General features: G+C 42.8%; 2 pseudogenes; both read left to right on the top strand.

Annotated features, from left to right (window-relative positions):
• The first annotated feature begins 6,169 nt into the window (after nucleotides 1–6,169).
• On the top strand, nucleotides 6,170–7,107 carry LOC119924234 (annotated as a pseudogene).
• A 17,986-nt stretch (nucleotides 7,108–25,093) lies between these two features.
• Nucleotides 25,094–31,913, top strand: LOC119924258 (annotated as a pseudogene).
• The last annotated feature ends 40,176 nt before the right edge of the window (nucleotides 31,914–72,089 follow it).

A 72,089-nucleotide genomic window follows, 5' to 3' on the forward strand; every position in this document is an offset into this window, starting at 1 on the left:
CTGAGTACGTTTTCCTCTCCACATCAAGCAAAACCTCCTGACCTCTTGTGTAAGGCACTACTCCAGCTCAGGCCTTCTTATAATAATGATAATTGTGGTGTTTATTAAGCACTTACTATGTGCCCAGCACTGTACTAAGCTCTGGAATGGATTCCAGCACATCAGGTTAGACACAATCCCTTATCCCACGTGGGGCTCACGGATTCAATCCCAGGTGACATAACTGAGGCACAGAGAAGTTAAGAGATTTTCCCAAGGTCACACAACAGACAAGTGGCAGAGCTTTGATTAGGATCCATGATCTTCTGACTCCTATGTCCGTGCTCTACCTACTAGGTCATATTGCTTATTTATCAGGACTCTTGCTCAGCTACTCCCCCGCCTGAACTTTACATTCCTTCCAAGAGAATCTGCATCTGGGAAGATGCTGATTGTGAGGGCACCTGAGAGTGTTTCTGTTCCCTCAGAAGATAACTAATCATTTTCACCCCTATGAAATTTAAGTAAAACTCATTTACCTCCCTCTTTCTTGGCTACCTGTTGAATATTGTATATGCCTCAGGATATTTTTGGTGCCTTTAAATATTATCAGTACTTATTCTACTTTATATTCATTTTGATGACTTCAACCACAGCCTTGTTTTAAGACTAGTCCTCCCAGGAGTCAAGGGCCAATTTGGGGAAAGTAGGTCTGAAAGTATCCTCCATGATCATGTTAATTGTGGTCGAAACCCATTTGAAGCATTCCAATGGACATTAACTTTATCCAAAATATTTTATCTGAGGGGTTTAAGTGATAAAACAGGATTCGGCTTAAATTCATTCATTCCTTTCTCTATTGGCATCAGGAGGGCATGGAATGGACCACTTCTTCTTTGGGTGAGAAGGAACTTGGAAAATACTCAAAAAAATGAATCAAAAATCAAGAAAATAACAGCACAGCACTTATGAAACCTTTTAAATTATATATTATAAACTATGTATTTATATTAATTTCTGTCGCCCCATATAGACTGTAAGCTCTTTGTGGGCAGGGGACAACTTTGCCAACTCTGTTGCATTTTTCTCTTCCAAGTGCTTAGGACAGGTCTCTGCACATATTTACTGCTCAATAAATAGCATCGTTAATGATGATGATAATGATGATGATGATGATTAATGGAGAAGGCCAGCATATCTTTTGGGAAATTTGCTTAGATGAAGGCAATATGACATTAGACTTCAGACCAAAGTGATAATTTGCAACCACCACAAAGACATGTCTGTTTCCTTGATCTCTTCCATCAGCATCACTTCATGGAGCAAAATGGATAGCAACCAAGATATCCTGATTAACTTGTATTTACCTCAGCACTAACAACAGTGCTTGGCATATAGTAAGTCAGTGACTTCCTAGCTATACTTGCTAGTAAGTTAGGTAAATTAAGCTCTAGCTAGCAAGTGATTGACAAAAATGCAATTAATGAATTATATCCAGGTCACTACTGTATGGTAGGTTCTTTGAAGGAACAATGACCCTGCTACTTGGCCAAATCCTCCAAGGAAGCTTGTGGATCAATCATTTGTAGATTAGCTCCTTTATCATGCATTCCCTGGAAGTACATAGGGGAGACATTGTTATATTGTACTTTTCCAAGTGCTTACCTCAGTGCTCTGCACACAGTAAGTGCTCAATAAATATAAATGAAGGAATGAATGACTTTCTCCTCCACTCCCCTTATGCATGGACACAAGAACATTCTTGGCCATTTCTGTCCTTTGTGTTTACTTGGTTATCACTGTCAATTGACTATTGATCCCAGCCACATCCCATAAGAGGCTAAGTCATCAGCTGTAAAGCTGCCTGGATTCTGCCATCCCAATTGTAATTCTGTTTTTTATTTCTCTGGACAGTGGAGTTACACACCTGAAAAATGGCTGGAGCAATTCCTCTCTCACTTCCAGGAACTGTGTGAACTGACTGCTAGTAATCATCGTAATCATAATGGCCTTTGAGTATGAATGACAACTGTATTAGTTAGATTTTCTCAAATGTGAAAGAGAACAGAAAGAAGGATTATTTACCAGAAAGAGGTAACTTGAACATTTGTTTCATGGGACTAGTGTCAGAATCTTGCTCAAGTTACTTGTAAAAGGGAGATAGTGGTGAACCATCTCTGCCTCTCAAAAAAGTACCAAGAATAAGTGTCCTGAGCTAATTAAAGCAAGATGTTAAAAGCATTCAAATATCCACTTTCATAAAACTGCCTTTTTAAACAGAACTTTCCAAATGACTAAGTTTGCGATTTTGGTACAATCAATGATATTTACTGAGTGCTTACTCTTTGCAGAGCAATGTACTAAGCTCTTGGGAGAGTACAATACAATAGAGGTGGAAGACATGAACTTCCAGTCTAGAAGATCTGCCATTCTGCAGGTACTTCTGGACATGAATTATACCTATAAGAGTCCATCATCCCCATCTCTCTCCACCTGAACCCCAGGCCCTTCCTCCTCTCAGGATGCTGCTTTCACAAAGGGAGAGGTTTGGGCATTCAGTGCTTCAGTTCTCCTCCCCGGACAAATTAATGCCTAGCTAGCAAGTCATAAAAGGGACAGTTTCAGGACGGACATAATCTTTTCCTCAAACATTTGGCAAGACAAAGACCAGTGTAGATACAATTTGGCAAATGTTCTTAACAGGGGAGATTAGTCATTCCTCTGAGAGAGTGAAAATTGGTACTTATCTAGGTCTCTTAACTTTGATCAAGATTAAATATCTGTTGTGAGGAGATGGATAGAGAGCCGATGGTATTGGGTAAGGACTGTCTCTATATGTTGCCAACTTGTACTTTCCAAGCACTTAGTACAGTGCTCTGCAAACAGTAAGCGCTCAATAAATACAATTGAATGAATGAATGAATGGCAAAAAGCAGGTTGAGCTTGCCATGTAAGCAGAGTTTTGACTCTAAATGGCAGGGCAAGCTTCCTCCTATTTTCTGAGGACAGGAAAATGTACCAAGTTCTGATCAGACCTTCAGGAAATAACTGGATGTAGATGACACTTAGGTCCACTTAGGACACAACGTTCTTTGAAGTCAGTGCCATTGAGTGCTGATCTTGACTTTCTATCCTGAAGGTGGACTGGTACTTTGCAATCTGAAGTTGTGCAATACCTGAGAGAGTCAGAGCTGAGAAGAAAAACCAACTCAGACACAGGACATAATCTACTTTCAGAATGCAGCAAATGTAAGATTTGAATATTGGCTTATGTTTGGTTTTTATTTCTCAAAAACAACTCACACATTTTTTCATTATCAGTACAAAGCAAATGCCATCAAATTTGTTCTTGTCAACTATTGTTTGTGTGAATATTATTACTAATCATCTGAATGGACAAACCTAGGGCAGGCTCTAACATACAGTTACCTCATCTGTTAAATGGGGATTGAAACCGTGAGCCCCTCTTGAGACAGGTAATGTGTCCGAGCCGATTTGCTTGTGTCTTCCCCAGTGCTTAGAACAGTGCTTTGCACATAGTAAGCACTCAACATAGTCCCTCTCCCACATGGGGTTCACAGTTTCAATCCCCATTTTACAGATGAATTAACTGAGGCCCAGAGAAGTGAAGTGATTTGCCCAAGGTCACCCAGCAGATAAGTGGCAGATCCAGGATTAAAACCCATGACATCTGACTTCCAGGCCCGTGTTCTATCCACGAAGCTATGCTGCTTCTCATCCCACCTTTAGCCCCACGGCACTAATTATTAATTTATTTATCTATTTTAATGTCTGTTTCCCCGAATAGACTGTAAGCTCCTTGTGGGCAGGGAATGTGTTTACCAATTTAGCTGTATTGTGTTCTCCCAAGCACTTTAATACAGTGCTATGCACACAGTGTAAGTGCTCAATTAATATGTGTGATTGATTGTTTGATTATTACTTTCTTACATTCCTAATCTCCCCTTCAATATCACAATGTCCCTCTAGTAAATCATTCTGATCTGTTCATCCACACATTAGTTTGAACCTCCTGAACCTACTAATATTTTCACCAGCTTTTCTTCCTGTTACAGTGAACAGTTACAGAGAAGTAGCTTGCAAGGCCTGTGGGCAGAGCACGGTCCTGGGAGTCCGAGGACCTGGGTTATAATTCTGAATCTGCCACGTGTCTGCTGTGTGACCTTGGACAAATCACTTCACTTCTCTGGGCCTCAGTTGCTTCATCTGTAAAAGGGTGATTAAGACTGAGCCCCATGTGGGACATGGACTGTGTCCAATCTGATGAGATTGTAACTACCCCACTGCTCAGTACAGGGCCTGGAGCAAGGTAAGTGCTTAAAAAATACCATTAAACAAAACAAAGTACAGTGAAGTTGAAATGCTTATTACTGCAGGGTGAAGTGTTTTCTTTTGTTTGGTTGGAACTGTTCTCCTGAAGCCTTGAAGGTGTCACCTTATCTTCATGTGGTGGTATTTGCTCCCCCCTTCTAGAGTGTAAACCTGGTGTCAGCAGGGATTGTCTCTCTTTATTGCTGAATTGTACTTTACAAGCACTTAGGACACTACTGTGCACAAAGTAAGCATTCTATAATTACAACTGAATGAATGAATGAATGAATTAGTTAATGAATTAATTAATTACTACCAATTCCAGATTTGCTCTGTCTGCAGCCTTCATAGGTTTATTGACTTTGATCACGCCACCTCTCAGATTTGAAATTTAATGCTTTGAGTCTCTCTTCACAAGAAAGCTTTGTCACTCCTTGATCATCTCTGTTGCTCTTCTCTTGTTCTTCTCCAGCTCCATTTTGTCTTAAAATGGAGCAACCAGATCACAAATCAACAGTTACTTTGAGATCTATTTCCTGAACCATTCTTGATAACTCTGGAGTCTATCATATAATTTTAACTTGGATTGTTTCTCCCTAGATGGATCACTTTTTCTTTGCTCACCTGAAATTGCTCTGTCCCTTTTAAAATACATCAACCATTCTATAGACTATTATCTGCCACCTTCTTCCTCTCCCCGTTGCAGTAAAAAGAAGGTTAAGAATATTTCTGACAGAAGTACTACTCCGGTATAATTTTACTTAAACAACCTAGTGTCTTTGGGCACCTTGAAAATGTTTCACTGTCTTTTTGAATATGTATATATCCTCTAGATTGTGAGCTTATTGTGGGAAGGAACATGTCTACCAACTCTGTTGTGTTATAATCTCCCAAGTGCTTAGTATTGCGCTCTGCACACAGTAAGCACTCAATAAATATGATCTGATTGATTGAGGTCCATTTTTTTTCTTTCTCTTATTTTTCTGTAATGTTCTTCGTGTCTGACCTCCCACTAGGCTATGAGTTCCATGAGAGTGAAGATTATGTTTTAGAAATCTGTTATACTGTCCCAAGAATTCAGCAGAGTGATCTGCACAAACAAGATTCTCAACAAATATTTTGACTGATTGACTGACTACCTACCAACAGATAGTGATGGGAATGCCTTTTAGGTCTAGCCTTTCTAGATTATTGATTATCTGGATTTTTGACTATTTGGATTGTATTTAGTTCTGAATGATGAGAGCCGCAGCACGAGTAGATAGTAGATAGTAGATAGAGCATGGGTCTGGGAGTCAGAAAGACCTGGGTACTAATACTGGCTCCACCACTTGCTTGCTATGTGACTTAGGGTAAGTCACTTCACTTCCCTGTATCTCAGTTACTCCATCTGTAAAATAAGGATTAAGACTGTGAGCCACTTTTGTGACATGGACTATGTCTAACCTGATTAGTTTGTATCTATCTCAAAATAGTACAGGCTCAGGAATATAGTAAGTACTTAACAAGTTCCGTAAAAAAGGATCTGGTCTATTTAAAGTGGTATTGTAATGCACATTTTTATATATACATATTTGTGGTACCTCCTTGTTAGATGGAAAACTCTTCAAGGACAGGAATTGAGTTTTCTCCTCCCTTGTCTTCTGAACAGAGCTGATGCCTAGATACTCAATCATTGCTGCTATGTGACTGTGCAATTATAAGAATTGCAACCTAGAGGTCCCTTTTAGCCTAATTATCTTAGAAATCTGTCAAAACGTCAACAATAGAGAACCTGCAAATGTCTTCTTATTTGGTCATTATGATTCCAATTTTGATCAGATTTTTATTCTCTTTCCAAATAAACCAACTCCTACCCATGTCCTTCATGGAAAACATGGAGAAGAAAAAATAATGTGACCCGAATTCATCTTCCTGGATTTTACCCAAAGTCCGCAGATTCAGAGGGCATTCTTTGTAATTTTTCTCTTACCCTATCTTGTCACCGTGATGGGGAATCTGATCATCATCATAGCCATAAAGGCCAATCAAAGTCTGGGAACCCCCATGCACTTTTTTCTGGTCATTTTGTCCTTCACAAATACTTGCTATACATCCTGTGTGGCTCCCAAGATGATTATAGATTTGCTGCAGGAGAGGAAAATGATCTCCTTCAATGGCTGCATGTCACAGATTTTTGTAGGTCATTTGTTCGCTGCTGCCGAGATGGTCCTTCTCATGGTGATGGCCTATGATCACTACTGGCCCTTCTCTAAGCCCCTGCACTAAATGGCCATCATTAGTAAGCGTGTGTGCGGCCTGCTGGTGGGGGTGGCCTGGACAGGAGGCTTCGTTCGCACAACCATCCAGATCATCTTCACGGTCCAGTTGCCATTCTGTGGCTCCAACATTATCAATCACTTTGTCTATGACTTGTTCCCTTTGTTGAAACTTGCTTGCACTGACACCCAGGCCTGCGGCCTATTGGTCATGGCCAACAGCAAGGTAATGTGTAAGTTAAATTTTCTTCTACTCGTATTTTCTTACGTCATCATTTGGCATTCCCTGAGAACTCAAAGTTCTGCGGTGAGATGGAAAGACATCTCTACCAGTGTCTTCCACATTGTCATAGTCGTTTAGTTCTTCTTTCCATGTATTTTCATGTACATGAGGACCGTGTGCACTCTCCCTGTGGACAAGTCAGTGGCTATATTTTACACTATCGTCACTCCCATGTTGAACCCCGTCATCTACACTGTGAGAAATGCAGAGGTGAAAAATGCCATGAAGAAGCTATGGAGCAAGAAAGTGAAATGAATTCTTTCATTTATGCAAGTGCTTGGGTAACGAGAGAGTTGACCTGGGAGATTGAGAAGGGACAGGAATTGTTTGTTGGGTTCAGATCATCTGGGGCATGAACATAAAACTCTGGGCTCATTCTGGGCACAGATACAGGGGGAAAAATAAATAAACCCAAATCTCTGAATGGTGGCTGGGTTGTCTTGCCGCAAGCCACTTATCTCTTCTCCTTTTGGTGTAGTTAGGCACACTACCATGTCAACTGTCTCTTCTTGGGGCCCAGTTCATGTCTTCCCCTCTCCTCCTCCTCCAAGATGCCCCCAGACATCTAGCTAGAGCCAACAGATTGGAAGCTGGAACAGTAATGTTCTTAGTCTTTATAAGAAGGGTTGGTCATGCACTCCCTTTCATAATGGGACCACACTGAAGGCTCCTTTAATATGCCCAACTATTCAAATGAAGGACAAACACTTCAGAAGGGTGAATTTGGTGAGTTGTGTAGAGGAATCTCCAGCCTGAAGGTGAAGCTACTGAACTGTCAGCTGGGCACTCAATAGAACTATTTCCAAAGAGATGATGGGGTTTTTGAGAACAAACTCTTGAGCCACTGCCATAGGGAGAGATTGGTAATAAAGGGAAAATGTACTAAAATCTGCTGGAGGTTTCTGAAAATCTGCGCTTCTGGCTTTGAAGATATTTAATCTTTTTCTCCCCAAGGACAGCTTCTAGACAAATCAGGAAAGCGTACTTTGTTTTCAAAATCTCAGTTAGATTCCCACCCAGAAACTGGAAAGGAGGGACTGGGGAGTGCCCCTGGGCTGGTATCAGGAAGGGGCAGCTGGAATTACTTTCTTTCTCGATTATACCTTGTGTTTTTCCAGGCCTTGTTGAAGGATCTCATCAATTTAGCCAGGCCAACAACATGGACTAGGAGAAAGACCACAGGTCTGGGAGTCAAAAAACCTGAGTTCTACTCATCGCTCTGTCACTTGCCTGCTGTGTGACCTTGACTAAGTCACTTAACTTCTCTGCGCCCTAGTTTCCTCAACTCTAAAATGGGGATTAAATGCCTGTCCTTGTTTCTTTTTAGACTCTTGAAGAGAGAACAGTAGCTCTCCTGAGACTGTAGAAGGACATGAAGCCACAGCTGGGCCTCTTGGACACAAAAGACCTGTGCCTCACTCTTCAAGTACAGTCCTAGGACAGCTGGGCTTCCTCTGCACCAGCAGTAATAGGTGAGCTGAGGTTCCCTCCCCTCCTACAGTCCCAGGAAGCTGCGTTTATCTCTGCTCCTAAAGCCCAGATATGCTTCTGCTCTCCCTACAGTCCCAAAAGAGCTCAGGCTCCCACCCCTTTTACAGTCCTGGGAGAGCTGTGTCTCCCTCTCCTCTTCTACTCGCAGGAGAACTGCAGCTCCCTCCCCTCTTAAAGACCCAGGACACCTGAAGCTACCTCCCCAACTACTGTTCCAGGAGAGCTGTGCTTACATCCCCTCCTGCAGTCTTAGGAGAGCTGCAGCTCCCTTCTCTTCTACAGTCCCAGGAGAGCTGTGGCTCCCTCCCCAAACTTAAAGTCCCAAGAGAGCCATGGATTTCCCCATTCCCTTCAGTTCCAGGAGAGCTACACCTCCCTCCCTTCCTAACGTCTCAGAAGAGATGTGGCTCCCTCCACTGCTGCCATTCCAGAAGAGCTGTGGTTCCCATCTTTCAAAAGAGCCCCAGAAGTGCTGTGGCTCCTTCTCCACCGGCAGTCCTAGGAGATCTCTGGCTCCATCCTCCACTAGATTCTCAGGATATATGTGGATCCCATCCCTCGTAAAATTCCAGGAGAGCTGGACTCTTCCCTCCTCCCCCCAACACCTCCAGTCCCGGGAGAAGTATGGCTCCCTTCCTTCCTACAGCCCCAGGAGAGCTGTGGCTCCGTACCCCACTAGAATCTTAGAAAATATGTGGGTCGTACCCCTCCTACAGTCACAGAAGGGATGCAACTCCCTCCCCTGGTCGTACCCCTGTTACAGTCCCAGGAGAGCTGTGGCTCCCTTGCACCATCTACAGGAATAAGAAATCTGTGACTCCTTCCCCTCCTACAGCCCAGGAGTGCCGCATATCTTTCTCCTCCTACATTCCCTGGGGAACTGTGGCTTCCCTCAACCTACAGTTCCAGATGTAAAGTTCCAGAAGTGCTGTTTCTCCCTTCTGTCCTCTAGTGCCAAGAGAAATGCTGCTCCCTCCCCTCGTACAGTTCCCAGAGAGCTGCGACCTCTCCTGCAGTCCCAGAAGAGATGTGGTTCCCTGCATTCCTACAGTCTCAGAAGAGCTGATGCTCCCTCTCCCTGCCACAGTACTAGAAGAGCTGCAACTCCCTCTCCACTACAATCCCAGGAGAGCTGTAGCTCCTTACCTGACACTCTGGACATGTCAAAATTCTGGACATGTCACTCCCCTCCTCCAAAATCTCCAGTGGTTGCCTATCAACCTTCGAATGAAGGAAAAACTTCTCACTATTGGCTTCAAAGCTCTCCATCATCTCGCCCCCTCCTACCTCACCTCCCTTCTCTCCTTCTACACCCCAGCCTGAACACTCCACTCCTCTGTTGCTAATCTCCTCATTGTGCCTCGTTCTTACCTGTCCTGCCGTCGACCCTTGGCCCGTGTCCTACCTCTGTCCTGGAATGCCCTCCCTCCACACATCCACCAAACTAGCTCTCTTCCTCCCTTCAGATTCCTCCCTGGGATCTCTCAGCCCTACTGAGAGCTCACCTCCTCCAGGAGACCTTCCCAGACTGAGTCACCCTTTTCCTCTCCTCCTCCTCCCCTCCCCATCGCCCACTCCCTCCCTCTGCCCTACTCCTTCCCCTCCCCACAACACTTGTATATATTTGTACATATTTGTTATTCTTTATTTTATCGTTGATGTGTATATAGCTACAATTATATTTATTCTGATGGTATTGACACCTGTCTACTTGTTTTGTTTTGTTGTCTGCCTCCCCCTTCTAGACTGTGAGCCCGCTGTTGGGTAGGGACCATCTCTATATGTTGCCAACTTGTACTTCCCAAGCACTTAGTACAGTGCTCTGCACACAGTAAGCGCTCAATTAATACGATTGAATGAATGAATGAATGAATGAATGAGGGACCGTCTCTATATTTTGCCGATTTGTACTTCCCAAGAGCTTAGTACATTGCTCTGCACACAGTAAGCACTCAATAAATATAATTGAATTAATGAATGAAAGGAGACCTATGCCTTCTTTTCCTCCTACAATTCCAGGAGTGCTGCAGATCTTTCTCCTCCTACATTCTCTGGACAACTGTGTATCCCCCTGTCCTACAGTTTCTGAAGTGCTGTTTCTCTCTTCCTTCCTCCAGTCCCAAGAGTAATGTGGCTCCCTCCCCTCGTACAGTTCCAGGAGAGTTGCGACCTTCCCTCCTACAGTCCCAGAGAACTATGCCTCCTTTCACTCCTACAATCCAAGGAGAGAACTGCTCCCACCACCCCCTACAGTCGAAGAGGAGCTGCAGCTCCTCCTCCTACTGTTCCAGGACAGCTGTGGCTCCCTCCCCACCCCCGGTATGAGGAGAGCTTTGTCTACCTACCCTCTTACTGTCCCCTGGAAAGCTGTTGCTCCCTCACCACCTACAGTCCTTGGAGTCCTTCAGCTCCCTCTATTTCCTCCTTACATTCCTTGGAGAGCTGCGGCTCCCTGCTCCCCGAACTCTGGGAGAACCGTGCCTCCATCTTCTCTTACAGTCCCCGTAGAGCTGCAGCTCCTTCCACCTGTATGGAACCACTGGGCTCCCGGAGCTCGAGCTCCCTCCTCTCCTACATTCTAAGGAGATAGGCCAGTACTTCCCATTCTACAGTACCAGGAGCACTGCATCTCCATCCATTCCATAATCCCAGACAAGATGCCTCTATCCCTCCTCCTACAACCCAGGAGAGCTGCAGTGCCTTCTCCTCCTTCAGTACCTGGAGAGCTGTGGCTACCTCCCCTTCTACAGTCCCAGGATAGATACCTTTGCCTCCCTGCCCCTTCCCCCACCAACACACACATACATTCTGGGGAGAGCTGTGACTTCCTTTCTTCCTTCAGTTCCAGGAGACCTTTAGACTACAAGCTTATCTCTAGACTGTAAAATCCTCTCTAGGCTGAAAGCTTCTTGTGGGTAGAGACTGTGCCTGTTATATTGTACTTTCCCAAGTGTTTAGTACAGTGCTCTACACACATTAAGCTCTCAATAAATATGATTGACTGGCTGACTGAACAACCTGCGGCTCCCTCTCTAACCACAGTCCCAAGAGAGCTGCTTCGATTTCCTCTCCTAGAGCCCAGGAGAGCTAAGGATCTCTCCACACCTGAAGTCTCAGAGGTGCTCCATTTCCCTTCCCTCATACAATCCTAAGAGAAATATAGCTCATACAATCCCAGCTTAGATGTAGCTCACTTCACACCCACAGTGCCAGGAAAAGTGCCCCCCTACAGTCCCAGGAGAGCAGGATCCCTTTCCAACTACAGGCTCTGGAGAGCTGCACTGATCTCCCTACTGACATCCCAGGATAGCTGCAGCTACCTCACCTCCTACACAGAACTTCACCTACCTCTTAGGCACTTAGTACAGTCACTTCAATTTAGTAAATGCTCAATTAATACAAGTGAAAGAATGAGTGAATAAATACCTCCCCTCCTACAGTCTCCAAAGTGTTACAATTTTCTCTCCTTCTACAATCCCAGGTGAAATGTGGCTTGCTGCCCTTCTATAGTCGCAGGGGATCTGATGTTCCTTCTACCTGCTAGTCCCAGGGGTACTGCAGCTTACTTCACTCCTAAAGTGCCAGGAGAGTTGGGGCTTCCATCCCTACTACATTCCCAGGAGAGCTACATCACAGGAGATCACAAATATCAAATATCAAAATATCACAGGAGAGTTGCAGCTCCCTCCCTTCCATTTCTACAGTCCGAGGAGATGTCACTCCCTTCCCTTCAACAACCCCAGAGGAGCTGCAGCTCTCTCCCCCCTTTTAAAATCTCGAGAGCTACTTCTCCTTCCATGCCATGCAGTCAAATGACAGCAGCTGTTCCTCCCCTCTTACAGTCACAGGAGTGCTTCAGTGCCCAGCTCTCCTACAGTCCCAAGAGAGAGTGGGCCCCACCTTTCTTACAGTCCCAGAAAAGGATGTGGCTCTTTCACCACCAAGTCCCTGGAGAGCTGCGTCTCCTTCCTTTGCATTATCCTTGACTCTTTTCTATGATTCAGCCCACATATTCAGTCTTTCACTAAATCCTGTCAGTTCAACCTTCACATTACTAAAATCCTCCCACTCCTCTCCATCCAAACTGCTTCCACGTTAAACCAAGCACTTAGCCTATTAATTCTTGATTACTGTATCAACCTCCTTACTGACCCCCCTACCTCATTTCTCTCCCCTCTCCAAGTACATACTTCACTAGGCTGCCAGGATCATTTTTCTACAAAAACGTTCAGGCCACACTTCCCCACTCCTCAAGAACCTCCAGTAGTTGCCCATCCACCTCCGCATCAAATGAAAACTCCTTACCTTTATCTTGAAGGCACTAAATCACCTCCCCCCTGCTAACCTCATCTCACTTTTCTCAGCCTGCACGATTTGCTCATTTAATGCTAACCTCACTGTACCTCAGTCTCGTGTATCCCACCACCGACATCTCTCCTACATCTTAATTCTGCCCTGAAACGCCCTCCCTCTTCATATCTGACAATTACCCTCCCCAACATCAAAGTCTTATTGAGGACACATCTCCAAGAGGCCTTCTCTGACTAAGCACTCCTTTCCTCTTCTCCCACTCCCTTCTTCGTTGTCCTGACTTGCTCCCTTTATTCATCTTCCTTCCCAGCCACAGCAGTTATGCATATATCTGTAATTTTATTAATTTATATCAGTGTCTATCTTCCCCTCTAGAGAGTAAGCTCATTGGGGCAGGGAATGTATCTGTTAAATAGCTATATTGTACTTTCCCAAGCGCTTAGTGCAGTGCTCTGCAGACAGTTAACACTCTTTAAATACAATTGACTGAATGCCCTCCTATGATCCCAGGAGAGATATGGTTCCCTGTTCTCCAAGAGTCCCAGGAAAGCTGTAGGTCTCTCTCCTCCTACAGTTCCAAGAGAGCTGTTCCTACATCCCTTTGTACTGTCTCAGGAGAGATGTCTCCCTTCAATTCTAGACTTCCAAGAGAGTGGGTTTCCTACTTCACCTACAGTCTTAAAAGAACTGTGACTCACTTCCATTCCACAGTCCTGGGAGACCTTTTGGCTCCCTGTCCTGCTACAGTCCAAGATACGTTGCAGTTCCCAGCCCCACAACAGTCTGGGTAAAGCTGTGTCTCCCTTCTCTTCTACAGTTCCTGGGGAGCTGCGGATCCCTCTCCTCCTCCAGTTCCAGGAGAGTTGTGACTCCCTCTTCTTCCCTACAGTTCCAGGAGAGGTGCAGCTCTCTCCTTTCCTGCATTGTCTTGGGAATTGCAACTCCCTACCCTCCTACAGTTCCAGAAGTTCCGTAGCTCCCTTCCTTCACATTGCCCCAGAGGAAATGTGGCTCCCTCTCCTCATACAGCCCCAGGTGACTTACTGCTCCCTCCCCAGCTACAGTTCCAGGATACCTGGTTTCCCTCCCCACCTTCAGTCCCCAGAGAGCTGCGGCTCTCTCCTCAGCTACATTCCCAGGAGAGCTACTTCTATCTCCCTTCTTGCAACTGTGGAGAACTGCAGTTCACTCTCCTCCCACAGTTCCAAGAGAAGGGCAGCTCTCTCCTCCATTACAAACCCGGGAGAGCTGCTGCTCCCACCATCTCCTACAGTCCCAGAAGAGCTGCAGCTCCCTCCCCATAAGGAGGGCTGTAGCTCCCTCTCCTTTTACTGTCTCCGGAAACCTCTTCCCCCCTGCCCTCCTACATTACACTAAATCTCCGGTCTGTGTGAGCATGTCTGGGGAGCTGTGTGGGTGGGGTCTTCCAGCTCGAAAATGCTATTCACTTTGCAAGTCTTCCAAGGCAACAAACTGTTGCTTGCTTCTAACCTTAAACCTAATCCTAACTCTAAACCTAATGCTAACCCTAACCCAAACCCCATCAATAACCTTACCCTAACCCTAGCCCAAGCCCTAGCCCTAACCTCACCTCCAACCCTAGCTCTAACCTTAACCCTAATCCTAATCCTAAACCCTCACACTCAATCTAGCCCTAACCCTAAACCTAAATTTAACCCCAACTCTAACTCTCACCCATACCCTAAATTCCCGAGGCTATGGAAGCGTGTCACAGGGGTTGTGTGAGTGGGCTCTTCCAGCCCCCAAAATGTCCTTCACCCTGAAACTGTCCCAGAAACAAATTGCACTAATCTCAAACCTAATTCTAACCCTAATCCTAACTCTAAAACTAACCCTCACCCTAAACGTCACCCTAATGTTAACCCAAACACTAACCTTAAACCTATCCCTAAACCTCACCCTAACCCTAAACCTAATCCTAACTCTAATCCTAACCCTAGCCATAGACCTAAGTCTTAGGTCTACCCAAAACCTAACCCTAACCCTTAACCTAAATTTAGCTATAGCCATAAACCTAACCCTAGCCCTAAAACTAACCACTATCATAACCTAAACCATAGCCAAAAGCCTAGGCCTAAATCTAAACAAAATCCTAGGCTAAGGCCTAGGCCTACCCCAAATCTAGCCCTAATAGTAACCCTACTCATAACCCTAAACCTAAATTTAACCCTAACCCTCTAAACTTAATCCTAGCACTAGACAAAGCCGAGCCCTATCCCTAACTGTAACACTAACCCTAGTCTTAGACTTTAGTCTACCATTAACCCGAAGCCTAACCCTAACCCTATATTGAAACCTAACTCTAGCCATAGGACAAGGTTTAAATCTACCACTAATGCTAAGCCTAATCTGAACCCTAAATGTAGCCCTAGGTCTAGCCGTAAATTTAAGCTTAACCCTAGTTCTAGGCCTAACCTAAAGCCTACCACTAACCTGAAGGCTACCCTTAACCCTACTTCCAAACCTAGACCAAAGACTTAGTCTAAACATAATCCTAAACCTAACTCCATGCATAATCCTAGCCATAGCTTTAGTGCCAAGCCTAACCAGAACTCCAAACCTCACTTAACCCTAATCCTCACTTTAACACTATCTCTAAACCTAATCCTAACCCTAGTCCTAACTGTACACTAACAGTGCTCTAGTCCTAGGTTTAAGACTACAACTAACATTAACCCTAAACCTTACCCTAATCCTACCCTAACCCTAACCCCAAATATAGCACTAACACTAACCTGAAACATAACTCTACCCAAACCTATCCCTATCCCTAGTGTTAACCCTGAACATAATACTAACCCTAACCATAAACATAGCCCTAGCAGTAACCTTATTCTTAATCCTAACCTTAGCCCTAGGCTTAACTTTAACTCTTACAATAAACCCAACATTAATCTAGCCTTCTCACTGACCATAATTCTAACCCTAACACAGCACATGGACATAACCCTAGCCCTAACCGTAAATCTTACAATAACCCATCATCATAACCCTAATCCCAACCCTAACCCTAATTTTCACCATAACCCAGCCCTAATTGCCATTCTACCCGGAGCCCTAACAGTAAATCTATGCCAGCTCTAAACCCAACCATTACCTGAGCGTTATCCTTAAACTGTACCCTAAAACTAACCCTTTTCCTAACTCTAAATCTACAATACTTCCAGACATATCCCTATCACTATCCCTCGCCCTGGCCCTAACCCTAACCCAACCTTAAACCTAACTCTAACTCTATTCCTATCCCTAACAGTTACTAGAACACTAGACCTAACCTTAACCCTAGCCCTAAACCTAACCCTAAACCTCACTATAACCCTAACCCTAATCCTAAACCTAACCCTAGCCCTAGGTTTAAGTCTACCACTAACTCTAACCCTAAACCTAAGCCTAACTCTAATTCTAATCCTAATCCTCACCCTAAACCTAAATTTAAACCTAACCTTAAACATAGCCCTAGCCATAATCCTAATCCTAAACCTAAACCTAAACCTAACCGTAAACATAGCACTAGCCATAAACCTAACCCTATACCTAAACCTAACTGTAACCCTCCTCCTAGCTCCAGGCCTAGTGCTAAACGTGACACTAATCCAAGGCCTAGGCCAAGGCTCAAAGCCTACCATTAACCCAGTACTAAACCTCTCTGTAACCCTAAACCACCCCAAATGCTAACCCTAACACTAACCCCAACCCTAAACTTAAACCTTCTCCTGTCCCCAGCCCTAATGCTAACCCTAACCTAAACCTTATCCCTAACCTGAAACCTAACCATAACCCTAAACCTAACCATAAACCCTAAAACCTAGCCTCAGTGCTAATCCTAACCTTAGCCCTAAACCTAACTCTAATGCTAACCTGGACCCTAAACCTAAATTTAACCCTATCCCTATGCCACCAGCCAAGATTGTCAAGGTTTATTGTTGTAATGTACTTTCCCAAGAACATAGTATGGTGCTCTGCACACAATAAGCACTTAATAAATATGATTGAATGAATGAATGAATAATCCCTAGCAGTAACTCTATCCCTAATCCAAACCTAACCTTAACCATAGCCCAACCCTAACCTTAACTTTAGCCTGAGTTCTAAACCTAACCCTAGGCCTAATACTAGCCCTAGACTTAATCCTAACTCTAACAATAAGCCTAATCCTATCCATAACTCTAGCACTAGTGCTAACCCTTGCCCTAACACTGACCTTAACTTTAACCCTAACCACAACCCTATCACCTTAACTTTAAACCTAGCCCTGAGTCTAGTCTTAGACTTACCCCTAAACTTAACCCTATCCCTATCTTAGCGCTACCCCAGCTAGTGTGGGGCCTACCCCAGCCAAAACTCAATTCCTAACATGAAATCTAACCTCAACCTTAGCCCAAGGCCTAGTGATGGATTGAATATGTGGGTTGAATGAGAGACTTTTTAGCATCTACAAAATGATGGGAAAGTCAGGGGAAGGACAATGTTTGAGTGGGAAGATTATGTGTGCTTGATAACGAAGTAGAGATGTCTTGAAGGCAGGACGAAATGTGAGACTGCAGAGAGGGAGAGAGAACTGAACTGGAGATGTAGATTTGGGAATCATCTGCATGAGGTGGTATTTGAAGCCATGGGAACTAATGAGTTCTCCAAGGGAGTGGGTGTAGATGGAAAATAGAAGAGGACCCATAACTGCACCCCAAAGGAGCCCCCAACAATTAGAGGGTGGGAGGCAGAGGAGGAGCCCATGAAAGAGATTGAGAATGCGCAGCCAGAGAGCTAGGAGTAGAACCAGGAGAGGACAGTGTCAGTGAAGCTGAGGTTGGGTAATGTTTACCGAATGGGCAAGGTCACCAGTGTTGAAAGTAGCTGAGAGATCGAGAAGGGTTAGGATGGAATTAAGGTCATTGGATTTGGAAAAAAGGGCGTCACTGGTGACCTTTGAGAGGGCAATTTCTATGGAATGAAGGGTATGGAAGCTAGATTGGAGGGGGGTCAAAGAGAGAGAATTGGAGAAGAGGAATTTGAGATAGTAGATCTAAACCACTCACCCAACGGTTTGGAGAGTAATGGAAGGAAGGAGTTGGGGGCGATAATTGGAGGGAGCTGTGGGGTCAAGATACTTTTTTTAGGGTAGGTGAGACATGGGTACTTTTGAAGGGAGTAACAATGAAGCCACTGGAAAATGAACAATTGAAGTTGGCAGTTAGGGAGGGAACAAGGGAAGGGGCAAATGTTTTGAAAAGGTGTGAAGGGATGTGGTTGTATGCACAGGTGGAGGGATTTGATTTTTAAAGAAGACAGGAGACCTCCTTTTGAGATGTTGTCGGGAAAGATGAGAGAGTTGAAGAAGGGTCAGGAGTGGGGAGGGAATGGGGTGGGGCAGGGAAGATATAAGGGAGATCATGCCTGATAGTTTCAGTTATCTCAATAAAGTGGCCAGGTCTCTGGGGGCGAGGGATGGAAGAGACGGGGGCCGAGGGTTTGAGGAGGGAGTTAAACATCTGGAATAACGGGTGAGGGCAATGGACAAGGGTGTCAATAAGGATGAAGAAGTAATTTTGCCAGGTAGAGGATAGGGCAGAGTTAAAGCACATAAGGACAAACTTGAAGTGGATGAGGTTAGTCGAATATCTAGATTTCCACCAGTTGTACTGTGTAGCTTGTGCACAAGAATAAAAGAGGTGAATTAGAGAAGTTATCTAGGACTGTGGGTTAGTGGTACAAGATAGATCGACGAAGGGATAGGGAAGCTATTCAGTTGAGTTGAGTAGAGAAGGTGGTGTTGAGAACATCATAACATCATTTTCATTATCAAGGCAAGGTAAAAGATGAAAGGTAGCCTAAAGATCGTCCACTATTTCTGCGATGTTTACCCTCTCCTAGACCTGGCCTGCAGAGATACTCACTTAATTGGGTTTTTACTTCTTGCCAATTCTGGGATTGTTGTATTAATCCCTTTTAGACTGTGAGCCCACTGTTGGGTAGGGACTGTCTCTATATGTTGCCAATTTGTACTTCCCAAGCGCTTAGTACAGTGCTCTGTACATACTAAGCGCTCAATAAATACGATTGATGATGATGATGATTTATGCTCTTGGTCTTCTCTTACTTCACCATTTTAGCCAGTCTGAGGACCCACTCTTCGAAGGGACGTTGCAAAGCCCTCTCCACCTGCACTTCCCACATCACTGTGGTGGCATTATTTTTTTTGCCCTGAATCTTCACTTACCTCTGGCTGGCCCAGACCTTCCCCGAGGATAAGGTGTTTACTCTTTTTTACGCCATTATTGCCCCCATGTTCAACCCCATCATCTATGCACTGAGAAACAGAGAGATGAAAATGGCCATGAGAAAGGTGTGGTGTTTGGAGGGAAAATCAGGCAGATGAAATAAATATCCACATTACCTTCACCTCTTATTGCCTTGCCCTGTCTACTCAGCTTTTCTATGTACAATAACCCTGTTTCTTCTTTCATAAGCTCAGTGGAAAGCTGAATTCTAACTGCATACCAGACTATAAGCTTCCCTTCTTCTATCTTAATGTCTATACAGCCATCCATTACCCTATGTCATTTAGAATAAAATATTTTAAGGAATAGGAATAAGTCCTGATCAATGAGATGGAAAGTTAATTATGGTCTTCAGTTGATGTTAAAATTAATTGTAAGCTTCTAGGGAGTGGGAGTTACATTTCTGATGTGTGCTCTGCTGCGATGGCAGATGTGGGTTTTAGCAGATATAGTTTCTATTAAATGCTTATGTACAAAGCAGGGTTCTCAGTGGTTTTCTACTCATACAACTGCCTCACGTTCTCCTTCCCAGTAGGTGAGGCACAGAGAGGGGTTTGAAAACTCTTTTCAAACATGGGGGAAAGGCATTTAGGATTTTAAATGGGAAATAGTCTTGCTTAGTGGAAAGAGAAGGAGTCTAGGAGTCAGAGGACTTGAGTTCTTATCCTGCTGTGTCCTTTGCCTGCTGTGTTACCTTGGGCAAGTCACTTATCTTCTTTCTGTGTGACTTAGTTACCTAATCATTAAAATGGAAATTGAGACTCTGACTCTGAAATTGAGACTGTATTCAGCATTATTATCGTGTGTCTACACCAACACTTAGTACAGTGCTTGGCACACAATAGGCACTTAAATAGCATTTAAAAAAATCACATTGCTTGGTCTATTGGTGCATATCTTTTGCTAAGGAAATAATTCACCAGGTTGAAATAATTTAAAGGAGTTGGGGAAGCCTGGAATAGCTTAATGGAAGGGATTTATTTCAGATCATTTTTTCGTTTAAGGAAAGAGGGCAGAGTTCTAGGTGGCACCTTCTGCAATTGAAACTGCGATGTGAGGATTTAGGACTTGAAAGAGAAAGAAGGTAAGAATAGGGAGATGACTGCTGATCAGTGGGAAAAAATGGTGAACCATCTAGAATGGAAGAGAAATACTGGGAAAAAGTAGCTTTCAGAACACTAGAGACAATATCCTTGGAATTTGAACAATATGATGCAGATGTCAGAGGAGCATTAAGAAACTATCCCCGTGAGACTGTCCAGATATCTTTGTTACAGTTTTATGTTATAATGTGAAGCTAATTTTACCCTCACTTTGCAGGTAAACAATCAGAAGTGTACGGCCTACAAGTTGAATTTTGGAAGCATGATGAGAGTTGTTAGGCTTAGTATTTTTTAAGTGCTTACTATGTGCTAGGCACTGTACTTAAGGACTGGGGTACGTACAAGCTAATCTGGTTGGACACAGTCTGTGTCCCACATGGGGCTAACAGGCTTAATGCCCCTTTTAGGAATGAGGTAACTGAGTCACAGAGAAGTTGAGTGTCTTCACAAATGTCACAAAGCCACATGTGGTGGAAACAGGATTAGAACCCTGGTCCTTCTGACTCCCAGTTCATTCAAAGCAGCGTGGCTTAGTGGAAAGAGCCCGGGTTTGGTAGTCAGAGGTCATGGGTTCTAATCCTGGCTCTGCCACTTGTCAGCTGTGTGACATTGGGTAAGTCACTTCACTTCTCTGGGTCTCAGTGACCTCATCTGTAAAATGGGGATTAAGACTGTGAGCCCCACGTGGGACAACCTGATTACCTTGTATCTACCCCAGCACTTAGAACAGTGCTTGACACATAGTAAGAGCTTAACAAATACCATCATTATCATCAGCAGTATTCATTCAACTGTATTTATTGAGTATTTAATGTGGGCAGAGCACTGTATTAAGTGCTTGGGAGAGTACAATACATCAATAAACAGACACAGTCCCTACCCAAATTGAATTTATAGTCAAGGGGATGGACACAGACATTAATATAAATAAAATATATGTACCTAAGTGCTGTGGGGTTGGGAACAGAGATGAACAAACGGAGTAAGTCAGGGTGACACAGATGGGAGTGTGAGAAGAGGAAAGGGTGGCTTAGTCAGGGAAGGCCTCTTGGAAGAGACGTGCCTTCAATAAGGCTTTGAAGAGGAGGAGAGTAATTGTCTGTTGGATTTGAGGAGGGAGGGCGTTACAGGCCAGAGGCAGGATTTGGGTGAGGGGTAGGCAGTGAGATAGATGAGATCAAGGTACAGTGAGAAGGTCAGCATTAGAGGAGTGAAGTGTGAGGGCTGGGTTGTAACAGGAGAGTAGCGAGGTGAGGTAGGAGGGAGCAAGGTGATGGAGTATTTTAAAGCAAATGGTGAGAAGTTTTTGTTTGATGTGTAGGTGTATGAGCAACTCTTGGAGTTCTTTGAGGAGTTGGGAAACATGTCCTGAACATTTTCAGGGCATGGGTCGGGCTGGGCCGGGCTGGACAGGGTGGGGCCGAGGGGAACCGGGTTGGTCTGGACCAGTCAGAGCTGAGGAGAGCCCAACAGTGTGGTGCAGACTCTGAGTGGGACTCTGCTTGGAGGCATCTTTGCCCACCCTCATTCATACAGTCAATTGAATGGCAGGGAATGTGTCTGCTTATTGTTATATTCTACTCTCCCAAGCACTTAGTACACTTCTCTGCATACAGTAAGCTCTCAATAAATATGACTGAATGAATGAATGAATTGAGCACTTACCATGTGCAGGGCACTGTATTAACTGCTTGGAATTGTACAGTGCAACCGAGTCAATAGACCTGATGCCTGTTCGCAGAGTATACAATCTAGAAGGATAGAAAGGAATTAAAAACAAACAAAAAACAAGAAAACATGATATAGAGGAACAAGTAAAGTGTAAGGACATTTACATGAATCCTGTAGGGCTGGGTTATTTTAGTGCTTTTCCCAGTATAGACACAAGGGCACTGATGAAAGTGGAGCAAGTTTTGTGGGCTGGGATGTAGTAGATCAGCAAGGTGAGGTAGGAATAGGCAGCCGATGGTGTGTCTTAAAACGAATGGGTATGACTTTCTGTTTGATGGAGAGATGGATGAGCAATGATTGGTGGTTTGGGAGGAGTAGGGAGACACAGGGAAGCAGCATGACCTAATGAATAGAGCATAGGCCTGGGAGTCAGAAGGTCCTGGATTCTAATCCCAGCTCTGCCACTTGTCCTCTGTGTAACCTGGGCAAGTCACTTCACTTATCTGTGCCTCAGTTACCTCATCTGTAAAAAGAAGATTAAGACTGTGAACAGCACGTGGGACGGGGACTGTGTCTAATCCAATTACCTTGTAACTACCCCACTGCTTAGTACAGTGCCTGACACATCTGTTTACATTGAACAAATACCACAATTATTATTATTATGGACTGAAGGGACTGATCCGTAGTCATAGGGATGGTGCTGTCTGGATGTAATTTCTGCCCCTCATTGAGTCTGAACCCAGAGGTGATGGGGGTCATTGGGGTCCCCAGAATGGGGAAAAAGGGGCAGTAGACTTGGGCCTGGAGAGTGCCCACAGGCTCCTCCCCACCACAGTCCCTTCTGGCTCTGGTAGCAGAGGGGGCCGGAGGAGTAGGGCAGAGGATGGGAGACTCTCAAGTTACGGAAATTACTTAGGTGCAGTAGGCACATTAGGTACAGGAATTGTGTAAGATATGTGAATAGTGCAGGTGCATAAATTACATGAAGTGCCTAAAGTGCTTATGAACGTAACTTTTGTAAGGCTTTCCATTACCTAGGCATTCCTACTGATTGTTTAAATATTTTGAAAGAAATTCTAACTCATTTCCCTACTAATTTTTTAAACTGATATATGTGAATTGAGCTAAAGATGAAAATTACATAAATTAGGGTAGCCCATATATAAACTGCTGAAAATAAACAGTAAAAGTGATTTTTTACTAGCTTCTCTTTAAGCAATACTCTTTAGCTACGTGATTTGTGTATTCTTTCATACTTTCACAACTGCATCATTCTGTATCCAACTGGTAGGATGAAATAGTTGGAAGTTAAAGAATGTATGAACACTAACACTTTATGCTGACCATTAAGGTTATACATTTGCTTTCTGTAACTGGCTCATGCATCAATCAATCTATAGTAATTATTGAGTGCTGATTGTATTCAGAGTGCAATACTAAGCCTTTGAGAGGGAACAGAGGGGTAAAAACTTGATCCCTGCCCTTAAGGATCTTACAATCTATTGGAGGTGACTGGCTCAGAATAATTTCCAATTGAATGAAAAGGAAAATGGAAAGATGGACAAATTCATTACATTCTTGAATAAGAATGCACATTAATCTCTGTGTGCAAAAGGGGTATGGATGGTTGTCCTTGCAAATGAACCAAGTAGGTAGTTAAGAGGGTATAATCTAGGGAGAAGAAAATAATCAGCAGAGAGTTCAGTTTTAGTTAAAAATTTGGGCAAAGTTATAGAACTGATAACAGTGCCTATGAAGCTGTACTCAAGCTTGTTTTCAACTAGATGAAGAAAAGTTCCTGCATTTGTTCCACCTCCACCCTTGTTAAGGAAGATCTTAAAACAGCTGGGTTTTCTAGGCAAAGCTTTTCCCAAAGATAGTTCTACACCAAGAAGTTGATGGGTCAAGGGGGAAAACTTTGCAGTTGTGTTTCTTTCCTTTCCCCGCCCCCCTGTGAGCTCAGATAGGTCGGTGAGGTTGCATAGCTCAGATAGCCCCAAGGAAATAAATCTGACTCTAGGGAAACCGGAAATGACTTCAGATTCAGAAACTCCAGTTTCTCTGAAACTGCCTCCATCCATTGTGAAGATTGGACTTCCACACTGAGATCTGAGTTCTGTCCTGATGCAGCTCTGAAAAGCCTTTTGGTTTACATGACTGGAAACAAAGATCCAAACACACAGGAATGGATCATTGTGTGAAGATTAACAATGGGTATTTTTTTTCTTTTTTTATAACATGGGCATTCTCTCTTGATCTCTCAGTTCTCATCCTTTGGTTCATGGACTTTCCTGTGCACGTAGGTCCCTAGTCATTTTAGTATAAAGTGGAAGCCAGATTTCTATGACTTCGGTTCAAATTAGCTGACTGTCTTTGGAAGGGCAAGCATGGATTGTAAATTCTGGTATTCCTTTAAATCACAAGCTTATTTCTGAACTATCATGAGACAGATCAGACTCATTTTTTAACCAACTGTTTTTCTTTAGGAAGAGCTCAAAGATGGTTTCAAAAATGTCTCAATAAACACTTTCATGTGATTTCTTGGTTCTAATCAGGTGGTCCTTAAAGGAATCCCGTGACTGATAGGCTTTATTAGAGACAGGAAATCAGATTGTTGGAATTCTGAAACCTTCTCATGTGACAGATAGGAGCTCTAGAAGAATATATTTATTGTTGGTCACCATGGCCCAATGTGAAGATCACGGGGATGCTAGTAGGAGAACAGGATTTTAGTCCCAGATCTGACCCTGAACTGCTGGACTGCTTGGTGACCTTGAGCCACTCAATCACTCAATCTCTTAATAACGGTATTGATAATAGGCAGTGAATGTGTCTCAGTTTAAATAGAAGGGAGGAATATCCATTTTACAGATAAGGAAACTGAGGCAAGGAGATGTTAAATAATTAGGACAAGGTCACACAACAGAGAGGTGGCAGAGCTGGAATTAGAATCCAAATCTCGTGACTCCCAGGACCTTGTTCTTTCCAGGCTACTTCTATTGTACTACAGTTTTCGTAGCTGTAAAATAGGGATAGGATTCCAACTCTCCCTACTTAGATTGTGAGCCATAAATGGGAGAAGAACTGTTTCCTATCTGATTAACCTGAATTCTGGTACTTAGCATATTGTCTGGCACATGGTAAGTGCTTATTAAATACAATTACTTTTATAATCTCACTAGTAATGAAAGGGATGTATATTGAGCAAAGATATAAAATTTCTCTTGCAGTGTTCTCATGTACATTAACACACTATTGTCAGTCATATTCAATTATATGTATAATGAAATGGCCACTGCAATTTTCTAAATGTTATATAGTGTTTCCTTTTTTAATTATTTCAGATAAATATTACTCATTCCCAGGATGGAAAATAGGAACAATGTCACATAATTTGTTCTTTTAGAACTGTCCAGTGACAGAAATTTGCAGATATTCTGCTTTGGGCTGTTCCTCTCCTGTTACTTTGCAATACTCTTTTGGAATTTCCTCATCCTCATCACTGTCAAATGCAGTTTCCTCATCAAGCAGCCCAAGTACTTCTTCCTCCGCCACTTGTCCCTCATGGGCCTCTGCTACACTTCCACGGTGACTCCCAAACTGGTCAGAGATTTGCTGTCTGAGAAGAAAACCATCTCTTTCGACCACTGCATGATGCAACTCTTCACCATGCACTTATTTGGTGGGGTTGAGATCTTCATTCTCGTGGGGATGGCCTATGATCACTGTGTTGCCATCTGCAAACCATTACACTATATGGTCATCATGAACAAGTAGCGGTGTGCCACAGTGGTTGTAGTGTCCTCGGGAGGAGGATTTCTCCATTCCATGGTCCAGTGGCTCCTTGTCATTTTTTGCCCTTCTGTGGCCCTAATAAGATCGATCACTATTTCTGCGATGTTTACCCTCTCCCGGAACTGACTTGTTCAAATACTGACTTAACTGGATTTTTAGTCCTTGCCAATTCAGGGACAATTGTGTTGGTTTCTTTTGCAGTCTTGGTCTTCTCTTACATCACCATTTTATCCAGTCTGAGGACCCATTCTATGGAAGGACGTCGCAAAGCCCTCTCCACCTGCGCTTTCCATATCACCGTGGTGGCATTGTTTTTCTTGCCCTGCATCTTCATTTACCTCCGGCCAGCCCATACCTTCCCCGAGGATAAAGTGTTTGCTCTGTTTTACACCATCATCGCCCCCGTGTTCAACCCCCTCATCTACACTGTGAGGAACAGAGAGATAAAAACGGCCATGAGAAAAGTGTGGTGTTGGAAGCTTTGTTTGGAGAGAAAATCAGGCAGGTGAAATAGAAGTCCTGTACCTGGGACCAAATACTAGTATTGTGCCTGGCACAGAGTAGAAACTTAAATAACATTTAAAAAAGTCATCTTCACTTTGCTCAGTCTATTGGTGTATAACTTTTTCTAAGGGAATAATTCACCAGGCTAAGGTAATTTAAAGGTGTTGGGGAGGCCTGGAATTGCTTTGTGGAAGGGATTTATTTGATATCATTTTTTTTTCATTTATGGAAAGGGGCAGTGTTCCAGGTGTATCTTCATCTGCACTTGCAACTGTGATGTAAGGATTTAGGACTTGAAAGAGAAAGAAACTCAGACTGGGGAGATGGCTGCTGATAATGGGAAAAAATGGAAAGCCTACTAGAACGGGTAATAAATACTGGGAAATGTAACTGTCAATAGTCTAGAGACAATAATGTGCATATCCATGGAGTTTAAAGAATAAGATGTAGAAGTCAGAGGGGCAAAAAGGAACCACCCCCATGAGAATGTTCAGATATCTTTGTTACTGTTTTCTTTTATAACGTGAAGTTTATTTGTCCCTCATTGGCAGGTAAAATAGCAATTTACTGTAGGAAGCATGATGAGGGGTGTTAAGGTCGGTGTCCTTTTTTTTAAAATAACATTTGTCTACTATGTGCCAGACACTGTACTTTAGTGCTGGGGTAGATACCATGTAATCAGGTTGTACACAGTACATGTCCCACATGGGACTCACAGGCTTCATTCCCATTTTACAGATGAAGTAAATAAGGCACAGAGAATCTGAATGACTTGCCCAACATCACATTGCCAGCAAGTGGCGGAGGCAGGAATAGAACCCAGGTCCTTCTGACTACCAGGCCCATGTTCTACCCACTACGTCACTCTGCAAAAGTTAGGACTATGACTTGAATGTGTCTGTTCATTGATATATTGTATTCTCTGAAGCACTTAAATCAGTATTCTGTACACACTAAGTGATTAATAAATATGACTGAATGAATTGAAGGATGGAATTTAGGCTTGATTTCAAGTTGGATGTAGATCCCAGGAGAGAATTGGGATGCAGTGGCAAACTGGCTTCCCCTAAGATGTATGGGGCGGCACCCTGAAGAGATGGAGATGAGCACGGTGGAGCAGGGCAGAGCTGGCCCGAGAGAGCTGAAAAGACCCAAGCAGGACCGGGCAGGACCTGGAGAAGTCAAGGGGAGCCGGGCTGGACTGGTAGTTCTGACGATTTAGACACCTGTCTACATGTTTTGTTTTGTTGTCTGTCTCCCCCTTCTAGACTGTGAGCCCGTTGTTGGGTAGGGACTGTCTCTATACATTGCCGACTTGTACTTCCCAAGCGTTGAGTACAGTGTGCTGCATACAGTAAGCACTCAATAAATACAATTGAATGAATGAATGAAAAGGAGAGCCGGACGCTGCCGTGCAGGCTCTGAGCGGGACTTAGCTTGGAGGTGTCTCTGCTTACTGTCATTCAACCTATCAATTTTTCTTGGGAAGTAGCAGCAAGGTACAGTGGCTGGAGCGTGGGACTGGGAGTCAGAAGGTCCTGGGTTCTAATCCAAGCTCCACCATGGGTGACCTTGCTGGGTGACCTTGGGCAAGTCACTTCACTTCTCTGGGCCTCAGTTACCTCATCTGGAAAATCGGGATTAAGACTGTGAGCCCCGTGTGGGACAGGAACTGTGTCCAAATCCTTTTGCTTATATCCACTTCAGTGCTTAGTAGTAATAATAATAATAATAATAACAGTAATTATTAAGCACTTACTATGTGCCAAGCACTGTTCTAAGCACTGGCAGGGGGAGAGAATACAAGGTAATCAGGTTGTTCCACGAGGGGCTTACAGTATTAATTCCCATTTTACAGATGAGGGAACTGAGGCACAGAGTAGTGAAGTGACTTGCCCAAAGTCACACAGCTGACAAATGGCAGAGTTGGGATTAGAACCCACCACCTGTGACTCCCAAGCCCGGGATCTTTCCACTGAGCCTTGCTGCTTCTCTAGTACAGAGCCCGGCACATAATAAGTGCTTAACAAAGAGCATTATTATTATTATTATTATTACTTATTGAATGCTTACAGTGTGCAAGGCACTGTATTAAGCACTTGGAGGTGTACAGTATAAACAAGTAGGTAGACACGATCCCTGCCCACAGAGCAAACAAACTAGATGGATAGAAAGAAGATAAAAAACAAACAAAAAACCAAAAACAACAAAACATTATTTAGAGGAACAGGTAACGTGTAAGGGCACTAACATAAATCCTGATCTCCTACTAGACCCTGGCCTTCAAACCTTACTCCACTTACACCAATGCACTTGGGTTTATACCCGTTAAGGACTATAATGGCCCAGCACTGCAGGATTTATGTTACTTATTACTTTACCAGTTCCTCTCTGTGGTGCTTTCTAGTTTTTGTTTTATGAGTTCTTTCAGTGTTTTCATAATTGTGTAATACATTAGCCAACTGGTGCAACGAACTAGTTCGAAGTTAAGAATGAATACACCTTTATTCCTTAGGCTGATGGTTAGGGTTAAACATTTGCTTTCTGTAACTGGCTCATAAAACAATCTATAGTATTTATTGAGTGCTGACTGCATGCAGAACAGAATTCTAAACCACTGAGGGAGTACAGTAGAGGTAAAAGATGTGATACCTGTGCTTAAAGATCTTACAATCTATTGGGGGTGACAGGCAAAGAGTAATTTCCAATTGGATGAAAAAGAACATGGAAAGATGGACAAATGAATCATTAAGTAGTTAGTAGCATGCATTAATCTCTGTGTGCCTAATTGCTAAGGATGGCCACAAAGGAACCGAGTGGGTAGTTAAGAGGGTATAATTTGGAAAGAAGAAAATGATCAGTAAAGAGTTCAGTTATGGCTGAAAATATGGGCAAAGTTGAAGAATCTATAGCAGTGCTCATGAAGCTTGTTTTCACATGATGAGGAAAAGATCCTAGGTTTGTTCCACCACCACCTCTGATAATAATAATAGTAATTATGATATTTGTTAAGCACTTACTATGTTCCAAGCACTGTACAAAGCACTGGGGTGGATATAAGTAAATTGAGTAGGACATAGCCCTGGTCCCACGTGGGGCTCACAGCCTCAAATGAAGAACTTCAGGGACTTTTGTATCTGGTAGGGTCCCTGGACTTTAACAGCTAGCTTCATCTTCTAGGCGAAACTTTTTCCAAAGATAGCTCTGCACCAAACATTTGTTGGGTCGAGGTGGGAAACTTTGTAGTTGTCTTTTTTTTTCCTCTGAGCTCAGACATAGTTGGGGGCGTGGCTCAGACAGCCCCAAGGAATTAAATTTGACTCCGGGGAAACCAGAGATGACTCGAGATTCAGAAACTCCAGTTTCTTGGAATCTGCCCCCATCCATTGTGAAGGTTGGACTTCCACTGAGACTTGAGTTCTGTCCTGATGCAGCTGTGAAAAGTCTTTTGGTACACATGACTGGAAATAAAGATCCAAGCACACAGAAATGCATCACTTTGGGAAGACTAACAAAGGAGTAAGTTTTTTTTTCTTTTTTATAACATGAGTATTCTCTCGATCTCTCAGTTATCATGCTTTAGTTCATGGACTTTTCCTGTGCAGGTCCCTAGTCATTTTAGTATAAAAAGAAAGCCATATTGCAAAGACCTAGGTTCAAATTGGCTGACTCTCGTTGGAAAATTGAGCAAGGATTGTAAATTTTGGTCTTCATTTAAATCACAATCTTAATTCTAAAATAACGTGAGGCAGACCAGACTCATTTTTAACCCTCCATGTCTCTTTTGGCAGATCTCAAAGTCTGTTTAAAAAATATCTGAATAAACACTTTCATGTGATTTCTTGGTCCTAATCAGGTGGTTCTAAAAAGAATCCCATGAATGATGGGCTTCATTAGAGACAGGAAATCTGATTGTTGGAATTCTGAAAATTCCACATGTGACAGATATTATCTCTGGCGGCATATATTTATTGTTGGCCATGATGGATCAGTGGAAGATCGTAGTACTGCAAGTGGAAGACTTGAATTTTAGTCTTAGCTCTGCTCCTGAACTGCTGGACTGCCGGGTGACCTTGGGCAAGCCACTCAATCTCTTACTAACAATATTGATAATAAGGCAGCGAATGTTTCTACCAATTCAGTGATATTGTACTCTCCCAAGCGCTTAGTACAGTGATCTGCATACAGTAAGTCCTCAATAAATATGACTGAATGAATGAATATGATTGGTTGATTTATAATGTTTTGGGTATTAGGCACTTACTTTGTGTTATGCACAGTAATAGATGAAGGATAATTATTATTTTTATTATTTTTATCATGGTATTTGTTAAAGCCATACTATTGCCAAACACTGCACTAAGCGCTGAAGTAGATACAAGGTAATCAGTCCAGGCGCAGTCCCTAAACCATCTGGGTCTCTCAGTTTAGGTAGGAGGGACGTAGGATTTAATCCCCATTTTACAGATGAAGAAACAAGGCACAGAGATGTTAAATGATTTGGTCAAGGTCACACAGCAGGCAGGTGGCAAAGCTGGAATTAGAACCCAAATCTCATGACTTCCAGGCCCATGCTCTTTCCATGAGGCCAAGCTTCTTGTGTGCCTCAGTTTTCTCAGCTGTAAAATGGGGATAATATTTTCCCTCTCTCTACTTCTTAGATTGTGAGCCCGATATGGGAGGACTGTTTCCTATCTGGTTAGCCTGTATTGTGGTTCTTAACACAGAGCCTGGCACATGGCCTGGCATAACGCAGAAACTCCTCACCCTGGGCTTCAAGGCTCTCCATCACCTCACCCCCTCCTACCTCACCTCCCTTCTCTCCTTCTACAGCCCAGCCCGCCCCCCCGAGCTCCTCTGCCGCTAATCTCCTCACCATACCTCGTTCTCGCCTGTCCTGCCATCGACCCCCGGCCCACGTCATCCCCCGGGCCTGGAATGCCCTCCCTCTGCCCATCCGCCAAGCTAGCTCTCTTCCTCCCTTCAAGGCCCTGCTGAGAGCTCACCTCCTCCAGGAGGCCTTCCCAGACTGAGCCCCTTCCTTCCTCTCCCCCTCGTCTCCCTCTCCATCCCCCTCATCTTACCTCCTTCCCTTCCCCACAGCACATGTATATGTGTATATATATATATATATTTGTACATGTTTATTACTCTATTTATTTATTTATTTACTTATTTTACTTGTACATATCTATCCTATTTATTTTATTTTGTTAGTATGTTTGGTTTTGTTCTCTGTCTCCCCCTTTTAGACTGTGAGCCCACTGTTGGGTAGGGACTGTCTCTATATGTTGCCAATTTGTACTTCCCAAGCGCTTAGTACAGTGCTCTGCACATAGTAAGTGCTCAATTAATACGATTGATTGATTGATTGATTGATTGGTGAGTGCTTAATAAAAAAATATTTTTTATCATATCACTAGAAATGAAAGGGATGTATATTCTGCAAAGATATTAAATTTCTCTTGCAGTGTTCTCATACACATTGAAACAATATTGCAAGTTGTATGCAATTATATGTGCAATAAGATGCAATTTTCTAAATGTTATCTACAGTGTTTCATTTTGTAATCATTTCAGATAAATATTCCTTATTCCCTGGATGGAAAATAGGAACAATGTCACAGAATTTGTGCTCTTAAGACTGTCCATTGACAAAAATTTGCAGATATTCTGCTTTGGGCTGTTCCTCTTCTGTTATGTTGCAATCCTGTTAGGAAATCTCCTCATCCTCATCACCGTCAGAGGCAGTTACTTTACCAAGCAGCCCTTGTATTTCTTTCTCTGCCATTTATCCCTCATGGATGTCTGCTACACTTCCATTGTTATTCCCAAACTGGTCCGAGATTTGTTGTCTGAGAAGAAAACCATCTCTTTCAGTGACTGAATGATGTAACTCTTCACCATGCACTTATTTTTTGGAGTTGAGGTCTTCATCCTTGTGGGTATGGCCTATATTGCCATCTGCAAACCCTTGCAGTATATGATCATCATGAACAAGCAGCGGTGTGCTACAGTGGTTGCAGTGTGCTGAGGAGGAGCATTTCTCCTTTCCATTGTTCATTGGCTCCTTGTCATTTTGTTGCCCTTCTGTGGCCCCAATAAGATCAATCACTATTTCTGTGATCTTTACCCTCTCCTGGAACTGGCCTGTACAGATACTGTCGTGATGAGATTTTTAGTCCTTGCCAATTCAGGGACAATTGCACTGATCTCATTTATAGTCTTGGTCTTCTCTTGCATCATCATTTTAGCCAGTCTGAGGACCTGCTCTTCGGAAGGACATTGCAAAGCCCACTCCACCTGCACTTCCCATATCACCATGGTGGCACTGCCTTTCTTGCCCTGCATCTTCATTTACCTCCGGCCAATCCAAACCTTCCCTGAAGATAAGGTGTTTGCTCTGTTGTACACCATCATTGCCCCCATGTTCAACCCCCTCATCTACATGCTGAGGAACAGAGCTATGAAAATGGCCATGAGGACGGTGTGGTGCTGTAAAGTGCATTTAGAGAGGAAATCATGCAGGTGAAATGTATTCCTATGTCTCCCTCCACTCCTAGCTATCCTTGGTGTCATTCGCCTACTCATTTGTGTACATTCAAAATTCACTACAAACAATTGCACTGAAAATACAGGTTTCTTTGTCCATAAGCTTGGACGGAACATGACACCTACCTGTGTTTCAGATTATAATCCCTTCTTTTTATGGCATATGTTAAGTGCTTATTATGGATTAAACACTGTTCTAAGCGCTGGGATAGGTGCAAGTTAATGAGGTTGGCCAACCTCAATCCCTGTCCTGCATGGGGCTCATAGTCTAAGTAGGAAGAAGAATAGGAAAACTGAGGCACAGAGAAGTTAAGTGATTTGCCCAAGGTCAAACAAACAGCAGGCAATTGGCAAAATTGGGATTAGAGCCCAGGGCCTCTGACTCCCTGGAAAATGCTCTTTCCATTAGGCCATGATGCTTCTTCCTCCAACTCAGTGACTGTATTTTACCCAGTTGTATATTTCCTTATTTAATTTGAAATGACATTGTCACTAAAATAAAAGTTTCTGCTTAATGAGATGAAAAATGAATTATGATGCTAAAATTAATTGTAAACTAGGGAACATAAATTATGTTTTGGTATGTGTTGTGCTGTGTCAGCAAATGTTAGTTTTAAGTGAATTCTTCTGTGGCATATGCGTAAGTCACTCCCTGGTGGTCGGTGAGGCACAGAAGGAGCTTCACTGACTCTTTTAAAACCTTAGGAGACTATTTAGGGTTTTGCATCTCGAAATATTCTGGTGTCAACTTATACTGTTAGATTAACTCCATAGGCTAATGAAACAGGGTGGGAGGAGCGGGCTGGAGTTGGTTCATGCAAAATATTTCACCAGCATTTTCACAAGCATTTTAAGAAATGGGGGAAGAATTTTCGGTGGTAACCTCTTCATTTGACATAGTTTTGGGAGAATATGGAACTCTGAAAGAGGAGGAAGAGCAATTTGTTACATATGAACTAGCCTTCAAAGTATAAAGTGAGTGGAATCAGGATCTGATTTAGCTAGTATTGTTAGTTCGACTAGGGTTTACATTATTTTTGGGATTAGATTTCAGGTTAGTGGTAATGTTAGGGTTGGGTCTGGGGCAAGGCTAACATCCATATTCTCCTGCTATTCATTCATTCATTTGTATGTATGGAGCACTTACGGTATGCAGGGCACTGTATTAAGCGTTTGGGAGAGTACCATACAGCAATAAACAGACAAATTCCCTGCCCACAACAAGCTTTTGGTCTAGATGAGGGAGACAGACATTAATAGAAATACATAAATTACAGATATTTACATAAGTGCTGTGAGGCTGGGACAGGGGAAGGACAAAGGAAGCAAGTCAGGGTGATGTAAACAAAGTGGGAGAATAGGGAAGCTATTATCCGGAATCCCCTGTGGGACAGCTACTGTGTCCCACCTGATTATCTTATTTCTGCCACAGCTCTTCATACAGAACTTGGCACGTAGTAAGCAATTAACTAGTACCATAATGATTATACCAGATTTTGGCCTGATTTTCTGCTTTTGAGGTTTGGTAATTCTAATTTTTGAAATTTCAAGTTAGGGACCTGATTTTTAACCTTCAGGGTGTAAATTGGGTCAATTTGATCTGAACAGCATTTCAGAGAAAATAAGGTTTCAGGGAAAAGAGAGCAAAACCCAGCCACAAGCTGTGTAGGAATGTACAAGAGACCCAGAGGCACCCTGAGGTTGACTGCCAAGAGCTTGAGCTTGCTGGGTGTCTGTCAGAGACTGTCAGGAGACAGTCAGAGGTGGGGGCTGGGAGGTTTGCAGTCAAGTGAAGTTATCAGAATTAGATAGCAGAGTGAGAAGTAAAGCCTTCTGGGTAATTGTGAATACCTAAATGGTAGAAGGTAACACAGTAAAAGACCTGTCAGAGAGGACAAATTAGGAGACTAAGGCCAGAAGGAAAAGAGAGAAGAAAATGATCATTAAGTGGATGGAGGAAGGTAAAGAGTGGGTAGAGAAAGCAAAGAAGGGCAGGTGAGGAATTCTATTTTTTACTATTACTATTTATTCTGGTTGTACATGAAATGTTGTGTCACAATGAAGGGAATTTCATATTTGCAAAGTAGGGATTAACAAAATCATGTTGAAAAAATTGATTTTAAAATAATTTTTAAGAACTTTGTATATGCTCTCAAAAATGTCATCAATATAATCACTTGGGTGGGTCTCTGAACTTTATTTTCCTATGCTTCTGTCTTGTTCTGATAGAATGATAATAGCTTAGGGAGGAACAATATTTCTCTGACACCTGTAGGGTTGTAGCTAATCTATTAGCATACCAGGGGAGATTTGAACCATGCCTACTCACTGCACCTTGATCACATCTATCTCTCTGCCTATACCTTGAACACATCTTCCCTCTGGTCTGGAACTCCCTCCCTTTCACACATGTCAGACTACCACTCTCCCAACCTCCAAAGCCCTCCGAAAATCATATCGCCTCCCAAAGGCTTTCCCAAACTAAACCCTCATTTTCCCTACTCCCTCTCCCTTCTGCATCACCTTTGCACTTGAATCTACCCTTTAAGCACTTGATAGTCATGCCACCCTTAGTCCCCAAGCAGTCCCCAAGCTTTAGGTACAGATCCATAATTTATTTTAATGTCTGTCTCCCCTTCTGGACTGTAAGCTTCTTATGGGCAGGGAAAGTGTCTACCAATTCCATTGTATTGTACTTTCTCAAGTGCTTAGTTCAGTGCCTTACAAAAAGTAAGCACTCAATATATATGACCGACTGATTGATGAATTGATGCCCTGCAAGCCTCCTTACATCAATAGTTTTAAAAATTGGAATTATCGATCCTTGGGTCAGCTCCACCTCCTTGTGTTGTGTCCATTCAGTAAGCATACGTATTATTTATGTTTATGCATCCTTGCACTTTTTCACGGCATTTATTAATCACTTACTATGTGCTAGGCACTGTACTAATTACTGGGGTATATATAAGATTATCAGGCTGGACACAATCTATGTCTCACATCGGCCTCAGAGTCTTAATTCCCATTTTATAGATGAGTTAATTAAAGCACAGAGAGGTGAAGTGACTTGCCCAAGGTCACGCAGAAGACAAGTGTCAGAATCAAGATTAGAGCCCAGGTCCTTCTGACACCCAGGCCTATGCTTTATCCACTAGGCCATGCAGCTTCCTCATATTATCAACTCAGATTCATTTAATCTTATTCATCGTTCTGCCTTTATGAACTTCTCCTATAACAGTAGTAGCATATATGAATAGCTTGAGTCTGTCAACTGTCCTTGCTAGGCTGTGAATTCCTTAAAACTACAGATTATATACCTTAATCAATTGGACTGTTCCTGTAGCTTAATACAAAACAACATATGATGTGTTCAGAAGAGAACGATTGAGTGAAACACACATTCCCTGACTATCCAGCATTTAGAACAGTGCTCGGCACATAGTAAGTGCTTAACAAATACCATTATTATTATAGAGGTTGCAATCTAATGGTCCTTAAACATGACCTGAACTTCAATCCTAGTATCAATCATAATTCTAATGTCAGGAGGACTAATTCTCTGGAGAAGTCACTAATGCTGGGAAAAGTCCAGGGAAAACATGGAAGAGGCAGACCAGCAGCTAGATGGATAGAGACCATAACAACGATAATGTAAGAACCACTAAAAAGGTTGAGGTTTATGGCAGAAGACAGGACGTTCTGGAAAGGTTTATCCATGGAGTCTCTATGAATTGGAAATGACTTGATGGGATTAATAATAATAATCTCATTTTTGTAAAGAACTAATCCTAGCTCTGCCACCTAGCTTGCTCTGAGAGCTTGGTCAAGTCAATTAACTTCTCTGTGCCTCCATTACTTCACCTGTAAATTGGAAATTAAGACTTTTAGCCTCATGTAGGATATGGACTGTGTCCAACCTGATTATGTTGTATGTACCCTAGCGCTTAGTACAGTGGCTGGCACATAGTAAGTGCTTATCAAATACTATTAAAAATAAAAAACCTATCTATGGCTGTACTAGGTTCTTTGAGGTACCATGGAATGATTTCACTTCTTGATATCCACACTAATGCTTAGGCTAGGCCATTTAACATCTTTAACTTTTCCCTTCACATTGGCAACTTTCCCTCTTGTTCTTGAATTTATTCTACCCCGGCATAGACCTATTGGAGTTTTCTGGCCCAGCTTCTTGTGGGAATGAATTCCACATGCTTGCATCTGCTGTTGTGAATAAGGTTTCTCTAGTTAGGGCAGGTAAGTGTTTTTCCCATCTTTACCACATCCTGGCCAGCCTCTTGAAAATGAACAAGAATTAGTGATGTCTAGAGGATAGAGCATGTTCCTGGGAGTCAGAGGGCCTGAAGTCTGCAGGGATTCACAGTGTCTGCTATATGACTTTTGGCAAGTCACTTCACTTCTCTGTGCCTCAGTTACTGCATCTAAAATGGAGATTACAACTGTGAGCCCCTTGTAGGCCATGGATGGTGTCCAAAATGATAATCTTGTATCTACTCCAGCACTTAGTATAGTGCCTGGAACATAGTAAATGCTTAACAAATATCTTAAAAAAACAAAGAAAACCCACAAACAAACACCAAATTGTCTCTTTTCCTTTTTGAGCCCCAGGACCCAGAATTCTTCAAGACTGCCAAAGTGCTTTGAGCTGTGAGAGAAAGGCATTCTTGTAATTTACTATTACAATGAACCATGAGCCAATTATATTTGAACCTTGCAGATATTAGGTTGGGGGGGGATCTCTGCTTTCATTCATTCATTCAATCATTATAAATGTATTTGTTGTTTTATTGTACTCCCCCAAGCACTTTGTACAATGCTTTGCACATAGTAAGTGCTCGGTAAATATGATTGAATGCATTTATTGAGTACTGAGCTAATTACTAAGCTCTTGGGAGAGTACAACATAAAAATAAATGGTCATATAACCTTCCCACAAAGAGTATACATTCTAGAGGAACCGGCCTTCTGCACCAGCAATACCCTCACCTCATGGTCTCAGTCAACTCGTTCCTAGACTGTAAACTCACTATGGGCAGGGAACAAGTCAACCACCAACTCTGTTATATTGTACTCTCCCAAGTCCTTAGTACAGTGCTCTGCACACGGTAAGTGCTCAATAAATATAATTGATTAATTGTTTGATTGTTCCCTCCAGAGGATTGAGAACCTTTGAGATGAAAATGATGGTCACACTAGAGTCAGTTGCCTTCACGCAAGAGCTCTAACCACCACCCTTCAATGCTGTCCCACAGCCTAGCATCTGTTGAAATATGGACCAATGGTTCAATGCAGACAATCCAGGAGGGCCTTTGTTTTCTTCTTAGAGCTTACTATTTGTCAAACACTGTTCTAAGCACTGATGTAGTTAGTGAAACACAGTCCCTGTCTCACATTATAAGTAGGAGGGAGAACAAACACTGAATCCCTATTTTACAGTTGAGGAAATTGAGGCACAGAGAGATTGAGTCGCTTGCCCAAGGTTACCCAACAAACAATCAACAAAGCAGCAATTAGAATTCAGGGTCTCTGGCTCCCAGTACTGTGATCTTTCCACTAGGCCTCACTACTTACACAACACTCCACTGTCACAGGCCTCCACTGAAAACAAAATCAGAGATCAAGACCACTAATAGGATAATACGAATGTATTTTTATATATATATTTCAATTGTCAAATTCATCACCATCATTACTTATGGAGGCATCTTCTGTGTGCAGACCACTGAACCGCAATAATATTGCTTAGAAGTTTTCTAGGACATGGAATAACTATTGTGTTTTTATTAATAACAAGTGTTTACTCAGGATAAATCCAGGGAGTCATGGTGTCCCATCAATCAATCAATCAATCAATCAATCGTATTTATTGAGCTTTTACTGTGTGCAGAGCACATTAAGGGCTTTTCACAGGAAAAGTAGAGATTAACCCTTCCCTCGGAACTCCAGGGCCCGTTGCTAAATAATAATAATAATAATGGCACTTGTTAAGCACTTACTATGAGTGAAGCACTGTTCTAAGTGCTGGAGAGATCTGAGCTAGGATTCATTCATTCATTCATTCATTCATTTGTATTTATTGAGCGCTTACTGTGTGCAGAGCACTGTACTAAGCGCTAGGGAAGTACAAGCTGGCAACATATAGAGACGGTCCCTACCCTACAGCGGGCTCACAGTCTAGAAGGGGGAGACAGACAACAAAACAAAACATATTAACAAAATAAAATGAATAGAATAGTAAATATGTATAAGTAAAATAGAGTAATAAATATGTACAAACATATCTACAGGTGCTGTGGGGAGGAGAAGGAGGTGAGGTGGGGGCATGGGGATGGGGAGAAGGGGAGAAGAAGGAGGAGGCTCAGTCTGGGAAGGCCTCCTGGAGGAGGTGAGCTCTCAGTAGGGCTTTGAAGGGAGGAAGAGAGCTAGCTTGGCGGATGTGCAGAGGGAGGGCATTCCAGGCCAGGGGGAGGACATGGGCCGGGGGTCGATGGCGGGACAGGCGAGAACGAGGTATGGTGAGGAGGTTAACGGCAGAGGAGCAGAGGGTGCGGGCTGGGCTGTAGAAGGAAAGAAGGGAGGTGAGTTAGGAAGGGGCGAGTTGATGGAGAGCCTTGAAGCCGAGAGTGAGGAGATTTTGCCTGATGCGTAGGTTGACTGGTAGCCACTGGAGATTTTTGAGGAGGGGAGTGAAATGCCCGGAGCATTTCTGCACAAAGATGATCCGGGCGGCAGCGTGAAGTATAGTTTGAAGTGGGGAGAGACAGGAGGATGGGAGATCAGAGAGGAGGCTGATGCAGTAATCCAGTCGGGATAGGATGAGAGATTGAACCAGCAGGGTAGTGGTTTGGATCGAGAGGAAAGGGCGGATATTGGTGATGTTACGGAGGTGAGAACGGCAGGTTTGGGTAACGGATTGGATGTGAGGGGTGAACAAGAGAGCAGAGTCGAGGATGACACCAAGGTTGCGGACTTGTGAGAGGGGAAGGATGGTAGTGTCATCAACAGTGATGGGAAAGTCAGGGAGAGGGTAGGGTTTGGGAGGGAAGATAAGGAGTTCAGTCTTGGGCATATTGAGTTTAAGATGGCGGGCAGACATCCAGATGGAGATGTCCTGAAGGCAGGAGGAGACAAGAGCCTGGAGGGAGGGAGAGGGAGCAGTGGCAGAGATGTAGATTTGGGTGTCATCATCGTAGAGATGATAGTTGAAGCTCTGGGAGCGAATGAGTTCACCAAGGGAGTGAGTGTAGATAGAGAACAGAAGAGGACCAATACCTGACCCTTGAGGAACCCCTGCATTAAGGGGATGGAAGGGGGAGGAAGAGCCCGCAAAAGAGACTGAGAATGAATGGCCAGAGAGATAAGAGGAGAACCAGGAAAGGACAGAGTCTGTGAAGCCAAGGTTGGATGCAAGAGGGGCCTTACTGCTCTATTTGAAGGTACGGCCAGTGGTAGGGCAGGAGACTGCTGGGGTCACATTATGATAATTATAATAACTATTATAATTGTGTAACTCTTACTATGTGCCAAGCACTGTTCTGAGCACTGGGGTCCAACATTCTTAATCCCCATTTCACAGATGAGGTACCTGAGGCCCAGAGAAGTGAAGTGACTTGACCAGATCATACAGAAGATATTTGGTGGAGTCTGGATTAGAACCCATATCCCTCTGACTCCCAGGTCTGTGCTGTTTCCTGTAGAACAAACTGCTTCTCGCTCCCTTTACAGGGTTGAATTCATGTAAAATTAAAGGCTTTTTTTAAAACCACAAGATAAATGAATGGTTGAAGCTTGTGAACATGTTTTAGGGGTTACGTTCTGGCTTCTTCACCATCATCCTGTATGCACAACTCTATTTATCCTGAAAGCATTTCCAAGTAGTTAATGGAGTATTGGAGCTGGAGTTCAGAAAACGGCCTTCTTTAACTGTTTGACCAATGTAATGACTTTAGGCAAATTACCCAACAGCTTTGTGCTTCAACTTCTCCATCTGTAAAATTGAAATTAAAGCTGACCTCTTTGTCTCTCTTTACCCTCCTGATCACACTGTTTCTATCTTCTCTGCTTTTGGGCTTCCCCTCCTTCCCCCCACTCACACCTCCACACACCCTAGTGACCCCACCCCCTGTTCTGTAGACTGTTCTCAGTTCCTTTGGAAGACAGAGTATGTATCAGCCTACTAAGTTACAACATACCCTCTCAAGTGTTTAATGCAGTAAGCACCCAGGATATTCAATAAGCATGATTTTATTGATGCTACATCATTGTCCTCTAGAAAATATGGTCACCGAAAATGACACACAGATGGTACGTCATGTATGTGAGAAGTCTGTGTTATCCAATCAGTCAATCAATCAACCATATTTATTGAGCATTTACTATGTGCAGAGCACTGTCCTAAATGCTTGGGAGATTATAATACATCAGAATTAGCAGACATGTTCCCTGTCCATAACGAGCTTTCAGTTTAGAGCTTGCAGTACGGCTGGGCCTATTGAACTTGTGAATCATTAGTATGCTTGTGAGGAACTCACCTTAATTTCTGGAAGTCAGGTGGTGTGCAGATGGGCTTGGCCAATGGAACATCAGGTGTGGAGTTAGATTCAGGGCACATTTATTAGGGTCAGGTGAGAACCTGGAATTTGGCTTGTGCAGGACTCTACCTTGAGCACCACAGAACCAATTCTTACATTTAGTCATGTTGGAAGGTCCTTGCTAGACCGTGAATGCCTTGTGGATTGGGATTACATCTTCTAACTCGATTGCACTCTCCCACGTGTTTAATACGGTGCTGTGCACTGAGCAAATGCTCAATAAATGTTATCACTTGATTTGTGATCCACTACACAAGTTACTCCTAAAGTACTCCTCGGCCTGGATTGGGTAGAATGTGCCAGCCCATCAGATCACTGATTTGAGTGACCCAAACCATGCCTAGAACAGTGGTTTTAGGGGCAGCCCTGGACATCCCTTTAAGGGCTGGAGTGAGTGATTTTGTTGCCCAGGTGTAACTCCTGGGAACACACATTGCCTCAGAGAGAGGGTATCCTATGGGAAGGAGGAGGAAGGGTGTGGTCTACAAAAGAAGGGTTTGACTGGTTTACAGCTGTAACTGGGCCCCCTATCTGATCTACCCACCCTTAGTAGATATCATGCAATCTGATCCGAGCCTCGCACCCATCCTTCATTCTCCTGTTCTAGGGGCTGGGGAGGTTACAGGGTGATCAGGTTGTCCCACGGGGGGCTCACAGTCTTCATCCCCACGTTACAGATGGGGTGTTTGAGGCCCAGATAAGTGAAGTGACTTGCCCAAAGTCACACAGCTGACAGTTGGTGGAGTTGGGATTTGAACCCATGACCTCTGACTCCAAAGACCGTGCTCTTTACACTAATATTAATACATATTTACTATTCTGTTTCTTTGCTAATGATGTGCATATGGCCATAATTCTATTTATTCTCACAATTCTGACACCTGTCCACATGTTTTGTTTTGTTGTCTGTCTCCCCCTTCTAGAGTGTGAGCCCATTGTTGGGTAGGGACCGTCTCTATATGTTGCCAATTTGTACTTCCCAAGCGCTTAGTACAGTGCTCTGCACACAGTAAGCGCTCAATAAATATGATTGATTGAATGAATGAATGAATATGTAATTTTAAACAGTCGTATTGGTTGCAAGCCCCCTCCTTCCTCTTCCTCTTCCCCTCCCCATACCCCCCGCCCTACCTCATTCCCCTCCCCACATCACCTGTATATATGCTTGCACAGATTTATTACTCTATTTTACTCGTACAGATTTACTATTCTATTCATTTTATTTTGTTAATATGTTTTGTTTTGTCGTCTGTCTCCCCTTCTAGACTGTGAGCCCGTTGTTGGGTAGGGACTGTCTCTATATGTTGCCAACTTGTACTTCCCAAGCGCTTAGTACAGTGCTCTGCACACAGAAAGTGCTCAATAAATACGATTGAATGAATGAATGAATGCAAAATCGTGATGCTATGTACCAGATTTTAGCCGGTACATATTTGTGATGTCTGCCGACTAGATGTTTTTTTCAGACCTTAGACCATGTACATGCCCACGTGTATGCAATTTCCATATATTGGTATTTTATGTGTGAAGAAAAGCTTACCTCAAAATGTGTAATGTTGATGCATCTATATTCATTCAGCCGTATTGAGTGCTTACTGTGTGCAGAGCACTGTACTAAGCGCTTTTCCTGGTCTTTTGGAAGAAATGGGAGCAATAGTCACTGTGAGTCAATGTTGGTTTCCTCTGAAGCTGGGGATCTGTTGGTTAAGATGGGAGATCCCAAAATGGGCCTTGTCCAGGACAAAAGGGGACACCTAGTAAGTAGCCTTACTCAGAAGCACTTTGAAGTATGAAGTGAGGTGGATATGTAAAATGCTGTTCAGAAGAATGGTACTTTGGTGGTAATGGAATTCTATTCATTCTGACAACTTGACACCTGTCCACATGTTTGTTTTGTTGTCTGTCTCCCCCTTCTAGACTGTGAGCTCATTGGTTAGGGACCGTCTCTATATGTAGGCAACTTGTACTTCCCAAGCGCTTAGTACAGTGCTCTGCACACAGTAAGTGCTCAATAAATACGATTGAATGAATGAATGAATGAATTCTCCTCCCCGCTCCGTAGACTAATTACAAGGCCTACAACATCTTTTCCCTCCCCTCTCTCCAAGACTGTTGTAGGGCTGCTCCTTGGAAGACATCTGGTAGAATTTCCAAGTTTTCTCAGAAGTGCCATTCATTCATTCATTCAGTAGTATTTCTCGAGAGCTTGCTGTGTAGAAAGCATTTTCCTAAGTGCTTGGGAGGGTACAACAACAAACAGGTACATTCCCTGCCGTGCTCTGGGAGTCAGAAGATCTGGGTTTTCTAGCCCCTGTTCTGCCAGAGGCTGAATAACATGGGCAAAGATGATACTTCATACTGTTCTGTACCCCTGTCCATATCCTTGCTTGTTGCATTCTGTCCCCAAAGAGATCCCGGTAAGGGAGGGAAGAGAGGATGTGGATGGTGCTGTGCAAGCCGGGAGCACTTCAGATATTACTTGATGTGAGTGTTCAGGTCTGCAGCACTCGTCCATTTTTCCTGATCAGTGACTGAGGAATTTAGCATAATTCTCCTGCAATACAGCACATTTACTGAACATTCAGTAGCAAAACTCCCTGAGTCTAGTCCTAGAGAGAAGACTCCCTCGTTCCCCTTTCCCTTCGCTGCTCTCGTACCACTAACCCACAGCCCTGGATCACTGCCACTGTCTGACTCCTTCACTCTTATGCTCGAGCTGCTGAACGCTGCTGGCGAAAGTCTAAACACCATGCCAACCTCGTTCAATTCAAGTTTATCCTTTCTTGCCTTAACTCTGCCCTCTCCTCTGCCAAATAAAACTATTTCTCCTCCCTTATTGACACTCATGCCCATCATCCCTGTCAGCTCTTCCGTACATTTAACTCCCTTCTCAGGCCCCTTGTTCCTCCCCTTCCTCCTTCTCTCACCTCCAACGATCTGGCCTCATACCTCATTAATAAAATTAAATCCATCAGGTCTGAGCTCCCAAAGTCAGTCCCCCCACCCTTCTCCAACCCCCCGGCGCTCAACCCTCTCCGCTAGTCTCCCATCCTTCCCAGCAGTATCCCCAGATTAGATCTCCTCCCTCTTCTCAAGTGCTACTCCTGCCACCTGTGCTTCTGACCTCATTTCCTCTCATCTTATGAAATCTCTGGCTCCATCTTTCCTCCACCCCTTAACTTCCATCTTCAACCACTCACTCTACACTGGTTCCTTCCCCTCTGCCTTCAAACATGCCCATGTCTCTCCCATCCTAAAATAAAACCCTTTTGACCCCACCTTACCTTCTAGTTATCACCCTATCTCCCTCCTACCATTCCCTTCCAAACTCCTTGAACGAGTCGTCTACACACACTGCCTCGAATTCCTCAACACGAACTCTCTCCTTGGCCCCCTCCAGTCTGGCTTCCTGTCCCCTACATTCCACAGAAACTGCCTTCTCAAAGGTCACCAATGACCTCCTGCTTGCCAAATCCAACGGCTCATACTCTATCCTAATCCTCCTCGACCACTCAGCTGCCTTCGACACTGTGGACCACCCCCTTCTCCTTAACACACTATCCAACCTTGGCTTCACAGACTCTGTCCTCTCCTGGTTCTCCTCTTATCTCTCCGGCCATTCATTCTCAGTCTCTTTTGTGGGCTCCTCCTCCCTCTCCCATCCCCTTATTGTAGGGGTTCCTCAAGGGTCAGTTCTTGGTCCCCTTCTATTCTCTATCTACTCTCACTCCCTTGGTGAACTCATTCGCTCCCACGGCTTCAGCTATCATCTCTATGCTTATGACACCCAAATCTACATCTCTGCCCCTGCTCTCTCTCCCTCCCTCCAGGCTTGTATCTCCTCCTGCCTTCAGGACATCTCCATCTGGATGTCTGCCCGCCATCTAAAACTCAATATGTCCAAGACTGACCTCCTTATCTTCCCTCCCAAACCCTACCCTCTCCCTTACTTTCCCATCACTGTGACGGCATTACCATCCTTCCCATATCACAAGCCCGCAACCTTGGTGTCATCCTCGACCCCGCTCTCTCGTTTACCCTTCACATCCAATTCATCACTAAAACCTGACAGTCTCACCTCCGCAACATCACCAATATCCGCCCTTTCCTCTCCATGCAAACCGCTACTCTGCTGATTCAATCTCTCATCCTATCCCGACTGGATTACTGCATCAGCCTCCTCTCTGATCTCCCATCCTCCTGTCTCTCCCCACTTCAATCTATATTTCATGCTGCTCCCTGGATCGTGTTTGTGCAGAAACGCTCTGGGCATGCTTCTCCCCTCCTCAGAAATCTCCAGTGGCTACCAATCAACCTATGCATCAGGCAAAAACTCCTCGCTCTTGGCCTCAAGGCTCTCCATCACCTTGCCCCCTTCTACCTCACCTCCCTTCTTTCCTTCTCCAGCCCAGCCCGCACCCTCCACCCCTCTACCGCTAACCTTCTCTCTGTGCCTCGTTCTTGCCTGCCCCGCCGTCAACCCCCGGCCCACCTCCTCCCCCTGGCCTGGAATGCACTCCCTCCACACTCCCTCCCTCCCTCCCGCCAATCTAGCTCTCTTCCCCCCTTCATGGCCCTACTGAGAGCTCACCTCCTCCAGGAGACCTTCCCAGACTGAGTCCCCTCCTTCCTCTCCCCCTCCTCCCCCTCTCCATCATCCCGCCTTACCTCCTTCCCCTCCCCACAGCACCTGTATACATATATATTTATTACTCTATTTATTTATTTATTTTACTTGTAGTTATTAATTCTATTTATTTTATTTTGTTAATACGTTTTGTTTTGTTGTCTGTCTCCCCCTTCTAGACTGTAAGCCCGCTGTTGTGTAGGGACCATCTCTATATGTTGCCAACTTGTACTTCCCAAGCGCTTAGTACAGTGCTCTGCACACAATAAGCACTCAATAAATACGACTGAATGTGTGAATGAAGGAAAATTCAAACAATTCACCTGATGCAACATTCAAGCTCTGTTCCTGTCTGGGGAGAAATGGAAATGAAATCTGGTTCTTGGTCTGTGACACTTTGGAGGGAATCTGTTTAAAATGCCTCTGGAGCATCATTCCCCAGCTCACTGCAAGGCCTATAAATATTCCTGCTCTCTGGTCAATCCTTTTCAACATAGCATTTCCAGCATTTCTTTCATATTTACAGAGAGATTAACTGAATGTGTTTCTTTGTCGTGCTAGCAGGGACAGATTTATTTCTTGTGGTCTTCTGAGCTTTGGATAAAATGATGGCTTAGCTCTTGAGAGTCCAGCAGAACAAACAAATAGTCAGTAAATCTGGGAATCATGTCGGATACATCAGAGAGAAGATAGGTTTATCTTGACGCTAGGGGTGTGTGAGATCCAAACTCTGCAAATTAAGATGGTTCGAACCAGGCAGGACTGAAGAAGTTTACTTGTCAGGCTGGTTGGAGTTGTTTTACCCTACTGGATGCAAGAAATCTACTGGATCCATGAAATCTACTGGATCCATCAGTCACCATCCATACACTTTTCAGCCTTTCAGGATCTAGAGACTGAATCTTTTCAGGTTAGCACCTGTTACAATTGGGCTGTGGAGAAAGGGGAGTGGAAGTAAGGACTGTTAAACTTCAGGCCACTCTAGAGGTGGTCATCAGTTAGTCTAAAAGGGGAAATCAGGCTGGGAAATATGCACACATCTGGGCAATAACAACTGTTCCCATTTCTGTTTGTCCCCACTGTTTATCTACAATGTGGTGCTGAGTATATTCTTGCTTCTCCACTATGTCAGTTTCCACTGTTATTTGTCTCTACACAGCCAACGCTTGAATGTCCTCTTCTAAACATTTGGAGATGGGGATATTGATGGTATTCTAAAATGGAATATAAACCTAAATGTGAGTGTGCACACACACACACACACACGCACACACACAAACGCACACACGTATCCTGTCATTCTATGGTTGAGTTACACAAATGATAGTTTTCTCTTGCCCTGTTCCTTCTCTCTTCCTATCTTCCTCTTTTTCTTCTGGTGGCCTCTCCCCTTATTTTTTCTTTTACATTTTACATTTTCCCACCTTTAAAAACACATTCTGATTTCTGGGCAAGCATTTATTCTTTGTTTGTTGTTAATCGACAACTTCCTTTTATGTGTGTCTATTTTGATTCCAGTATTTTTTAATTCTTCCCAAATGTTTGGAAAATTCATTCATTCATTCAATCATATTTACTGAGCACTTAATGTGTGCAGAGCACTGAACTAGGCACTTGGAAAGTACAATGCAACAATAAAGAGAGACAATCCCTTCCCAAAGCCAGCTTCTTCCAAAGTTCTTCCACAAAGTCAAGGGGACTTTTGGCAAGTGTTTTTACTTTGTATTCAGGTACATCTGACTAACATTTCTCCTCTGCTTCTCTATTTTTTCAAGTCATTTTCCTTTCTTCTCAACATATTTCTCCCATGTTTTGGCGGTATTTTGTACTTTTACTTGTCTTTCCTGCTTTTTCACATACCCATCTTCTCCTCTGTATATTTCCCTCCTTCTGCTATCTCTCTAGTTTTGGCTCTTACAATCCTAGATCTTCTATTTATCAATTTTTCTAGTTGCTCTCTTCCCCCACACCTGGTCACCTGGGATGTTACTTTCTGATTCCTTTCCCGGCACCAGCAGCAGCGTGAGCAGATAAATTAAAAAAAAGCACCCTTTTATCAATGGTACATGTTAAGCACTTATTATGTGCTAAGCATTGTAGTAAGTGGTGGGGTAAATAATCAAGTAGGGCACAGTCCCTTTCCCAGGTGGGACTCACACTCTAAGTAGGATAGAGTTAACCTCCATTTTATAGTTGAGGTAACAGAAATTAAGTGACTTGCCCAAGGTCACATAGCAGGTAGGATTAGAACCGAGGCCCTTTGGCTCCCAGGCCGAGATTCTTCTACTAGGCCACACTGCTTCCCCACACTTTGAATACTGTCAGTTACTCCCCTTTTCCTGATATTTATTCATTTCTCAAAATCTCCACTTTCATCCATTCCCTTACTCTTAGCATTTATTCTTGCCTTTTATCTCTTTCCCTCCTTCCTCAGGTCTGATACTTCACCTCACTTTGTTTGGATTCACTAGTAGTCCTCCAGTATCAGCTATTTCCCTCCTCCCTCTTGATTGTCATAATGGTATTGGTTAATAATAATGATGTTCTTTGTTAAGCACTATCATTATTATTATTATTATTATTATTATTATTATTATTATGTGCCAAACACTGCTCTAAGCTCTGGAAGTGCTTGCTATTCATTCACTCATTCAATCATATTTATTGAATGCTTACTGTGTACAAAACACTGTACTAAATTCATTGATTCATTCATTCAATCTCATTTATTGAGAGCTCAGTGTGTGCACAGTACTGTATTAAGAGCTTGGAAAGTACAATTCGGCAACAGATAGAAACAATCCCTTACAAACAATGGGCTCACAGTCTAGAGGGTGGAGACAGACAACAAAACAAACGAGTAGACAGGCATCAATAGTATCAAAATAGATAAATAGAATTATAGATATTTGGGAGAGTTTAATATAACAATAAACAAATACATTCCCTGCCCACAATGAGCTTCCATTTGTCAAGCACTAGTCTATGTATTGGGGTAAATACAAAATAGTCATGTCAAACATACTCCCTCTACCCCATAGGACTCCAGTTTTGGTAGGAGGGTGAACAGGCATTGAATTCCCATTTTAAAGATGAAGAAACTGAGGCACAGAGCAGTTAAGTGACTTACCCAAGACCATAGAGCAGACAAGTGATGGAGCCAGAATTTGAACCGAGGTCATCTGAATTCCAGGCCTGTGCTTTATCAACTAGACCATGCTGTTCCTCATTAGAAGGCTTCTTTTTTTCTCAGTTGAGCTGCATTGGGTTCTCATTTTTTCACAGTGGTGACCTCTGTCCTGTTCTTGGGGTGATCCAGGGAGCTTTCAGTTTGGAGCAAGTTGCACTGTGTTCCCCTCTAATCATTTCTAGGTACATAGACATTTGTAACTTGGGGGTAAGCTTAGCACAGGCTGGCTATCTTTTTCTAGATCTAGTTTTTATAGGTCAGTGTTGTATGTGAAAAATATTTTATAATTTCCCTGTATAGCTCCTGAGTTTGATTCCTCTCAATAACACCATCCAATGTGGAAACAGATGCATCCAACCCCTGAGAAGTACTCTAAAGAATTCTAGTAGATTAAAATATTTATTAAGTGCTTATTGTGTTCAGAGCACTGGACTGAGGGCAGGGAAAGAATACACCAGTGGAAATTAGATATGGTGCCTGCCCCTCATGGGGCTCACAGAGCCCAGGCTTGGAAGTGAGAGGTTGTGAGTTCTAATCTCGGCTCTGCCACTTGTCAGCTGTGTGACCTTGGGCAAGTCACTAAATTTCTCTGAGCCTCAGTTACCTCATCTGTAAAATGTGGATGAAATCTATGAGCCCCACGTGGGACAACCTGATTACCTTGTATCTACCCCAGTGCTTAGAACAGTGTTTGGCACATAGTAAGCACTTAACAAAAACCAACATTATCATTATTAACAGTTTAAGTGGGAGAAAGGATTGGAGACAGAAACACCAGTAGTAAAGATACATTAAAACACAACATAAAAAAATGAACACAATAATCTCATATTCTTGGAGGTGATGGAGGGAGCAGCTTTTATTTCTGGCCCGGTGTGTATGGAATATGCCGGGAGTCGGAACGCTGGATGTGGGAGGGAAAGGAGGAGTTGGAAGCTTTTATCTGTGGCAATGGAGGAATGGAGTGTGAGCCGGTGAAGCTATTATCTCCATCCTGGTGCATACAGATAATGTTGAGAGCAAGAACCCTCGGTGGAGGGTGCAAAGGTAGTGGTTACCATGTGCTTTCCTCTGCAGTGATGGAGGGGTCCAAGAGAATGCAGGATCCAATTTTATCCCTGGTGCACAATTCAGACTGGGAGCAGGGACCCTCGGTGGTGGGAGGGTAGGTGGTAGTTACCACAGTGCTTCTCTTGCAGAAGGTGGAAGAAACCTGAATTGCAATAGCAATGGAAGAAATCCAGAGCACTCAGCAAATTCAAAATTAGGAAACATCTACTATCTTCTGTCAGATGTAAAAACTTTGGCAAGTCGAAGGATGTGGGCCTCTCACTGTCTTCTTCCTCTCTCTACATATTAATTCTATTTATCTATATTTCTCAATTTCAAGATGGCCCCAATGGAAAATACCATAATAATCAAGGTTTAATAAGACTTTGGTTGAAAACAGAACTTTTACAATTCCAATCGACTACACTGACCACCTCAGTCAGAGAGATAATCTTTCCAGATACACTACCTGGGAAAGGGGAGGCACAATTGTGAACATTTACATGGAGGGAGATGTTCAAAATAAATTAAACCTTTTCTCAAGGCAACTCTGGATCCACAGTTCTTCCATTTTATCAGTATTCTGCCACCAACCCTAATTAATATGGATTTTGGGAAGGGTAGAGGCAACTCTTGAGGGAATCAGAATCTGGAATTTGTATTACAGAGCCCTTCAACTCGTTTTACTGATCCACCAAATTAATGTTTACAAAGACTGGGCTCATGGATCACTCTAGTTAAATCTCAATAAACCATGTTGTTGTTTTTTAATCATTTCAGGCACAGAGCTCTTGGCGTGTTTTCACCACCTGCAAAAAGTGAATGGGAAATAAGAAGAATATCACAGAATTCATTCTCATGGGATTTTCGCAAAATCAGAACATTCAGATATTTTGCTTTATGCTGTTTTCATTCTATTAACCTCCTAATGGGAAATCTCATTCTCATCACCATTGGATGCAGCCTTCTTATCAACCAACCTATGTATTATTCCGGGCACAATTGTCTTCCATAGATGTGTGCTATACTTCTACCGTTACCCCCAAACTGATTAGGGACTTAGTCGCTCAAACAAAAGTCATTACTTTCGACAACTCATTACTTTCGACAACTGCATGATGCAACTCTTCAGCCTTCACTTCTTTACATGCATCGGGGTCTTCATTCTTACAGCAATGGCCTTTGACCAGTATGTGGCCATCTGCAGACCTCTACACTACGTGGTCATCATGAGTAGGAAGAAGTGCAAATTCCTGATCTTGGTTTCCTGGGTTGGTGGGGCCGTCCACACATTTCCCCAGTTGTTCATGGTTTTCCAATTGCCCTTCAGCGGTCCTAATGAGGAAGCACTAGGCATAGTCCCTGTCCACTAGGAGCTAACACTCTATTGGAGGAGATGGAGATTCAAAATAAATAAATTGAATGTAAATATATTGAATTTTGTATTGTTTTGTTTTGTTTTTGTTGTTTTTATGGCATTTGTTAAGTGCTCACTACATGCCAGGTACGGTACTAAGCTCTGGTTGGATACAGTCCATGTCCCACATAGAGTTCACAGTCTTAATCCCCCTTTTACAGATTTGATCACTGAGGAACAGAGAAAGTGAAGTGATTTGTCCAAAGCAATATGGAAGACAAATGGCAGAGCCTGGGATTCAAATCCAGGGACTTCTGACTCCCAGGCCTGTGCCCTATCCACTAGGCCATGATCATTCTTCAAATGTTCAAAGGAATATACAAATAACGCTACATGAATGTGCCCAGATATTCTGAAAATATTTCATTCTCTCAATAGGTTTGCCACGGCAAGATTTAGGATGGAGTGAGTCCTTTGGAGATGGGTGTTCTAGAAGAGTCCATGTGGTCCCCAAATGCAGCCTCCAACTTTAGGCCAATACAAAAAATTGAAAAGCTTCATATTTTTAAACTGGACTGATGTTTTGTCCCAGTTGTCTCAAATTGAGGTAAACCTCATTCATTCATTCATTCATTCATTCATTCAATCGTGTTTATTGAGTGCTTACTGTATGCTGAGCACTGTACTAAGAACTTGGGAAGTACAAATCGGCAACATATAGAGATGGTCCCTACCCAACAACCGGCTCACAGTCTAGAAGGGGGAGACAGACAACAACAACAACAAAACAAAACATGTAGTCAGGTGTCAATGCCATCAGAATAAATAGAATTATAGCTATGTACACATCATTAATAAAATGAATATAGTAATATGTACAAATGAAATAAATACAGTGATAAATATGTACAAATATATACAAGTGCTGTGGGGAGTGGAAGGGGGTAGGGTAGAGGGAAGGAGGGGGACAATGGGGAGGGGAGGAGGAGGAGGAGAGGAGAAAGGGGGACTCAGTCTGGCAAGGCTTCCCGGAGGAAGTGAGCTCCCAGCAAGGCCCTGAAGGGAGGAAGAGAGCTAGCTTGGCGGGGGGCATTCCAGGCCAGAGGAAAGATGTGGGTCAGGGGTCGATGGTGGGGCAGGCGAGAATAAGGCACAGTGAGGAGGTTGGTAGCAGAGGAGTAGAGTGTGCGGGTTGGGCTGTAGAAGGAGAGAAGCTAGTGAGGTAGGTGAGGGTGAGGTGGTGGAGAGCTTTGAAGCTGGGAGTGGGGAGCTTTTGCTTGATTCAAAGGTTGACAGGCAACCACTAGGGATTGTTGAGGAGGGGAGTGACATGCCCAGAGAGTTTCTGTAGAAAGAGAATGCGGGCAGCAGAGTGAAGTATAGACTGAAGTGGGGCGAGACAGGAGGATGGGAGATCAGAAAGGAACCCCTACAATAAGGGGATGGGAGGGGGAGGAGGAGCCCACAAAGGAGAATGAGAATGAATGGCCAGGGAGATTCGGAGAACCAGGAAAATACAGTCTGTGAAGTCAAGGTTGGATTGCATGTTGAGAAGAGTGTGGTCTACCGTGCCAAAGGCAGCTGAGAGATCGAGGAGGGTTAGGATAGAGTAGGAGCCGTTGAATTTGGCAAGAAGGAGGTCACTGGTGACCTTAAAGAGGGCAGTTTCGGTGGAGTGTAGGAGAATATTTTTATAGTATTTATTAAGTTCTCAGTATTTGCCAGGAACAGTACTATGCGCTGGGTTAGATACAATTTAATCAAGTTGAACCCCGTCCCAGTCCCACATGAGGCTCACAATCTTAATCCCCATTTTACAGATGAAGTAACTGAGCCCCAGAGAAGTTAAGTGACTTGCCCCAGGTCACACAGCAGACAAGTAGTGGAGCTGGGATTAGAGCCCAGGTCCTTCTGACTTCCAGGACTGTGCACTATTCACAAGGCAAGTCTGCTTCTATGCAATATGCTTTTCATATTATTAGAAACACAGACTAGATTGAGATGCTGTGGGAGCTACATGGATTCCCATTATTACTGCTACACTGAAGCAGGGAGAGAAAGGCCTGTAAGGCCATGTGTAAGGACAGATTTTTCAGGCAAAGTCGTGGGGCTGAGACCAAAGAATCCAGAGAGATTTTTGTGGTCTTTTTCACTAGGGATGTTAAAGTAATTTTGTGGATAATTCTCCAGGGTAGCGATTCAGCACCAGGAGGTAGTTGATGGGTTTTTTTGAAACAATAAATTCTTAGCTCCTCAAAAGGTTAGGAGAGGATGCAATGCCATTGTGGACAGGTAACCAGATTTTATGCATAGTCAGTAGTCCTAATTGTACAATTCTAGTAGCATGTTAGCTCACTGTAGGCCGTGAACATGTTTATCGACTCTGTTTGCATTGTACTCTTCCAAGTGCTTAGCATGCTAAGCACTCAGTAAATACTATTGATTGGCATGAGAACCAATGCAGATTCCAATGTTGACTCTAAAGAGAATTTGATATAAGGATGGTATTCACACACCCCTTACTTTCAAAATGATTTTAATATTCAAATAATTTAACCTTAATAAAATGTCTTCATTTTTGAGATTGTCCCATTTATTTTACTGCTGAAGAAGCTACGGACAAAAAGTGACCTAGAACTCATTTAAAAGTTTTAATATGTTCTTACTTCTGTTTAGATGCATGTGCTTGATGATCCTACTGCTACCTAACTTTCCAAAGGCAGATAGACTGAAGAGGTAATAGCAAATCAGTCAATCAATCAATCAAAAAGTATTTACTCAGTGCTTACTATTTGCAGATCATTTTACTAAGTGCTTGAGAGAGTACAATACAACTTAGTTGGTAGATACATTCTTTGCCCGCAGGAGCTGAGAGTGAAAACTAAATGGACACAAATATCAGTGATTCAGGCACAAAATATGTTTATAAATCCAATATAATCCATTTTAATGAAACAATTAATTGTAATTGTGAAATTCACTATTTAAAATCACTAAAACATTAGTATAACTCTCTGTTACTTGGTAATATGGAAGATTTGGTGACATAGCCTTATTCAAGTGAAGAAGATTCAAAAAATGAGCTGACAAGAGCTTGCAAGAAATGTGAGACCTGTATATGGAATGAACAGAACTGGAGGAATCCTCAAAGATTTCCTAAGGAAAAAAAGATTTATTTTTAGTGACAAGGGCAAGACAGTCTTTCCATTGAGGTGATAGGGGAAGCCATGATGCCCAGATGATGATTATAGGGAATGTCTTCTAGACATTTTTCATTCTGTAACTTGAGACTTCCTCTCAAAAAGACCCATAAATATACCCAGAGTCACCCTGTTAATGGTGATGGTTTGGGAAAACAGGATGTTTTGCAAACTAACTGCCGAGGGATTGACTTGTTTATTGATTCAATGTTACTGATGGTAATGGTGTTCTCTGAGACACCAATCCCAAGTATGTATGTGATAGAAACACCTCAATCATTTTAGAATATCTAATTGTTCTTTTAAACTCAGTTTCTTTTATTGGCAATAGCACTAGAAATATTGCCTTTACTTCTCTGACTCATGGTACCATTGATTTAATAGGCAAAAGTCAAATTTTTTGTAATGCTGTGTTATCACGAAGAGTGGGCAGGAGTGAGCATGTGGAGGCTTTGATGAGGCAGTTTAAAGGGAGGCAGCTCCTGTTTGCCAACCCTGCTGTCTATAACTGGAAATAATATCACTGTGAAAGTTCTGAATTGGCCAAGGTAATAATGAACTATGAGTCAGCGCACAGCAGAATCAACTGGGAGAGTTATCCCACTGCTATGGACTGATAATTAGCCTGAAGAAAACCAAGGATATGCATCACTGTACACACAGGAAACCTAATAATAATAAGAATAATTATGGTATTTGTTAAGTGCTTACTATGTGCCAGGCACTATACTAAGCACTGGGGTGGATATTAGTAAATCAGGTTGGACACAGTCCCCTGCCCACATGGGGGTCAGAAGTTTCCATCCCCATTTTACAGATGAGGTAACTGAGGCACAGGGAAGTTAAGTGACTTACCCAAAGGCAGGCAGAATACAAGTAGTGGAGTGGGGATTAGAACCCATGATCTTCTGACTCCCAGGCCTGTGCTCTATCCACTTCATCAGACTGTTTCCCTACACACAACCTTAGTTTAGTAGAAAGAGAACTGAACATATGTGTTCTAGAGTCTAGAGGGTAAGCTCATTGTGGATGGGGAATGTGTCCATTTATTGTTACATTGTACTACTACTACTAATAATAATAGTGATGGCATTTATTAAGTGCTTACTATGTGCAATGCACAGTTCATAGCGCTGGGGAGGTTACAAGGTGATCAGGTTGTCCCTTGTGGGGCTCATAGTCTTAATCCCCATTTTACAGTTGAGGTAACTGAGGCACAGTGAAGTTAAGTGACTTGCCCAAAGTCACACAGCTGACAATTGGCAGAGCCGGGATTTGAACCCATGACCTCTGACACCAAAGCCTGTGCTCTTTCCACTGAGCCATGCAATGCTTTGTACACAGTAAGTGCTCAAAAATGCAATTGAATTAATTAATGAATGGAATGTGTCGACCAACTCTGTTATATTGTACTCTCCCAAGCACTTAGTACAGTGCTCAGCACACAATAAGAGCCCAATAAATATTTCTGATCAATTCATTCTCATCCTAAATCCGCCACTTGCATGCTATGTGTTGTTGGATAAGTCACTTTACTTCTCTAAGTTCCATCATCTGTAAAATGGGAATAAAATGCCAGTTATTATTTCTTCTTAGCTGTAAGCCCCATGTAATAATAACAATAATAATAATGTCATTTGTTTAGCACTTACTATGTTCCAGGCACTGAACTAAGCACTGGGATGAATACAAACAAATTGGGTTGGACACAGTCCCTTGTCCCACGTGGGGCTCACAATTTTAATCTCCATTTTACAGATGAGGTTACTGAGGCACAGAGAAGTTAAGTGACTTGCCCATGGTCACACAGCAGAAAATAGGTGGAGCCACGATTAGAACCCATGACCATCTCCATCCCAGGCCCATGCTCTAACCACTATATCATGCAGTGTCTGGTCTGATTACTTTGTATTTGTCCTAGTTCTTAACACTGTGCTTGGTGCATAGAGAGAGGCTCATAAATACCATTAAAAAATAAAACCATCCTTTCCTCTTTCATCCCTTTCCTCTTCATCCAAACCGCTACCCTGCTCGTTCAAGCTCTCATCCTATCCCATCTGGATTACTGTATCTGCCTCCTCTCCGATCTCCCATCCTCCTGTCTCTCCCCACTTCAATCCATACTTCACGCCGTTGCCCGGATTGTCTTTGTCCAGAAACAGTCTGGGCATGTTACTCCCCTCCTCAAAAATCTCCAGTGGCTACCAATCAACCTACAGGCAGAAATTCCTCACCCTCGGCTTCAAGGCTCTCCATCACCTCGCCCCCTCCTACCTCACCTCCCTTCTCTCCTTCTATAGCCCAGCCCGCACCCTCCACTCCTCTGCTGCTAATCTCCTCACCGTGCCTCATTCTCGCCTGGCCCGACGTCAACCCCCGGCCCACGTCATACCCCTGGCCTGGAATGCCCTCCCTCCCCACATCCGCCAAGCTAGCTCTTTTCCTCCCTTCAAGGCCCTACTGAGACCTCACCTCCTCCAGGAGGCCTTCCCAGACTGAGCTCCCTCCTTCTTCTCCCCCTGCTCCCCCCTCCATCCCCTCTGCCTTACCTCCTTCCCTTCCCCACAGCACCTGTATATATGTATATATGTTTGTACGTATTTACTATTCTATTTATTTATTTATTTTATTTTGTTAATTTGTTTTGTTTTGTTCTCTGTCTCCCCCTTCTAGACTGTGAGCACACTGTTGGGTAGGGGCCGTTTCTAAATGTTGCCAACTTGTACTTCCCAAGCGCTTAGTACAGTGCTGTGCACACAGTAAGCACTCAATAAATACATTTGAATGAATGAATGAATGAATGAAAACTCAACATATCCAAGACTGAACTCCTTGTCTTCCCTCCCAAACCCTGCCCTCTCCCTGACTTTCCCATCTCTGTTGACGGCACTACCATCCTTCCCGTCTCACAAGCCCGCAACCTTGGTGTCATCCTCAACTCAGCTCTCTCATTCACCCCTCACATCCAAGCCGTCACCAAAATCTGCCGGTCTCAGCTCCACAACATTGCCAAGATCTGCCCTTTCTTCTCCATCCATACCACTACCCTGCTCATTCAAGCTCTCATCCTATCCCGTCTGGACTACTGCATCAGCCTTCTCTCTGATCTCCCATCCTCGTGTCTCTCCCCACTTCAATCCATACTTCATGCTGCTGCCCGGATTATCTCTGTCCAGAAATGCTCTGGGCATATTACTCTCCTCCTCAAAAATCTCCAGTGGCTACCAATCAATCTGCGCATCAGACAGAAACTCCTCATCCTGGGCTTCAAGACTCTCCATCACCTCACCCCCTCCTACCTCACCTCCCTTCTCTCCCTCTACAGCCCACCCCACACCCTCCACTCCTCTGCTGCTAATCTCCTCACTGTATGTCGTTCTCGCCTGTCCCGCCATCCAGCCCCGGCCCACGTCATCCCCCGGGCCTGGAATGCCCTCCCTCTGCCCATCTGCCAAGCTAGCTCTCTTCCTCCCTTCAAGGCCCTGCTGAGAGCTCACTTCCTCCAGGAGGCCTTCCCAGACTGAGTCCCTTCCTTCCTCTCCCCCTCGTCCCCCTCTCCATCCCCCACATCTTACCTCCTTCCCTTCCCCACAGCACCTGTATGTATGTATATATGTTTGTACATATTTATTACTCTATTTATTTATTTATTTTACTTGTACATATCTATTCTATTTATTTTATTTTGTTAATATGTTTGGTTTTGTTCTCTGTCTCCCCCTTTTAGACTGTGAGCTCACTGTTGGGTAGGGACTGTCTCTATATGTTGCCAACTTGTACTTCCAAAGCGCTTAGTACAGTGCTCTGCACACAGTAAGTGCTCAATAAATACGATTGATGATGATGAATGAATGAATCTATAATTCTACTTATTTTGATGGTATTGACACCTGTCTACTTGTTCTGTTTTGTTGTCTGTCTCCTGTTTCTAGACTGTGAGCCCAGTGTTGGGTAGGGACTGTCTCTATATGTTGCTGAACTATACTTTCCAAGTACTTAGTACAGAGCTCTGCACACAGGAAGCGGAAACACTCAATAAATAGGATTGAATGAATGAAAAGTATTTGCTAACAGGTTATATATATATATATATATATATATATATATGTATATATATATACATATATTTGTTGAAATTGGTGAATATTTGGTAATGCTTCAGTAAAAAAAGTAGGTCAAGATTTCTATTCATCCTGAGCTTTGATAAAATCAATATTATCTCCTAAGCGTCCCTGTGTGCAGAGCATTGTACTAGGCATTAGGGAGAATGCCATAGAGTTGAGAGACATGATTTTCGGGAAATGTTTTGGTGAATAAACCAAGAGGACTTAGCAACAGAATGAATATGGAAGTTAAAATAGAGGGTCAAGGATAATACCACTATTGCAGGTTCCAGAGTTGAGAGGATGGTTTTACTATCAACTGTGATGAGAAAGTCGAGTGGACGAAAGGATTTAAGTTGTAAACTGATGTGTTTAGTATTGGAAAAATTGACTTTAAGATGCTGGTGGGATTGTTCATGCACAGATATTCTAGAAGCAAGAGGAAATGTAAAATTCCTGAACGGGTGAGGGGACAGGGCTAGCAAGATTTGGGAGTTATCTGTATAGAGGGGGTAATCAAAGCCACAGGAGTGGATGAGCTTCCTCTAAAGAATGAGTGCAAAGTGGGACGAGAAAGGAGTCAGGACAGAGCCTTAAGGGAGTTTCACCTTTGGCATAAGAGGGTTATACAGAGCCACAGAAAGAAACTAAGAAGGTATGGTCATAGTAAGAGTAGAAACTTGTCAGTGAAATGGAATCGTGATATTTTTTTTTCGGGAGGAAGTTTCATAGCTTTCAAGAAGTTTCAAGAAACAGCATGGCTTAGTGGAAAGAGCACGGGGTTGGGAGTCAGAGGTCATGGGTTCTAATCCCCATTCTGTCCCTTATCAGCTGTGTGACTGGGCAAGTCACTTAACTTCTCAGTGCCTCAGTTACCTCATCTGTAAAATGGGGACTAAGACTTTGAGCCCCACGTGGGGCAACCTCATTATCCTGCATCTACCCCAGCACTTAAAACAGTGCTTGACACATAGTAAGCATTTAGCAAATGCCATCATTATTATTATTATATTCAGGTAATATTTTTATGACTTTTATTAAGCATTTATGATGTACTGAGGTTCTGAGGTAGATACAAGAAAATTAGGGTTGACATAGTCCCTGTCCCACATAGGGCTCACAGTCTAAGTGGGAGAGAGAATGGGTACTGAGTCCCCATTTTTCATATGGGGAAATCGAGGCCCAGAGAATTTAAGTGACTTCCTCAAGGTCCCTCAGAAGGCAGGTGATAGAGCTGGAATCAGAACCCAGGTCCTCTGAGTCCCAGGTTTTTGTTCTTTCCACTAAGCTACACTGCTCCATTGCACAGAGCCTATTAGAGATATGAAGGAAGTTTTTTTGTTACTTTATAGAGTGTGGTCTTGTAGAGGGTCAAGTCGGAATGGAGGGAAGGAACTGTGTGTGTGAAAGTCTTTATCAGTGAAGTACATGTTCATAGCCTATTTGAGAAATTTTGACAGGAAAGGAGGCAGGGAGAGGGGTTATCAGGTGAAAAGAGCTAGAGAATATACAACTATGAACAGAATGAAACAGAGGTTAAATTGGTCCTGCTGCTTACTTCTCCCCATTTTATAAAACAGCTGTTTTCCTGAGAAGAATCAACTTCTTCAGTCTAATACAGGTCAGCTGTGGAGACTGCCTCTGGGAGAAGTTATAAATTTGTGTGGCCCCCTCCCATCCTAATGTTTTAGGTTATCAGTTGGAAGAGATAGCAGATATCTCCTATGTTAGATAAACTCAAGCAGCTCACTTTGGAACAACATCTGGAAGTGTCCCAGGTAATTACCAAGCTCACTGTAGCACTATGAGAGAGGGGAAGAAAATATATTGTGCAAGCAGTGTAACATAATTACTTATATTTACTGAGCACTCACTATTCACAGAACACTTTTCTAAGAGCTTGGGAGAGCGTAAAAACAGAATTGGCAGATATGTTCCCTGCCCATAATGAGCTTACACTCTAGAGGTGAACTTAAAGTCTAGAAGTCTAATGAAAAGAGCATGAGCCTGGTAGTCAGAGGACGTAGGTTCTAATCCCAGCTCTTCCACTTGTCTGCTGTGTCACCTTAGCTGGCTATTTCACTTCTCTGGGCCTCAGTTTTCTCACCTGCAAAATGGGAATTAATATGGTGAACCCTATGTGGGACAGGATCTGTGTCCAACCTGAATATTATGTTTCTACTGTAGGGGTTAGTCCCTGGCAAATAGAAAGAATTTAACAAATATCATAAAAAACCCCAAACCTGAAAGCATGCATTTATGGTAAAGAAAAATAGAGAATTAATGAGTGTATTTGGACAACAGAGACAGGAATATAGAGAGTTCTGACTCATAAATAGTTGAGTTCTTGTCTGCCTTCCAAATTGACTGTCTCCTTGGCCAAGATTTACAGACAACTGATGAAGAAGGGCCTCCCATAAAATAAATGCAGCCCATTATATTTCTGAGGTGAGTTTGTAAACCAGCCTTCAGTATAGTGAAGCTAAATGTAGTGTAATAAATGCTACATTTTATTTGTAGTGAGCTAAATATGCATCCTTTTACCTGATCAGGGTATCTAAGGCAAATCCATTAAATAGCTTCATCTCTTAAGTGAAGAACTGAGGCCTGGGAGTCAAAGGACCTGGATTCTAATCCCATTTTGCCACTTGTCTTCTATGTAATCTTGGACAAGTCACTTAAATTTTCTGTGCCTCCATTCTCTTCTTCAAATGACATCAAGTTGTTTAATTAACTTATTCAATCATATTTACTGAGTGTTTACTGTGTGCAGGGCACTGTACTATGTGTTTGAAAAGTACAATTCCGCAACAAAGAGAAACAATCTCTACCCAACAATGGGCTCACAGTCGTTTCTGACCTGTAGAGACTCCATCGACACACCCCCTGCAGAACATCCCATCTTCTGTCATAATGTCGTTCTGGTAGGTGAATCTGGTAGAGTTTTCTTGGTAAGATATAGAAATGGTTGACTGCCACTTTCTGCACAGTAAGAACTTAAGTCTCTACCATTGTCTTTGATCACTTTATCGTCTGCCTTTGACTCCTTCCAATGCAGCTGCTGTCCAGCACAGATGAATTGACTTTGATACTTTAGCTTAGACCTTTCTACTATGGGTAACCTATATGGCATAGTTCTAAGTTTCATCAGAGTACTCTCCTGTCATGTTAAGGTTTCATTTCTGTAAAATGGGGATTAAAGCTGTGAGCACCATGTAGGACATGTATTGTGTCCAACCTGACTTGCTTGTGTCTATCCCAGCATTTAGTACGGTGCCTGACAAATAGGAAGCACTTAACAAATCTCATTTAAAAAATCAGAATATCTTTTCAATAAATCATCTTAATGTGGGATCAAATATCTACTCAATGCTAAATTATTCAAGGTGGATTGGGTGTAGCAGGTTTTTAAATTATCAGTGGTAGCATGCACATTCCCAACAGCATTACCCCCATCCTACAGCCTCATAAATCTGAAGCAGTAAATCCCCATACTCCATTGCAGTGCTGTCTCCCCTCAGTTCTGTAGTTATTTTCAATTATCTGTGTAACCACTTGCCACCACATGCACAGATAATCTAGAATTGACTAATTGTCATTTTTTAGATGAAACCTGAAAGTTATAGGGGAAAAGCACCAGTCAGACAATCCTATTTAATGAACACTTACTGTGTGCAGAACACTGTTTTAAGCACTTGGGAGAGTTTCATATAACACTATAACAAATTATCTGCCCATAGTCAGCTCCAGGTTTGAGTCTGTTCGGTTTTGGTTGGCACCATGGATTGATGTTGGCATTAGGATAATTAGTCAATGTAATCAGAGAATCAGCATAGCTTAGTGGAAAGAGCCCAGGCTTAGAAGTCAGAGGTTGTGGGTTCTCATCCCACCTCTGCTACTTGTCAGCTGTGTGAATTTGAGCAAGCCACTTAACTTCTCTATGCCTCAGTTACCTCATCTGTAAAATGAGGATGAAGACTGTGAGCCCCACATGGGACAACCTGATTACCTTATAACTAACTACCCTAGTGTTTAGAACAGTGCTTGGCATATAGTAAGCGCTTAACAAAAACCATTATTATCATTATTACTTTCATGATTGCAGTATTCTATGTTTAGATGCAGTAACGTCTTCATCTCCCAGAATTCAATCTGATGGGAGGAATTTATGAGACTCTAAAACAGAATAAGCTAGGAATTAGTTTCACTAGCCTAGAGGGGAGAGTTTTCTTTGGTTCAGGTGAGCAGTAAACGAGGATTTCAAGGGCTGGATCAGGTCACAGTTTAACTTTTGTCTCATGAGAAGCATAATTTTTTATGCCTCGGGAACCAGCACTGTTTATTAGGACAGTACATTGAAACCTTTGTGATGCTAAATGTCTACCTACAGAACCCACTCCTGCAGCCATTATAATCCGAATATTACTTTTGATTTCCATATCTATTTTGTCTGTAAAAGTTAGAATTCCAAAATCAATCAGTGGTTTTCATTGAGCAGGTACTCTGGGCAGAGCCTTGTACTAAGCACTTGGGGAAAGTACAAATCGATAGAATTGTTAGACATGATCCCTGCCCACAAGGAACTTACAATCTACAGGAAAGTCAAACTCTGTTCTTAATCAACTAAAGGAAAGTTCAGTAGTGAATGAACAACTAATATTTAATCTAATATTCAGAAATTTACAATGCTTAACAAACTCTGAGAAATTTTTATTTCACCCAGTCACCAAACATTAAAAGACATATATGAAAACAGCATCATAAAAACACCTATCAGTGATTCAGTTTTGTAATTTACAGGATGAGTCTAACATGAATACAATGAGGAATTCCATCAGTTATCTACCTGTCTTAAATTTAGACAACAATTTCAGTAATGTTTTTCTCTGAGGAGATCAGGCTTCGAAGGCAAGGCTGTTGAAAAATCCAAATCCCTAAAAGTTCAGGCAAACATTTTTCACTTAATTCCCAATGTGCACAATTAAAAATTCAAAGACTTCACATCTTTCGTGTAAAAAATCCAAGCATCCCATGGGTATACCTTATCCTAATAAAGCTTTCCATATTTCTATAAAGAAAAATAAAAGAATAATGAACTATCCATTGCTTCCTTTGTTGTAGGAAATGGCCTGGGGACCACCTCACAGGAGTCACCCCAAAGTTTTAAAGAGGCCTTATCATCGACAGCACAAGCTTTTCAAATCAACCAGGGAAGAACTATCCTCTTTCAAGAGGCAGGTAAATTTCTCAATAAAGCATTCACCTTGTGTTAGTATATAGTGGAGAACGGACACCTATCTAGAAAATGGCAGATTTGGCTCCCAATCCTGGATCTCTCTCCCCACTTTTTTCCTCTTTCCTATTTTTTGGAGCTATCTTTAATCTCACAGGGATGTTGGAAGGATGACTGAGACAATATAGACTAAGCATCTTATGGGCAGGAGACATGTCTTCCAAGTCTGTTATATTGTACTGAACCAAGTGCAGTTCTCTGCTCAAAGTAAGTGCTCAACGAATATGGTTGATTAGCAGGAATGTTTGGTGAGTTTCAACTCTGAGCAATTCCCTGTTCTAGGCACTGTATGTTGAATAACAAATAGAGGATAAAATGATGTTCTTTCCTTACAGGAGTTTGCAATCTAATGGAGGAGATAGGTCCAGTAGAAAAGCATGAACATCTTACAGCACGAAGACATGGTGAACTTGGTGTTGAAAATAATATATACAACTAACAGAAATGCACAAGAATACAAATCTGAAGGGAGTTGAGTGGACGGTGATGGAGGGGGTATTGTGGGAAGATCTTGTTAAGGGTTTAGAATTTGTAGGGCTTGAAGAAATGGTGGAAATCTGGTTTGGGAAAAATATCACTTGATGGGCAAATAAAGTGGGAAGTGTTGGGGCAGTGAATGGGTTTCCTGGGGTGGAGTGGAGAGAAGGACTTAGGAGGAACACAGTTGACATAGAGCTATAAATTCCACAAGTAAAATATTTCATTTGATATTGGCAACAAGTGTTCCTGCAGACTTTCAGTGATAGAGAGCCACCATCCAGTGTAGTGATGAAAGAAATTTGCTTTTCTGTGTAACATATGATTGGACGGCAGAGAGAGGGATAATAGGGGGTGAAGAGTAAAGTTGCTGAAATAATCCAGTCTCTAGGGGATAAGAGTTCTTTCTAGGGCAAAGGAACGGTGAAAAAGAGACAGAGATGCATACATATTCTTCCTAAATCTATTTTATAGCCAATAAAATGAACTAATCCTCTTGACAAGTGAACAGAAAACATCCTAATATTTTGGAGGGTCATATAAAACTTCCCAGAGCTTTTAGTTTACCTAGACTACCACCCAATTTGCCACTGGACTGGTGGAAATTTGTCTAAAGTTTCAAAAACACAAAAAGAGCTAAACTGCTCCTCAAACAGAATTGTTTCTGATACACTACACAGTTATAGTATGGAGTCTCAAGATAAATTTGGCCTTTCATTTTCTTCTTCTTTCGCTTCACTAAAGTAATTCAAAAGTGAAATTCTACATTAAAAACAATCAGAGACAACAATAAACTTTTATTAGGAAAGGAGTAGGACGAGCAAGTTTAGAAGATTTTCTTGGTTCCTTGATTCTCAAACTATTTCTCCTTGCCTAGCGATCCTCTTGATACTACCCATGCTTCTTGTCCTTTACAAAAGTGAAGAAAAGAGGGTGATGGAAGCATTTCCAGGTTGTTGAGAAGTGGAAGACATTTTTTTTTCCTTTTGGAATCATCTAGTTCCAACCATCTGTTACTTGTCTACTGTGTGATCTTGGGTAAGTCATTTCACTTCTCTGTTCCTCAGTGACTTCATCCTTTAAGGGAGGATTAAGAAAGTGAACCAGATGTTTGACATGGACTGTGTCCTGCCCAATTAGTTGTTTATTTTCTCCAAAGCTTAGAACAGTGCTTGCCATATGGAAAGTGCTTAAACTATACAAAAAAATCCCTCAAAAAGCAAAAATATTTATATTAGTTCCCCAAGGATGGGAATTGAGAAAGAAAAGGTGATAAAGAAGGGGGGCTAGATTTTTTTTATTTTTGTGTGAAAAATCTTCCTCCAGTCACTGTTGGGTACATGAGTACCCAGCCCGTGTGCAAGTGTGTAATTGTGTTTGTGTGTAGGTGTGGGTGTACATGGGTTTGTGGAGGTGTGTGTGTGTGCGTGCGCATGCATGTGTGTGTGTGTGTGTGTGTGTGTGTGTGTGTGTGTGTGTGACTGGACATTGAGGAAATGTCTAAGTGGGGATCATGAATTGGGAAGCTTTGTTCCCTACAGATTAGCTGAGATTATTTAATCTCCCTAACAGACTTTGGCCCTATAAAGGGGATAAGATGTAAGGTGGAGGGGGAAAATGTGGGTTCAATAATGACAAACATGAAAAGCAAGTGATGATTATATGAAACTCTCTTACTCCTTTGCAGAATTTGTATTATTGGCTAACTTTACTACTTCCTCAGTCTCTTTAATTTGCTTCTGGACACTGAGAACCTAGACATCATAAATTTCATGCTATCATCAACTCCTTGATCCTTGACCAAACAAGTTAGTTAAGTTCATTCTGAGAAATGTTGGTAGGGAAGACCTGGACTCTGCAAATGTTGCTACTGAATATTTTCTTGAACAATGAAGTCGTACATTGGGCCCAGGAATTTCTGCACTTACGTTGCCAGAAAAAACCAACATGCACTGGAGGGAAGGCAATCAGTCTTATGTAACTGAGTTCATACTTTTGTGTTTCTCCAATCTCTGTGAATTTCAGATCATTCTGTTTATGATTTTCCTTGGTATATATTTAAGAGCCTTCATAGGAAATTCCCTCTTACTTTGGTCTCCACGGTGGATACCAGCCTTCGAACCCCCATGTACATTTTCCTCAGGAGTCTGTCCTTTATGCATATTGGGTACACCACTGTAATCAAACCAAAAATGCTCATTAATTTACTGTCCAAGGATAAAAGTATTTCCTTTGGTGGCTGTGCAGCCCAGATGTATTTGGCCTTCTTTTTGGTGACTTCAGAATGTTGGGTCCTGACAGTGATGGCTTATGACAGAAAGGCCGCCATCTATGACCCAATCTGCTATTCCCTCATTATGAACCAGAGACGCTGTCTGCAGCTGGCCCTGGGTTTCTGGGTGGCAGGGATTCCCTTGGCAACAATAAAAACTACAGTGATGTTTACACTGACCTTCTGTGGGCCTAATGTAGTTAACCATTTCTTCTGTGATGGTCCACCTGTCTTAGACCTGGTGCTTTGTGCTTGAGGTAGTCAGTGTAACTGGGACTGTTATTGTCCTGATGCTCCCCTTTGGATTGATCAGTGTATCTTACCTCCACATCCTTGTCACCATCCTGAAGATACTACTACTACTACTAATAATAATAATGATGGCATTTGTTAAGTGCTTACTATGTGGTGAGCACTGTTCTAAGCGCTGGGGAAGATGCAAGGTAATCAGGTTGTCCCATGTGAGGCTCACAGTCTTAATCCCCATTTTAGAGATGAGGTAACTGAGGCCCATAGAAGTCTAGTGACTTGCCCAAAGTCACACAGGAGAAGCAGTGTGGCTCAATGGAAAGAGCACGGGCTTTGGAGTCAGATGTCATGGGTTCAAATCCCGGCTCCACCACTTGTCAGCTGTGTGACTTTTGGCAATCACTTAACTTCTCTGGGCCTCAGTTACCTCATCTGTAAAATGGGGATTAAGGCTTGGGACCCTTAGGACAACCTTATCACCTTGTAACCTCCCCAGCGCTTAGAACAGTGCTTTGCACATAGTAAGAACTTAATAAATGCCATCATTATTATTATTATTATTATTATAAGTGACAGAGCCGGGACTAGAGCTCATGACCTCTGAATCCCAAGCACGTGTTCTTTCCACTATGCCATACTGCTTCTCTGATGTCCTCCACCAAGGGCCATTGCAAAGCCTTCTCCCCCTGCTTGTCTCACCTCATTGTGGTCTCGCTGCTATTTGGGGCTGCGGGTTAGACCTATTTCTGAGTCAAATCTTCCTACTCACCTGAGAACAAGAACCTGTTTTCTCTCTCCTATACAGTCTTCACCCCCATGCTAAATCCCCTGATCTACAGCCTGAGGCATCAAGAGGTGAAAGGTGCCCTGAAGAGAATTCTAGGTAAAAACATTTCTTCCCAGGATCTGTGAGGGGCTCTGATTTGTGAAGGTGAATATTTTTTTAAATTAAGGTAGAAAGTCAATGGCTTTGCTTAGGCACTGTCACCTGGTACGTTCCCAACTTTATTATTTCCTGGTAACTCACGGTGTGCACAGGATATTCTGGGCATTTGGAAAGTTCATGGAGGGGTGTCAGAGACCCATTACTTGTTTCCAGAGTTAAAATGGACAACACTAGCACAAATCCAGAGGTTAAAAGGCTAGCAAGGGATGAGATGCTAAGACCTTGACACATAAAATTAGATATTTTCTTAAACAATTAATGGTATTTATAGAGGGCTTATTGTTTGCAGAGCATGAGGTCAAGGTTTTGTATAATTATATATTTATTGATATGTATTAATGTCTATTATTTTATTTTAAACGTTTGAAGAGAAGATCAGAAAAGAATGTTTTACGAGTTCCAGGGAGTTGAAGGTTGAATTGGTTTAATTTTTAGTATTTTTTTAATCTGACAAGTTCCTCTGATCCTGATCCATTCCTTTTTCCAAGACCACTACCCTGTTCTTTTAGGGACTACTCCCTTATTAGTATTTAAACAGATGCTGGCCATGTCTGAAAATCCAATTATCAGCCCTGATTTTTGAAACAAAACAATAAGTGAAGTGACAACTAATAACTGTCTGTACTAAACAGAGCACAAAGAAAGTATTCTTCTAACTCCAAAGGAAAAAATAATCAAGCTCCTTGAATAGTAATATCTAGAGATCTACCATTTATTCAGTTCCTATTATCAGACTTCTTTTAATGGTATTTATTAAGTGAACACTATGAGCTAGGCACTGTACTGAAAACTGGGGTATGTACAAGCTAATCAGATTGGGCAGTCCATGTACCACTTAGGGCTAGCAGTCTCAATCCCATTTTACAGATGAGATAACAGAGGCTCAGATAAGTGAACTGACTTGTTCAAGGTCACACAGCATACAACTGGCAGAACTGGGATTAGAACCCAGGTCTGTCTGACTCCCGGGCCTGAGGATCTTGTCCACTACTTCTCAATTCAGTATATCAGACCTGGTTTTCCATATCATGCTTTTGTGTGGGGTTATCATTTGGTAAATTGAAATAGAATTGAAGGTAAGCTTTACCCTTTAGAAAGTGTTTCATAAAAGAAATTCAAGAGGTGTTAAGGGAAAGTAACATAAAAGGACAGAGCCTGGACAGATAATCAAGTCTCATTATGGGGCTTACAGTCCGAGGAGGGAGAACAGGAGTTGAATCCCCATTTTGCAGATGCATAGAGAAATTAAGTGACTTGCCCATGATCACAGCAGCTAAATGTGCACAGCTGAGATTAGAACCCAGGTTCTCTGAATCCCAGACCCATGCCTTTTGAACTAGGCCATGTTGCTACCTACAGTGAAAAGTATTTCTCGTTTTGGGTGCTTGGTTTAAGAATTCAGTTGGTTACTGTATTAGTTTAAGTGTTGTGGTCCTCTCCTGGTTTTATTTCAGGCTGAATATCAGGGGGTTAAACACATTAGTAAAGGGAGAGCAGCTTGTCAAAATCATCTGAATGGCTTGACTTGGCCAGAGAATACATGATAAAGGAGATCCAAAGACCAAAGTGATGACAATGAGGTGGGAGGAGCAGGTGGATTAGACCTGCTTCCATTTTCCCATGGCCTGAGGGCAGTTTCTGGGAAGGGAGATGATTTTGACATGGGACACAAGTGTCAACAGGAAAGGAACGATCACAATCAGCAGGATTACAGCTTATGTCAGAAGTTTATTGGGGAAGATTTCCCCACAGGTCAGCATCAGTACTGGATTCAAGTCACTGAAAAAATCATATACTTTATGCAAATCCCAAAAGGTTATGTGAAGACAATATATTTGCCCTATCTAGACTGGAAGGGGGCTTATCCACGTAGCAGCCATCAGCTGAACACTGCCACTGATTGATGTTAAATTGACTTAGTAGGTGTTGACTCCCAATGTTCAAAGAGGATTAGTGTCTGATTTATATTAACATCTGTCTCCCCTCTACACGAAGCAGTGTGGCTCAGTGGAAAGAGCCTGGGCTTTGGAGTCAGAGGTCATGGGTTCAAATCCCATGTCAAATCTGACTGTCAGCTGTGTGACTTTGGACAAGTCACTTAACTACTCTGTGCCTCAGTTACTTCATCTGTAGAATGGGGATTAAAACTGTGAGCCCCCCGTGGGACAACCTTATCACCTTGTAGCCTCCCCAGCGTTTAGAGCAGTGCTTTGCACTTAGTAAGTGCTTAACAAATACCAGTATCATTATTATTATTATTATTATTACACGGTAAGCTCGTTGTGGGCAGGGAATGTATCTATCAACTCTGTTGTACTGTACTCTCCTATGTGCTTAGTATAGCGCTCTGCACATAGTAAGTGTTCAATAAATACCATTGACGATGATGATTTGGTCTAAATCAGAGCCTCCTTATGCTTTGCTTATGCTTTGACATACTAAACGAATACCATAATTAAGATCCATGGAGGTTGCCTGATATAACACTGTGAAAACATGCCCAGTTAAGCAATACTTATAGCAGTTCAGTTAATATGTTGATGATGACCATGTTCTTAGTTGACTTGTATTTATATTGGTCAATGCACCTAGCTCCTTATGGGCAGGTAACACGTCTACCAACTCTCTTATTCTCTCCCAAGTGCTTAGAACAGTGCTCTGCACTCAGTCAGCACTTCATAAATATGACTGATTAATAATAAGAATGATATTGAGTGATATTTAACCACTTAGGTGCCAGGAACTATACTGAGCACGAGGATAGGTAGAAGGTACATCAGGTCAGACATTGTCCCTTTCATTCATTTAATCATATTTACTGAGCACTTACTGTTCTAAGTGTACCAAGTGTTTTCTCACATGGAGGTCTCAATCTGTCAGAGGGAGGAAGATTGAACTTCTCTTTTTCAGATGACATAACTGGGGCATAGAGAAGTGAAATTCATTCATTCATCCAATCATATTTATTGAGCGCTTACTGTGTGCAGAGCACTGTACTAAGTGCTTGGGAAGTACAAGTTGGCAACATACAGAGACAGTCCCTACCCAACAGTGGGCTCACAGTCTAGCCCACTCGCCTGTCCCGCCATCGACCCCCGGCCCACGTCATCCCCCTGGCCTGGAATGCCCTCCCTCTGCCCATCCGCCAAGTTAGCTCTCTTCCTCCCTTCAAGGCCTTACTGAGAGCTCACCTCCTCCAGGAGGCCTTCCCAAACTGAGCCCCTTCCTTCCTCTCCCCCTCATCCCCCTCTTCATCCCCCCATCTTACCTCCTTCCCTTCCCCACAGCACCTGTATATATGTATATATGTTTGTACATATTTATTACTCTATTTATTTATTTATTTATTTTACTTGTACATATCTATTCTATTTATTTTATTTTGTTAGGATGTTTTGTTTTGTTCTCTGTCTCCCCCTTTAAGACTGTGAGCCCACTGTTGGGTAGGGACTGTCTCTATATGTTGCCAACTTGTACTTCCCAAGCGCTTAGTACAGTGCTCTGCACACAGTAAGCACGCAATAAATACGATTGATTGATTGATTGATTGATAGAAGGGGGAGACAGAGAACAAAACATGAAATGACTTGCCCAAGGTCACACAACAGACAAGCAGCTGCACGAGGATTAGAACCCAGACCCTCTGACAGCCAGGCCTGGCCCCTTTCCACTAGACGATGCAGCTTCTCCAGGGACTTTGGCTTCTGCTGTTATTCCTGAATCTCCTGTCACTTGCTGTGAATCAGACTGCTTTCACAATTATCAGTTTTCCTTGGGCTCACCTCCTCTTCTCCAAAAGGTCAAAGTCCTCAGGTGTGCACTCTGCATTCTATAATGGACATCATATCACATTGCATCTCCTCCCAACCCCACCTCTCAGTCCAGTAAGGTGAGTAATATACAAGCACCTCAATCGTTTTCTGAAGGCAATCTAAAAACTTGTGATTGCTCAGAATATCAATTGATCAGACACTGGGTGAGGTAATAGTGAAAGTGTATTCCTTCCTGAGATAATTGCTTGAGCCTCCAATTCATCATTATTACAACACTTTATTCAGAGGAATTTACTCATCTTTAGTATTAATTGCTCTGGTAATCAATCGGTTGTATCCATTGAGTGCTTACTATGTGAAGAGCA

This window comes from Tachyglossus aculeatus, unplaced genomic scaffold, assembly GCF_015852505.1.
Source record: "Tachyglossus aculeatus isolate mTacAcu1 unplaced genomic scaffold, mTacAcu1.pri scaffold_89_arrow_ctg1, whole genome shotgun sequence".
Classification (NCBI taxonomy): Eukaryota; Metazoa; Chordata; class Mammalia; order Monotremata; family Tachyglossidae; genus Tachyglossus; species Tachyglossus aculeatus.